This window comes from Xenopus laevis, chromosome 1S (assembly GCF_017654675.1).
Source record: "Xenopus laevis strain J_2021 chromosome 1S, Xenopus_laevis_v10.1, whole genome shotgun sequence".
NCBI lineage: Eukaryota > Metazoa > Chordata > Amphibia > Anura > Pipidae > Xenopus > Xenopus laevis.
Window position 1 is genome coordinate 150,879,584 of NC_054372.1, and position 72,089 is coordinate 150,951,672.

General features: G+C 38.8%; 1 protein-coding gene across 2 annotated transcripts; it reads left to right on the forward strand.

Moving 5' to 3' along the window:
• Window positions 1-21,392: 21,392 nt before the first annotated feature.
• atp2a2.S (ATPase, Ca++ transporting, cardiac muscle, slow twitch 2 S homeolog) lies at window positions 21,393-52,747 on the forward strand. 2 transcript variants are annotated; one of them, XM_041575496.1, is made up of 21 exons: window positions 21,393-22,061; window positions 24,381-24,398; window positions 24,482-24,564; window positions 27,249-27,353; window positions 28,694-28,832; window positions 32,085-32,165; window positions 34,290-34,375; window positions 35,147-35,611; window positions 41,126-41,214; window positions 42,027-42,129; window positions 42,509-42,640; window positions 42,910-43,032; window positions 43,300-43,518; window positions 43,917-44,252; window positions 45,220-45,440; window positions 45,734-45,936; window positions 46,809-46,894; window positions 47,281-47,414; window positions 47,980-48,097; window positions 48,184-48,304; window positions 51,902-52,747. In XM_041575496.1, exons 1-21 carry the CDS (start codon window positions 21,944-21,946, stop codon window positions 51,913-51,915), a joined length of 2,994 nt encoding a protein of 997 aa, XP_041431430.1. In that variant the 5' UTR covers window positions 21,393-21,943; the 3' UTR covers window positions 51,916-52,747.
• Window positions 52,748-72,089: the final 19,342 nt, after the last annotated feature.

The following is a 72,089-nucleotide window of genomic DNA, read 5'->3' on the forward strand; positions in this document are numbered from 1 at the left end:
GTAATAATAAATAAGCGTAAAAAACCCGAGCGGATTTGATTGGAGTTTGTAGCAGAAAATATTGATATAAATTCGAACTTTGATAAATAGTCCCCTTAGTGTTCATATTGGACAATAAGGCCATGAATGATTACACTTCTGGCATCTATAATAAGATGGCATCAATTCTGTATCATTGTGGAATCTGTCAGCCCTAAATAAATAAAGAATAAGAATATTTACAGGTTTCCTCCACCCTCATGAAATCCTTAAACTTCTGTGGGGTTTTATGCAACCTGCAAGGGAAGGAATGATCAGCTCTCCAGACTTGGTAGTTAATATTTTATTACAAACACATTAGATGATTCATGGTGGTTGGCATTCGTGGTAAGGAAAACATGCATGTCTGTGTTAGTGGTCTGCTCACACAGTTTATAGAAACCTTTATCTTCTTTTAACAGGGTTACTTAATTGAGTATGCTTTCAAAGTATCTTTGAAAAACAAGTCTGCTGACATGTGGTGAGAACTTCTACTTCTAGTAATCAGCGTCAACTTAACCATCTATCTCTAACTGCTGGATCCCATCCCACCTCTGTGTTTCCTTTTGCAGCAACGCGTTTCTATATTACTACTTCTTAGCTGCACAATGGCAAGGAGAGTTCTAAGTTTGGTGGAGAATAATAAAGATACACGAAGGCTTAAGCTGGCCGTACACATAAAGATCCACTCAGTATGCCCACATTCAACTGGGAGATATCAGACTGATCTGATTGCTGGACCAATAATTATGGGAATGCAGACTGTTGGGGTGAGGACAGAATTGGTGATTCTGGCAGGATTTTTTTTAAACCTGCATGAGCAATATCTGGTCTTTTTTTGCCCAGATATTGGTCAGACTGGCCTGTTGGGAGACCTAATACATGGTCAAATAAACTTGTGTCTGGCTACCTTTAGCCTCTCATAAACAGACCAGCTGCTATAAATTCATATATAATTGTGTCCTCCCTCGCTGTGTTCAGGGCTGACAAAAGATCTGTTAACTAGTCTCCAGTGTTCACAAGTAATAGTATTTCTTGCCCTTTTCAAATTTCACCATTTGATCAGGGGTGTAACTATAGAGGAAGCAGTTGGAGATACTTGCCTGAACAACTAAAACTGGAAATAAATCCAAGGGTTAAAACAATTCTCTTACCCAGTGAAGCACTGTTTCTGTTTCCCACTCATCACTTCTGAGATTATGTAAAAGTAGAATAAGTAAATGAAAATTCATCATAGTAATAAATGAAATCATCATTTGATGTGGGGCTAAAGCTGAGAACTGCAGGTTTATCAAAGGTCGAATTTTAGATCAAATGTGAAATTTTCAAAACTCGAATAAATTCGATTTTATTCACTATTTGAATGGTATGTTATTTATGAAAAAACTAGATCAAATTTGATTAAATAGTCCTGACCCAAAAACTCAAATTGAATTTGAATCAAGTTTTCCTCTGAAAAACGTGACTTTTGTGCATCAAATTTTTTTGACATACGTCAATTTTTTCCCCCCTTTATTGGAGCCTATGGGGCATAATTTTGAAGCAAAAATTGCCAAAAACTTGGCTAATCTCTACTATTAACATCTTCAAATATTTCAAGGGACCTCTACAATTGACTTCTACATGAACTCAGCAGGTTTTAGCTAGAGAATAATCAAATTAGAGCTGTTTCCCGGGGAGATGTGATAAATCTCACATTGGAATTCAAATTGGAGTCAGTGGTTTTAAATTCGAATTTGTGAGTTTTGACCAAAAACAAAAATTCAAGTTTGAATCCAAAATTTACCATTCGAACCTTAGTTAATCTGCCCCCTAAATTCTAGCAGCTATAAATTCTAATAAGCATGTGCATGGTTACCTTACTTAGTGCATTTCCCCTTATATTATACCAATACAAGCAAATCAATCATTACACTAGTTGACTACATCTACTCAACTGATAAGGTCAAATGCAAAGAGTCTTCCACAGCTAAGCAAAATATTTTGAAGCTTTCCTTCTCATTCAGAAAATGACAAACCATGTGGTCAACATTTACATTTTTTACTACATCCATATCTCAGAAGTACAGCTTAATTGTGGCTATTATGCCATCCCCATTGAATGTATTCACTGAATTGACTCTAAAGACAAAGGCACATTAGAAGATTAGTTGTCCGCAACAAATCTCCTCTTCTCTGGGCTACTAATCTCCTCCAGATGTTTTCCCACCATCAATAAAGTGAATTACCAGTGGTAAAACATATCGTTTTTCTGAAGTCACCCAAAGTTGTCTGAAGAGGACATTTCTAGAAACTTCAGAAAATCGAAGTGACACATATGTTTACTATATTGCCGGTGGAAAAGCATTTGGAGATTAGTCAGACGCAGAAGAGGCGAGCTGTCACAACAGGTGAAGGATCTGTATCCTCTATAGTTACACCCATGCCTATGTCATAATTAAACATTTAGGAAACATATACCCTATCCTTTATTTTCCATTCAGCATAGCCTGTACATAACCCCAATCTGACAGAGACACTAGCAGCTCTGGGGCACACCATTCCAGGAGGATGAATGCCATGCTAAAATGAAATACACAGTTTCTTTTTTTTTTTACTTCTTTAGAAGAGGTTTTTCTTGTTCCACCTGACCCTAAGCCATAAGCAGCACAACTGATGGCTATCTTTATTACACAAGTTGTAAACATAAATTCTATCAAACATTTATAACATATGGTTTGTTTTTGGTGTATTGAACCCATTAATGTTTACTTTAACTTTTTGTCAACCATATGTCCAGCTGTGTCCATATTAGGGATGTAGCGAACGTCGGAAAAAAAGTTCGCGAACATATTCGCGAACTTGCGCAAAAATGCGAGCGGTTCGCGAACGGTTCGCGAACCCCATAGACTTCAATGGGAAGGCGAACTTTAACATCTAGAAAAGACATTTCTGGCCAGAAAAATGATTTTAAAGTTGTTTAAAGGGTGCAACGACCTGGACAGTGGCATGCCAGAGGGGGATCAAGGGCAAAAATGTATCTGAAAAATCTGCCTGTGTGTGCTTGGAAGAGATAGTGTAGGGGGAGAGCTGTTAGTGATTTCAGGGACAGATGATAGTAAGATTGCTGGCTAGTAATCTGCTTGATACTGCTCTGTATTGGAGGGACAGAAGTCTGCAGGGATTTGAGGGACATTTTAGCTTAGGTAGCTTTGCTGGCTAGTAATCTACTGTTCTCTTTAAACAACTGCCATACGTTGACCTTGTAGGCATTGTTTGCCCAGTTTTTTTGGACGCAGCCACTGAAGCACAGTTGCCAGAAAAAATATGCCATATATTTTCAGCATTTATATGGCATATTTTCAGCATTTATATGGCATATTTTTTCTGGCCTCTGTGCTTCAGTGGCTGCGGCCAAAAAAACTGGGCAAACAATGCCTACAAGGTCAACGTATACACTACTACAGCGGTGGATACGGATTACGTAAAATATATGAATGCTGCTTGAAAAAAAGTAACTCAAGTGGTTTTTCTAGAGACGATAATATTATGGATATTTAGACAGAATGTGAACAAGGTCACACAGCTAGATGGCGGGTTGAAGAAAACAGTGTGCAAATAATGCCTACAAGGTCAACGTATACACTACTACAGCGGTGGATACGGATTACGTAAAATATATGAATGCTGCTTGAAAAAAAGTAACTCAAGTGGTTTTTCTAGAGACGGTAATATTATGGATATTTAGACAGAATGTGAACAAGGTCACACAGCTAGATGGCGGGTTGAAGAAAACAGTGTGCAAATAATGCCTACAAGGTCAACGTATACACTACTACAGCGGTGGATACGGATTACGTAAAATATATTATGGCTGCTTGAAAAAAGTCACTCCGGTGTTTTTTCTGGAGACGGTAATATTATGGATATTTAGACAGAATGTGAACAAGGTCACACAGCTAGATGGCGGGTTGAAGAAAACAGTGTGCAAATAATGCCTACAGGGCAAATAATGCCTAAAAGGTCAACTTATACACTACTACAGCGGTAGTAAAATAAAAAAAGTAAAATAAAAAAAAAATGAATATTAAAAAAAAAAATTAAAGTTGGTGCTGCTGAACTACTAGGAGCAGCAGATTAGCACACCAGTCCCACTCCCCAACACTGCTAGACTAATAGCACTGGGCTCTTATAGTAGTAGTAGTAGTAGTAGTAAAACAACAAAAAAATAAATAAAAGCAGTCCTTACAAGGACTACTGTTATTGCAGCAGTCAGCAGATGAGATCAGAAGCAGGACAGCTGCCCACTGCAGCTACATACAGAGCACTGCAGTAGAAGGTAGATTACTAGCCAGCAAAGCTACCTAAGCTTAAATGTCCCTCAAACCCCTGCAGACTTCTGTCCCTCCAATAACAGAGCAGTATCAAAACGATTACTAGCCAGCAAACTGTCAACTGTCCCTGAAATCACTAACAGGCAGCAGCTCTCTCCCTACACTATCTCTTCAGCACACACAGGCAGAGTGAAAAAACGCTGCAGGGCTTCGGTTTTTATAGGGAAGGGGAGTGGTCCAGGGGAGAGCTTCCTGATTGGCTGCCATGTACCTGCTGGTCTGGGGTGAGAGGGCAAAAAAAAGCGCCAACAATGGCGAACCCAAAATGGCGAACGTCGCGCGACGTTCGCGAACTTCCGGCGAGCGCGAACACCCGATGTTCGCGCGAACAAGTTCGCCGGCGAACAGTTCGCGACATCTCTAGTCCATATTTATGCATTATGAGCATGACATAGTTCTGACTGCAAGTGTTAGTCTAGTGACTAGTTTAGGGCAACATGGAGCAGTATGGAAATGTTTTTTATTATTTCTTTCTTTTTAGAGTGAGATAATCCCAATATCTGTTCTCTGCATTGCAGCAAATTACTGGTGGTGTTTAAATGGTCATTTGCACAGTTACTTCACCTTCAACAGTGACTTAAAGGAGAAGGAAAGCTACGGAGGCATTTTATTGCCAATAGATTAGCTGCAATAGTGCAAGCTAGAATGCTATATTTATTCTGTAGAATGTTTTACCATACCTGAGTAAAAAGCTCTAGAAACTCTCTGTTTGTTTAGGATAGGAGCTGCAGTATTAATGTGGGGTGACATCACTTCCTGCCTGAGTCTCTCCTTGCTCTGGGCTCAGATTACAGTAGAAAAGGGAGGGGGTGTGGAAAAGGAGCAAACTGAGCATGCTCTTGCCCAGGGCAATGAGGTTTAAGCTGAAGGCAGGAAGTCAGATACAGAAGACCATGTGTACACAATAGAAGGAAAGAAATGCTGTGTTTCTTTTGACAGGGGACTCAGAGCAGCATTACTTTGGGGGTTTACTGGTATATTTAGATAGACCTTTCTGATATGGCTTACTTAGTTTTAACCTTTCCTTCTCCTTTAAACATAAAAACAGAGAAGGTAACAGAACAGGAAATTAAACTTATGCGCTGAACAAAGTGCAAATATGGACTACCATATGATATATATTAGCAGTCAAGATGTTCCCTATATTTGCAAAGAGAAAAAAAATATATATAACAAAGCTCAGTATTTACAATTATTACCTCTTGACTGTGCAGGCATCCTCGGAGTCGGTAGCAATGGGCAGAACAATCGATTGGAATCACTTGGCTGTGGGACATTAAGTACAGCAGGAGTCATTCCTGGGCTTGCTGGGGTATCTTCATGGTACTGTCTTTCACTATCACACTACATCAATAAACATCAGGTTTATTGGCTCCTGATAACATTGGCTATTATGTGAATGTGTTAAATGGATACTGTCATGGGAAAAAAAAAATTTCAAAATGAATCAGTTAATAGTGCTGCTCCAGCTGAATTCTGCACTGAAATCCATTTCTCAAAAGTGCAAACAGATTTTTTTTTTATATTCCATTTTAAAATCTGACATGGGGCTAGACATTTTGTCAATTTCCCAGCTGCCCCCAGTCATGTGACTTGGGCCTGCACTTTAGGAGAGAAATGCTTTCTGGCAGGCTGCTGTATTTCCTTCTCAATGTAACTGAATGTGTCTCAATGGGACATGGGTTTTTACTATTTAGTGTTGTTCTTCCAGGCAGCTGTTATCTTGTGTTAGGGAGCTGCTATCTGGTTAATTTCCCATTGTTCTTTTGTTTGGCTGCTGGGGGGAAAAGGGAGGGGGTGATATCACTCTAAAGGTGTATTAAATAGGGGTGTGGAAGCACTCTAAAGGCTAAGTAATAGTATATTTAAGTATAAAGGAAGTGCTAGTTTTAATGCACATTCCCTGGGCCCCTGTCTCAAAAGTAAGTTTACAAAACAGGGGTTTTTAGTTACAAAGTTAGGATCATAAAGTTGAAAAGCCACCATACCACGTCAAGGTAAACCCCACATGGCGGTCCCTAACTTGTTTGCCTTTCGGCCATAGTATAAAAAGTCTTACTGCATAGTAGCATTCAGTGTAATCAGTGTCTGTTGAACCTTGGTTTCAGTGAAAAGGATCTAAAGGTGGCCATAGACACACAGATCCTATAGTACGAATCGAGGATTCGTACGATTTTCGGACCGTGTGTGGCGTGTACCGACATCTTTCGTCCGGCGGAGACCGGTCATTTGGTCGATCGGTCAGGTTTGATTTTGACCCGACCGATCCCGCCGGAGCCCATGGCACATCGTAATCGGATCGTTTGGCCATACGGCCCAACATTCAGATTACCCCCGATATAGCCATGCTCGTTAATGGCATATCAGGGAAAGATCCGCTGGTTTGGCGAAGTTGCCAAACGAGCGGATCTTTGCGTCTATGGCCACCTTAACTTGCAGTACAGCAGTAAAGAGTGATTGGAGTTTATCAGAGCACAAGTCACATGACTTGGGGCAGCTAGGAAATTGACAATATGTCTAGCCCCATGTCAGATTTCAAAATTAAATATAAAAAAATCTGTTTGCTCTTTTGAGAAATGGATTTCAGTGCAGAATTCTGCTGGAGCAGAGCTATTACCTGATTCATATTGAAAAAAAATGTTTTTTTCCCATGATAGTATCCCTTTAAGGACTTAGGTTGTAAGCTGCACTGGGACAATGCCTGATGGGAATGATTTATAATGTCTGGAAAAGCTGTGGAATATATCAGCACTGTACAAATCAAGGATACTAATAGGGCGAGATGGTCATAGTAAGGCAAATATCAGTGTTATCCAACATTTGACAATTCACCTGTTGTTAGTCATAGTGCTTTTTATGTCAGCGGAAATGTATAGGCTGGGATGCATATTCGGATTGATATCATTACAGTAGCGTGTGACATTCAATAGTGTGTGTGTGACAGTAGCATGACAGCTAAAGACTGTCTAGTGGTCCTGAAAGCTGTGCTTAATAAATGAAAGGTCCCACCTTATAGCAAAATTGCTATGAAAGTTAATGTTGCCTTTAGGTCCTTCTGCCACTAAACATGAACTTGGGTATGCATCAGAAATATAGCCAATGTAAATGATGGTACTTTTTGTTTGTGTTTAGCTACCTGTGCTGAAGGACTATTAACATATCAAAGGATGTAAATTGATTCCCTCAATTGGAGGTGCAGGCTAATAGAGCTCACGCCCCAGTTGGGGGAAATTATACTATATGGGCCAAAAAAATTCTCCCAGTAATTGCTATGCTGTCAGCACCAGTCACTGGGCATCATTGAGGGCATTCTATGGGCAGATTGAGTTATTCATCTTGACAGAACTCCATACTTAGAAATCAAAAGATGAAATTTAGTACCCTTGTTTAATAAATATGGTGCCTACCCCTCATTTAAGCAATAAATAAATACACTGTATGGGGTTATTGTTCCTCAGTCTAGAGACTCTTTATTACTCAGTTTAAGACATAAGCATATTCTAGGGGTGGAGAAAACAGGGCAAAATGGACATCCTGGTTCAGGAGTCTTTAAGGCACTGGTGAACGTGTCAGCATCACTTTAATACAAACATACATTTGTAATGCTAATGCTGGAGAAGTTGTAGACCTTACACCTGTCAAGTGTCATGTATTTAGTTCAAGTGCCATCCGTTTGGAGCAACACTTCCACAAAAATCACAAAGTTTCCAAGTCCCTGCAAGACAACATGGCCGCTTGGAAAATTATTCACTCATGTTTAGCATTCCAACCTTGTGCACTTGCTCAGAAAATACATTGACAAAAGTATGACACTAACAACGTAAATGGGGCCCCAAGTACACTTGCCCTGAGCCCTCTGCAAAAGAAGCGGAACATCCAAAACATTCCTAATGACAGGGACTAACTGAAGCCTTTAGGAGATGATTCTTAAAATTACCGAGCTCATACGACTGCCATGTTAAAATGCTATACATATTCAATGTTCCTTACAGCTATTAAAAGCACTTACCCAAAAACTGTTTTTGACTTATAAAAGTCAATGTCATTCTATGCAGTTCTCCAACAAACATATATTAATAATTACTATATAATAATAATAATTACTATTTAAAGTCATACAGGTCAGTCAGTAATAAAGCAATCTGCCAACAGGAAGACAATACTTATGTTCCAGTTAAATGCATGATGAAGGGAGGTGTAGACCCCCTGAAACGTTGTTCTATACTTTGTGTGGCAAATCTGGCTTAATAAAGGAATAATTGCAAAGCAAGAAGTGGTGCTACAACTTTCCTTTGGATGTTCTCCAGTTAATGGCATCACAGAAATCCAATTCAATAATATGCAATACTTTATAGTACTTTAGATGCAATATGATACATTACTAAATATTTAGTAAGCATTTTACTTCTTCTGGGACCTAAGGATAATTTCTAAATTTTCTCAATTTCTATAACACCAGCCTAATTATTTTACAATACAATTTGCTTCCTTAGGGCTATGGCACACATCTCATTTTAATTGCCACTACTTATGTAGCAATCCAAAGGTTGGCACACACTTCTCTATTGTTAAATAAAGATATCAGTATTGTAATTAAATGCTTTCCAATGCATTTTCATGTGATTATGCACTTTTACTGACATAATGTAGGGATTCCAGTGCTTACCTATAGAAGGGTATTCTGGGGTTAATTGATGCCTGCAGTTAAAATGCCCCTTGTGCCATTACCTTTAAAGGACCCACATCTTTGCCTTTATAGCAGTTTGATTATTGATTTTGCTGAATGTATAACAAGGACAATAAATATACTAAAACTAAGTAGATCAGCTCCCTGATTTAGATTATCACTTGATGAATAGCATTTCCCTTCATCTAGGAATTTTCATTATTTTTTAGCAAAAGTATGCATCATGTTTGTCAGCTTGAACAAGTGAAAGCATTGTTTATATAACTCTCTATCTTTGAACTGTGATTGTTTGTCTTGGTCCGAGAAATGCTAAAGCTTCCATCTGAGAGCCATCAGATAATATTTTTATAAAGAACTGAGCTCTTTTGACTTGGTTTATTGCACCACAGTGTCCACAAGACCAACTTGTACTTATTTGGTAAAATACAGGATCCAATGCACAGCCAAGCAATTTCCTACCATCCTATAATATCTATTCTCTGTCCCTAGGTTAGAACTTAAGTACTTTTAAAACCCGATTCATAAAAAGTGTTATGGTTACCTAAAGGGAAATGCCACATGGAGAACAACATTTAGTACTGTTAATACTGTCGGTACACAGGCCCATATGTTGTATATTTAAAGCTATTAAATATGTGGTTTAGAAAATGGCTATTGGGGCTTTTATCATAAAATACATCAAGGGCAGATCTTTTCTACTCTTTTCATCATTGCATCATATGCACATGCACTGTCATACCATTACTTACTGTCTAGTAGAGTTATTGGCAGACACAGACCAGCTAATACAGGAAGGGAGTGACAAGGGTTGTTATCGACAGTTCAATGGATTTGGCCAATAAAGTCGTAATAAAATAAGATTTTTCTACTTTATATGGTTGTGCTCTAGGTAAGAGACTTTTTGAAACCAACCCCTGGTTCTAGATTTACATTCCTCCACAGAAAAAGATACAAACTGAACAAAATAAATATAATATTTTATCTGATAAACAGAAAGTAAAACCAACATTCTAATATAATATCTTTATTTGTGAACCTTTTTATTCCTAGGAAAAAAAAGATGATTGGTGTTTTAGAAAGGCTTAGTTGGCACTTAACCAGAAAAGTTGAACAGCTTGGGAAACACCACATTAGACGGCAGAAAAGAAAATAGGGAGCTACAGACATTTTGTAGATCTTTAGTGCTAAAGGGTTGTGGGTCTCATTTAGTCAACTGCTTTATTATGCTTAGGTTTTCCTAAGGTTTGACACTTTTAATATTTGTCCTCTTTTGTAAGTGTTTAACAAAAAGATCAAATTGTTGCTGGGCAAGGATTATTTCTTCATTCAAGTTGGTGTTAATAAAAGCTAAAAGTGAACTTCTGCTGCTGACCTCTATAAGATGGAAGTGCATGTACCCATACAGAGTTTTCCACTTTTGTGATGCAGATGAAAGGCTCCTCTGAACTCTTGCTTCTACAAGCACTGTCAGAAAAAGTAAACATAGTCCAGAGACAGGAATAGGAGGAGAGGAATGTGTTGAAGTTTTATTCGGCTGTCTGCTTCCTTGCTCACTGCAGATCTGTGGAAAGGCCCAAATCTAGGCAGGCAAACATTTTACCCTTAAATATAAGACAATGGATACTTTAAAAAAGCAACTATACTTAATTTTTTTATTTTGCCTTATGAATTCTTCTAGCAGAAATACTACGGTGAACATTTGTTTATTTGCTTGTTTTGCCTGTATCTGTTATCAAAACCTTGGCCACAAGATTCCCTATGGCTATGGCACACAGAGTGATTACTTGGCTGCTGTAAATCTGCTCTACTGTTGGAAACTAATCTTCCAAAAAAGTTTTCCCACTGGTATTAATAAAAATCAACAGTGGGATTATATACACCTATTATGTTCCCCCTATAGCTTTCCTGGCCTTCTCTGCCCCCAAAAAGACAGCAATGAAAATATTGACTACTGTGTATTTTCTGGGAGTCTCTTGTATTTGCATGCCTTACACTGGGCTGGTGCTGGTGAGGTGAGGAAGATTTTAATATTTTAGGGTCTCAACCTTTTGCTTTTTGGCTGGACACTGTATGAATATTTGATACACTTTTTATCTATGTGGGTTAAGAGGGGTAATAGTACATGTTGTAATTTGATCCTCCCTCCCTCCCCCAGGGAAGACACATCTGCAAGGGCTCCCAGGGCACTGTTAAAACCTGCACCCATCCGTGCTTTACAAGTCCCCTTCTGCCAACATGTCCCACACCAGCAGCCTAAAAGGGACATCCGCTGCCCCGGAGAACAAAACAGGGCCTATCTCCTCGACAGAAGCCAGGGACTCGAGTTGTAGAGGTACCCGGGACTGAGCTGGAGGTCTGAACTGCAGGGCAGACTGCTGAGCTGCAGGGAGACTGCTGGCCTGGTGACGTGGGGCACCCCGGGGGAGACTGTGGGCCTAGTGGGGCGGCGCCACAACTGGCAGTGGCTAATTTTGCTCCCAGTGTCGGACTGGGCCGGCGGGAAACCGGGAAAATACCCGGTGGGCCTCGCCCCTCTTGGCCCCCACCAGCCCAGACCCAGTACTAGATTGGCACCCCCGAACAGAAAGAAAATATGCGCGGCACTGTTTGTTCGCCACTTGACGGGCCTGACGTTTGCACATGCGCATGTTGGGCCTGTCATTCGCGCATGCGTGCAGTGCATCTGTCATTCACACGCGCACAAGCTTTTGTGCATGCGCACAGGGCCCCCGAGGTTCACAACCCGGTGGGCCCCGACTGCGCCAGTCCGACCCTGTGTGCTCCAGCGAATACAGTAGAAAAGCAGTTTATTTTTATTTATTTAATTTTTACATTTTATTTTTTCGTACGTTTGTCCGGTTTGTTTTTTGTATTACTATTAGTCGCCATGCGTACTACCTACGACAGACACACTCTGCTCGAAATCGGGAAGAGATGCACAACTTCTACGCCAAATCTGCTGATAGAGATTCTGTGGAGTCTGGGCTTGCTAACAGCACCGGAGCTCAGAACAAAGACCGGGACTGCGAGATGCTGCTGGCCGAGACGCAAGCGCTGCTCTCGGAAACAAAAGCGAGGAAAGCATGCGGGCGTTAGCACTAGGCTAAAGGCTAACCTGGTCCGACCAGCGCTACCGTCAATCCTGCTCTCGAACGTTCGCTCCTTGGACAACAAGATGGATCATCTGTGGCTCCAGCATTCAAGCCAGCGAGAAATAAAGGACTGTTGCATCTTTATTTTCACGGAAACATGGCTAAACACAAACATTGCTGACTCGGCTATCCAGATAGCTGAACTAGCCTGCTACCGAGCCGACAGAAACGCTGCATTGTCCGGCAAGAGCTGAGGTGGTGGTTTGTGCATCTATATCAACAAACTCTGGTGCACGAATTCTGCTGAAGTGACTCGCCACTGCTCACCACAAGTGGAGTTTTTAATTGTTAAATGTCGGGCTTTCTATCTGCCGAGGGAATTTACTGCAGTACTAGTGGTAGCGGTGTACTTGCCGCCTAGCTCAAATGTTAACCTGGCGCTAGGAGAGCTGTACGAGGCTATCAACAAGCTTCAAACAATACACCCGGATGGATTTATTGTTGTTGCTGGCGATTTCAACCACGTGAACCTGAAGTCAGTGCCTCCCAAATTCTTTCAACATGTGAACTTTGCCACAAGGGGAGAGAACTGTTTGGACAAAGTCTACATGAACGTGCGCGGTGCCTACAAAGCCTTTGCGCGCGCTCACATAGGTTCCTCCGACCACCGGACAGTGATGTTATCACCCACATACACATTGCTGCTCAAACGCACAAAACCAGCCAGATATACCATCACAGTCTGGCCGAGTGGAGCTGTGGAAGCACTTCAGGACTGTTTCGACTGCACAGATTGGAACATGTTCAGGGAGGCTGCTACCCACAATGGCTCCATCAACTTGGAGGAGTACACAGACTCTGTGACCTGCTACATCAACAAATGCATAGAGGATGTTACCGTCTCCAAAACTGTCACCACGAGAGCCAACGAAAAACCCTGGTTTACAGCAAAGGTTCGTGCACGGATAAGAAAGAGAGATGCCGCTTTACGATCAGGGGACAGAGTTGCTCTTAAAATAGCCAGGGCCAACCTCTCTCGAACCAACCGACAAGCAAAGCAGGAGTACACACTAAAGCTTCAAAATCATTTAGACAACTCAAAAGACTCATGCAACTTATGGCAAGGCATTCAGGCTGTCACACAGTACAAGCCTGCACGGAACAGCAGCAACGAAGACGCCACACTCCCAGAGGAACTGAACAAGTTCTAGGCACGGTTTGACGCGCTAAACAAAGAGCCTGGGAGGAAAGCCATGCCTCCTCTCACTGACCAAGTCTTCTGTCTACCCACGGCTGATGTGAGGCGAACCTTAACCAAGGTCAATCCACGAAAGGCTGCCGGACCAGACCACATTCCTGGTCATGTGCTCAGAGACTGTGCTGATCAGCTGGCTGATGTCTTAACTGACATTTTCAATACATCGCTAAGCCAGATGATCATCCCCACATGCTTCAAGTCCACCACCATCATTCCAGTGCCAAAGAAATCTTCAGTAACCTACCTGAATGACTACCGCCCTGTTGCACTAACCCCGGTCATCATGAAAGGCTTCGAGAGACTTGTGATGGCAAACATCAAGAGCACCCCCCCGCTCACTGGACCCACTACAATTTGCATATTGGCCAAACAGGTCAACTGAGGATGCCATATCTTCTGTACTCCATCTCTCACTAACTCATCTGGACAAGAAAGACAGTTATGTGAGAATGCTGTTTATAGACTTTAGCTCAGCATTCAATACCATCATCCCTCAAAAGCTGAGTGGGAAACTAAGAGAGCTGGGATTGAGTACCTCTTTGTGCAATTGGATCTTGGACTTTCTGTCAGAGAGGCCTCAGTTTGTTCTTATCGGTGACAAGGTTTCCAGCACCATTAGATTGAGCACAGGAGCTCCTCAAGGATGTGTTCTCAGCCCGTTGTTGTACACATTGCTGACACATGACTGCATAGCTAGACACAGCTCGAACCACATCATCAAGTTCGCCGATGACACAACTGTGGTGGGGCTCATCAACCACAACGATGAGTCAGCGTACAGAGATGAGGTTCAGCAACTGGCTGGCTGATGCAGTGAGAACAACCTGTCACTGAATGTGGATAAAACGAAAGAGATGATCGTCGACTTCAGGAGAACTCTCCCTGCTCACACACCACTCAACATCAACGGCTCCACAGTAGAGACAGTAAAAAACACCAAATTCCTGGGAGTCCACATCTCTGATGACCTCACCTGGACCACCAACAGCGCCTCCATCACCAAAAAGTCTCAGCAGCGTCTTTACTTTCTAAGACGACTGAAACGGGCCAGCCTCCCGCCCTCACAGTGTTCTACAGGGGCACCATAGAGAGCGTCCTGACAAGCTGTATCTCCATCTGGTACAGTAGTGCCAGCTCTGCTGACCGGAAAAGTCTACAGCTGACTGTCAGAGCAGCTGGCAACATCATTGGAGCGCTCTTCCACCACTGCAGGACATCTTCCACAAGCGCTGTGTATGAAAGGCCTCCTGCACTGGACTGAACTCATCACACCCCTCACACGGACTGTTCACGCTGCTCCCATCCAGGAGAAGCTTTAGCAGTATTAAAGCCCGAACAACCAGGCTGCGCGAAAGCTTTTTTCCGCAAGCTATCAGACTCCTCAACTCAATGCCTGTCCTCCCACTACATTCCAGACACACCTGAACTGTGAACTTAACTTTGTGAACTGTTAATTTATTTGCACAATTCTAAAGGTTTACACATGTATATATCCAATTTCTGCCTATATATTGCACATTTCATGTTTACATATTTAGTGTGTATTTTTAAGTGCCTTTTTGTGATATGTACTAGCTGGAGCCACGTCGTCTCGTCTCACTGTATATTCGTATACTGCTGAGTTTACTTTGACTTTGACTCATTTGATTTTCCCCTTATTTTTTGTGATAATTACAGTTCATAAGAAAACTTTTCCTTGTTGGTTGGACACTGTATGAATACTTGATAAAATACTTGGTGCACCAAAGTGTGAGATAATGGGGTGTGTTTAGTCTTGCATGTACATAGAGGACAGGGGCATACACACAAAAGAGATTTACAGGAGTATGAAAGTTGAAAAACATACCCCTGGCAGGATTACCATACGGGCAACACAAGACTATGTCCAGGGCATATAGTTTACTAGGGGTCCAATGTCATAAGCCATTTCCAGAGGCAAGTTGGGGTGAAGCTAATGCAGAACGGAGGAAAAGCAGGGTAGGGCACAAGGCACCACCATGGGTTGAAGCCCATGATCCGCTCTGGACACAGCCACATGGAAATGTTACATGTTAAAGGGCTGAAAATCAAATAGGGAGAAATGTAATTATCGTATAAACTGTGATTATCACAAAAAATAAGATGAAAAGCAAATGATTATCCTCACCTCACCTCACCAGCACCTGTACAGTGTTGGACCACCATTATCATTGCCAGCCTAGTGAAAGTGGCACCAAAGGCAAGACCCCAGCAGGTGGCATGCAGTGCTATGCATGGATGGAGTTGTGATGCACCATAGATATGATGTGTATTGTATCACCAGACAGTTTCAGTTACAGAAAGTCAAACTAAGGTCAATGAAAAGGGATTTGCTTAGCGCTACACTCTGTTGCACCCTAGATGCACCTCTTCTGCCTAGTTTTGGCTCTGAACATTTTTTGTTAATTAGAGGGAAGTTGGATCTGCAAGGGCATAGATAATTTAGAGGGGCTAGAGCAGAGCAAGCAGCATGTAGCAGATTCATTTTCCCCACTAGAGGTGTGCTACGTTGCCCATGCCTGCTATGCTTGCACCACCGGTGGAGGAAACCATTTTCCAATGCTATGTGATTTTTGAGGGAACTGATTCTTGTATTTTGCTGCATTTGTTTTTATTTTTTATGTACTCAAACATAACAGACTTTTGCTTTATTCATGTACATTTTTATTGACACACTGTATGTGTCAATAAAAAGAGCTATTCTTAGAATAAGTACTTGACAATAGAGTTGGCAATGCATGTTACAAGGCACTGATGGTGGAACATTCTTTGAAATGCCATATTTGCTTTATTGTGTCAGGGTGTGGAAAAGGTGAGCTAGGATAAGAGAGTTTCAAAGACTATTCCATGATATTGGCATGTACTGACACAGGAATAAATTCTTGCAGATATATCTAATGCTTTGTCTGATCATGAAGCAATCAATAATCCAATTATTCATTATTATATAAACTTGGGCTTTACTGTTCCTAATATATATATATTTTATTAATTATTGTTGTCTTTTTAAGAGAGATATACAGTATGTACACTGCTCGTAAAACAGATAATGAGATTTTTAAAGGGATACTGTCATGGTAAACATATTTTTTTCCCAAAACGCATCAGTTAATAGTGCTGCTCCAGCAGAATACTGCACTGAAATCTATTTTTCAAAAGAGCAGACCGATTTTGTTATATTCAATTTTGAAATCTGAAATGGGGCTAGACATCTTGTCAGTTTCCCATGAATACTACATGGTTTGTGTTTATTTTCTTAAGAGACAGCCATAGACCATAGACGTTAAGTTTTTTTCTCTCCTTAACAACCGATTTTAGTGCGATCTGAAAAATCTGTCAAATTATCTTGAGGTTAGTGGGCACAGAACAATCATGCATCTAACGACTTTTCGTCTGACATCAGTCAGAAAATCGATGAGGCAGGTTAGAAGATTCTTATCATTCATAGTGAAATATATCAATTGCAAGGCCAAGCAGGCTGCTACCCACATATCACTTTAAATGGTCTTTTTAGCTGATGGACAAATCGTACCTTTAAACAATAGTTTCAAGATAAGCTTGGTCGTATGATAACGAAAAGATCTTTTAAAAATCTTAACATTTATGGCCACCTTAAGTCCCAATCATTGTTATTGCTGATATTTACCCGGGCACCCATAGTATTATGGAGGCACACTGGTCTGTTAGCGATCTCTTCAGCTGGGCAAATATATTGCTTATTCAGGCACATTTGATGTAACCATTTTTTGCTTCATATTAAGTTTCATTTGGAAAAGAAACCCATAAACCATGCAGTAAACAAAAAATATTGGAACTGGAAACATAGCAGTAGAACACAACGTTAGTAAGAAGAAAATGAACCCCCCCCCCACAAACTCCAATAGTTCAAATTACATTACACAAGTATTTTCAGCAAAGTAAGGGTTTTTATATTGACATTATCCCTTGAATTATATGGATTAGTAGATGAATGCGCACTTGTGGTTTTATGCATACTTTGAGAGGTAGAATGGGCACTTTTCGTATGATGTTCCCCATTGATTACTATTCTTAAGCTGGCCATAGATGTTCAGATGTTCAGATTCTCGGAACGATCGTACAAATTGACCATCAATTAAAAAGACCAATTTGCCAGGAAAACAAAGGGGAGCTGCCTGCTTGGCCCTGCAAACATAGATAGATTGCACTAGGACTGACAAAGATTTTTTGACCTGGCCGATTAATTTCCTGACAGATGACGCCCGAAAAATCGTATTATGTTCGATCGTTCGAATCATACTAACCGCTCGATAATTTCGAAGGATTGGTCGGACTTCGCTAAAATCGGTCGTTCGGCAAGAAGAATCGTCGCGTCTATGGGGAGCTTTATACAAAATAGATAAAACCCAGAAAAGAGTGCAAAAGACAAGTGGACAAAGACTGGGAGGTCAGTGCCTCCCAATACCTACTCTGACTCAGCTATATTCAGATTTGTGCTTGTAGTAACTTCCATGACTTCCCTCCATTTGCTAAAAAGATAACAGAAGCACAGCATTTACCAAGTGCAAAGGTCTTTCCTTGTCAGCATTGCATAACTGCAGTTAGTCAGTAGTGGCTGCTCCTCCCTACATTTAGGATAGGGCTTGAATGGGCAAAACCAGTCTTTGTAATCTGCATAAAGGTCCCTGTGTATTTTATTGCAAGAGAACAGAAAAAAAAAACAAAAACTTTAGTACTCAGGAAGTGGTTAAAGATAAGTTGCTGACCAATGTGTGAGACTTTTAAAAATAAACGTTATAGAGTGGTTCTGTTGTATTTGTTGCATTTCATCAGGTCGCCTTGTATGATTACTGTGCTGTCTAGTTCTGTACATAGAACCAAAAAAATACCTGCCCATTGTTCACTATTAACAATTAGTTAGATAAAAGAGTTTTACTATGGAAATGTGCTGTACCAGTGGCTTTAATTTATACCCTTCTTCCAATAAGTTGGTTGGTGAAAACAATGTGAAATGTAGTGTAGTTGAAAAAAATACCAACTATACACTTGAATCTAGGTTTTTGTTAAAGGAAACATATAGCATAATTGAAACTCCCCAATCATGTATGCAATCGTGAATACTATCTGGTGCTGGTTTCAGTTTGGGATAATGTTATTATTAACTTTAAGGGTTGGACTTCGTTGGTCGGATTGACACCCTCCGACAAAAAACAGGCGACAAGTCGGATAGAGTTGCATGTGTGAAGATATAAAGATATTGGACTGAATGAAAAGTCAGAGGTAACTACTACATTACATCTGATGTGACACGACTGTCGGATGAGGATGCAGAAAGCAGCATCTTAATCCGACTTTTCATTTAGTCCAATTATATCTTCATGTGCGCGACTCCATCTGACTTGTCGCATACGATTTGCCGGTGGGCGCCGATCCGACCAAAAACGCTCGTGGAGTCCAGCCTTAAAGCAAGACCCTTATTTGGTGTTTCCCATAGATCTGCTATGGTGCATGTATGTGTTTCATCTGAGGTGATTTTGGCCTCTCCCCTGGTTTCATATAACCCAACTGCACGCACTGCAGGGTCCTCATGGAAAACACTCAATCAGGGTTGACAGGTCTGGTCACTGACAGAAGTCCAATAAAAGGGGGTAGCCAATCACAAGTTGCAGTTACACAAGTAAAGACAGGCTTTCGGTCCACCTAGTTGCTGACTAGTTCCTCCAGTGTGCTCAGTGCCGCTTGCTCCCTGAACAGCCTGGAAAAGGAGGCAGCAGAAATTGGAACAGATGGGTGGGTTTAGAGTTTTTGGAGAAGTTTTAAATAAATTACCCCATAACACAATTTTTCTCAGCACATTCCTTAAAAATAGGAGTATAAGCACGGACACAGTTTTTTTTACACAATATTTCTCTTATAAAGGAGTTGTTTACCTTTCAGCACCTTTCAGTTCAGTATTTTTCAGACACCTGAAATAAAAACTTTTTTCTACTTTCTATTTGTGACTTTGCTCAACAGAATCTCTGAATTTCATTAAAGGGAGCTGTTAGAATTGATACAATAGTTGCTAATATTCCCCAGATGCTGCTGCTGAGTAATGTCGCTAGCAAATTGCAACAATTCAGAATCCACGTCTGGATATGGAGCTGCCAGTCTGACACACCAGAGAAAGGAACATTAACCTTTTTATTTTGGAAAAATGGTTAACAAATAAAACAAGGAAAGCAATTGAGAAATATTTATATCTGGTGAACAATCTGAAAACAAATGAACTGAAAAAAAGTGTTTTGAAGTTGATCAACCCCTTTAAGCTAAACAGAGAAATTGAAGTTGCTCCATGTTTGGTCTTTTCGAGGTAGATAATTAGATTCCCTGTGCACAGACAATCGAAAAGGCCAAAATCTCTAAAACTAAGTGCTTTCCCTAAACCCAACTGCCAACAGAGTTATAGTTTTACAGAAACTGCTAACAAAAATTGAAACTTGTTTGAATTTACAAAACAATATCTTTTACACAGATAAATACTGTAAAAATTACCCACAATAAATACCTTGGGGCAGCTGTACTAAAGGGCGAATTGTCACGAGCAACCACTTCGCAGACTTCGCCAGCAGGGCCGGAATTAGGGGTAGGCGGAACAATTGGGGGGTGCTGGGCAGCTGCCTCTTCTGCCTACCCCTAGACCAAACTCACCTACTCAGGCCATCCGGGCGCCCTGGGGCCTGGCCTGCCTCTGTTCGCTAGGCGCAAATTTGTTACCACTATGCTATTTCACAAAAATGCGAAGTTGCATCCTGGGTGCCGAACGCTGGCGAGCTTACGCTTAGGTCAATTTGAATAGGGCGGTTACATTAAGTTGTATGGTTGTCTTTATTAGAGATGTTGGTGCAAATGCTTGAAGTGCCCACTTTTTATTACAAATGTCTAAGGAACCTTAATAAAGATAAAAGAGATAATATAATGCCCTAGACATGAGCCCACTGTAAAATGAATGTTCCATGCCCCTCAAATGTCTGGGGGGAAATGTTAACCCAAAAAAGTTCAAGCAAGGACTTTTGTAGGCAATCCCGCTTAAAAAAACTGAAAAGTCGCCAGCGTTTTTTCAATTTTAATGCATTTTTCGGCAGACAGGTTATGATGTCTGGTCTGAGGTAGCAAAGTCAACTCTGGCAAACGAAGTAACGTTCAGTAAAATCCGCGCTTTTGTGAATTTGCGTAGCAATGACCATTCGCCTGATAAAAAAGTTGCCTGACGATAGAGTGCAAAAGAACACTAGCGACGGTCTCTTTGGCTATCGAATTGTCGTCTGCGCCTGTTAGTGAATTTGCGATGTCCCTGCGGATGTGATTTCTGCCAAAAGTCGCTAGCGTTAGCCACTTCACCCTTTAGTAAATCTGTCCCAATGAGTTCTAATAAAATAAAACAAAACAGCATAAACTAACAAATTGCTGCAGTGGGAGTGGTCTGAATCACTGCAAAATACTCCAATCGCTTGATATCACAAAAACAACATGGGCAAAAGATCAAACGTCCATTTTCTAGTGCCGCAAACCATGGAAATCAGGAATTTGTTATGTCATTTTATTTCTATTCTTTCATACCATGTTTCTATTTGAAATGCAAGTAAAATAATGTTATGACAGTCATGAAATGTTATTATATGCCTTCTGCTCGCAATGTAATATGAATATGTGACTAAATAAATAAAAAATAAAATATATATGAACAAAAAAAATAAATCATTTGATCATTGGCTCGTCACAGATATGTGAAATAAGGAATATTATCCAGAAATTAAAATGCCCTTTCACACACAAGCAACTTCAGCTTCCCTTCCATAGGATCAGTGGGAAGCCCCGCCCATCCAGCATCAGCTGATCATTCAGCAGCCTTCCCCAACAGGGACAACTCGAACTACGTCACCGTGATCCGGGATCCTGCTGGAAAGAGGGCGGCGCTAGATGACGTGTCTTTCGACCAATCAGAGACGTCCACATGCCGCGACCGTGTGCCTGGGGCAGCCTTGGAATAAAATGCTATAGCGGCTAAGTGCTGCCGCCACTAGAAGCCAGAGCGCAGCGGGAAGGATTAGGCTGTGCGACGGCTGACGGGGACAAGAGGGAGGCCGCAAACGAAGCAGGGGGACAGCTAGTTCATTGAGGAAGGAGGGTTATTTGGGCAGAAGTAAGACTTTTATTATCCTGAAGGTGTAAAGTGTAGACAAGACGACGATAAATTGATCAATTGAGCGTAGACAGTCGGCTTTCTTGCCTCATTGAAGCTCTCCGTTTGCTGCTGACAGACACCTAGCGGCTCGCAGGCTGAGCGTACAAGCTGTTGCTTTGCCAGAGAAGCATCTCTCTTCGGCCGTGCCACACAGCTGGACTCATTCGCTCTGTCTCCTCCCCTCTAATATCAGTGAGGTGATCCCGCTCCCGGCACAAAGACTTTGGTGGCCTCGTACATTGTGTGCAAGGTGGGGGGGATTGAGAGGGCGGTGAGGAGGCCAGGGAAGCAGACATGGAGAACGCGCACACTAAGACGGTGGAGGAAGTCCTGGCTCATTGCAACGTTAACGAGAGCACGGGCCTGAGTCTGGAGCAGGTGAAAAAACAAAAGGAGAGATGGGGAACGAACGGTACGTAGAAGGGGCTGGGGGGAGGGTGAAGCGATGCTCGGGGAATGGCAGACATGGGCAGGCCCGCAATGCGTTATTCTCCACAGACATGTTCCAGCCCGTGCAGCTCTTATCAATGACTCGCAAGCTGGGCTCTGTAGTCTGACTGACACTGGCAATCGAGAGCTGCAGTTCAGCGTCATTCTGGTTGTAATTGGGAGAGTTGACGCGCTACATTTAGGCCTTTATATAAATTAACACAAAGGCAGTTTATCATCCATTTTGTGGGACAGGAGCGAATCCCCTTATTTCAATGTATAGCGCACCAGTCCCTTGTATACAATGAAAAAGGACTCTGTGGTAGAATTCATTGAACTACAACTCCCAGCAGCCACAGCCAGTGGAGTTACACAATAGCTTGAAGCTAACCGTTTGGAAGGATCACCTAAAAGGCATTTAGAAGTGGGGAAACATGAGCAGGGATGTATAGTTTAGTTGGCTGTGTGAGATCCTGAGCCCTGTGTCTCTTATTACCACAACAGATGGCAAGATGTAGCTGCTGCTGCTGAGGCTAGTCTGAATAGTCCCAAGGAGGCAGATGATGTAGAAGTCTGTTGAATGTAGACCCTGGTCTGCCATACATGTTACAGCAGCATGCAGTCTGTCTATTAGTCCGTCACACACTTCCTGTAAGGCCTGTCCTCTAACAGGCGTCTTCATAAAACACGAATCACACGGAAGATGGCTGCCTGGAACAACCTCGTGCTTTTTTTTTTTTTTCTCCTTCTTAAGCAATAACCGGTCTCTCCGCTTTCCCTGTGAGCTCTCACTGAGCATGTTTGCTTATCTCTTAGTCATTTAGTCATATACAGTATGTGCTAGGTTGCTGTATTTCTTTCATTTTTTTAGATTTCAATACCGTCTATACCTATGGGGATAAAATCTTGGTTAAAGACGTGTTTGATAATTATTTTCCATAATGTCTGGGCTCTTATTCAAATAGAAATGTTTTACATTTCTACATGTTCATAGCCGAGAGAGAACTGGCTCACTCAACTGTGCTTGTCATTATGGCATATACATCAGAGCTGTTTGTAGAATCTTTAATTGCACACGAACTGCTGCTAAATTATCCATTATAGCTCCTGCTTTATTAATCCGCAATAATAATGCTGATAGACAGGGGTATAACTATAGATGAAGCAGACCCTGCGGCTGCAGGGGGACCCCATGACACCCAAATAACCAGTGATTTCAACATATATTGGAAAAACAAGACAATCTCTTGATATTTTTTGGGCCCTAAAATTAATTCGCTGTGGGGCCCAGTAACATCTAGTTACTCCACTGCTGACAGATTAAATGGCTAAATTTTGATCTACCTTGGTACGCTGAGGCAGAAGCTATTTTATTATTAAAATATTATCAAACATCAATTTACTATGTAGTGGGGAATTAATGGAGTAAGAAAGCGGAGTGGTCCAGTCATAGATCTGTTTGTGAACATTTAATGAATGACTACAATTCAGTATCCTTCATTCACTGCTGTGAGATTGGTATTCTGAACAGTAGCCAAATTAACAAGTGCATTCTTAAACTGAATTGTGGTTTCTAAGCAAAACCCATTTCTCTATATTATATTACAAGTAGCAGAGTACCATGTTAGCCACTGACCAAAAGCAAGGAAATGTACAGTAAGTGCTACCTTTTATTGACTAATTTAATAGAATATAAAATGCAAGCTTTCAAGAGAGTTTAAAGGCACCTGTCATGTCAAGTTCCACCACTTGAGTTACAGGCTAATAGAGCCTGCGCCCAATTTGGAGAGAAACAATAGTATTTTTCAAGAGAGACTTATACGTCTCTCTTATACTGCACTTATACGTGAAGTAGGATTGGTCAGCAAGTCCTGAATCTTGCGTAACATACATGCTGGTAGTGAGCTAGCTGAAGCACTTGTTCATTATCTATTTGACTCCAACATGGCCGTCCACACTGGCAACATAGTGCTTTACGTGGGTGGGGGGGGTGACGAAATACTATTGTTTCCCCTCTTGCACCTCTTCTGGGGGAAGCAATTGGTATGTGATTTGGTGCTCTAAGTTATTTCTGCCCTGAAGAAGAGACCTAAGCTGACCAGAAAGTTTAACTACTAAATTAGGTATCACTTAGTCTACATTTTCCAAAGTATTACATGAGAGTCTTTACATTGAATACTGTATTGGGGATGGATTTTCTGAAATTCTATTGTAATCTAATCCAATTTTATGTCTCAAATACTAATATTTTCACTTTAATTCTTTTTCCTCCAACAACATGGGATGCCTGCATATCCAACAGAATTGCCAGCTGAAGAAGGTAGGTGTCTTTCCATAACCTTAATTGTGTTTCTGCCTTTTACTTCTTAAGACTTATGCATGTCTTGTTCTTCTTTTTCCCAGGAAAAACATTATGGGAGTTGGTGGTCGAACAATTTGAAGATTTATTAGTTAGAATTTTACTGCTTGCTGCCTGTATATCCTTTGTAAGTATTCACAGTGGGATTATTAATTTAGGAGTAGTTAAGTAGCATCTCGTGTATCTTTAATGTTCACAGGAATGTATTTGAGCTATGCTCACCACAATGTCACTTATAATCTTTCAATATACTGGCAAGATCTTTTTGGAAATGGGCATTTACTATTTACAAATTATTTCATTTTTATTGTACTGATCTCAATTGCATATTGTGTTCTGGGTGTCAATAGCAAATGTAAGTTTCTTTACTTGGTCCTGTGATCTGCTCCATGGGGCAAAGGTTAATACTATGCATCAGTACCCCTAGTTTAGTCCAGAACACTGGATAGAAAATGGCGGCAGCTTTCTAGAGCTACTTCTAATTATAAATCGTTGTTGTTGTTTTTTTTTGTGTGTAAAATACTTTTAAATAGGATGGGGTGTATAAAACATACAGGTGGTTTCATGATATTAGAAATAATGAACTATACCTTTAAAAATGAGTGATTGGTTGCTTGTGATCTGACTGATATTAATCCAAAGCAATGCAGGTTTTCTATTGATTTTCTCCTGGAACGTTTAACCAGCCAGGGAGAACTACTTTTTTATTGTGGCTTTTTTGTTCACTGCCATGCTGGATTGACCAGATTGTTTCTAACTTCTGCAGGCAAGGGCTGTGGGCTGCCTCTACTTGAGGCACAGTCCATAAATGCTACTTGACTTCTGAAGAGAGAAACTTCTGACCTATTCTTTTTCATGTCCAAACTGTGTAACATTGAGTAGCAAGATTTTGTACCAGCTAAGAGCTACTTTTGAGTGACAATGTTGCTCTTGTGTCTAGCTTATAGATGGTTGTTACAAATACTAACAGAATGATATTTAGCAATAAAAAGGATTACTTGCTGCTCATCCTGATTTGATTGTCACTTGGAATATTTTCACTTCCATTGGGAAATGTTTATTTTTGGATAAATGGATAGTGTATGACAGTAAAAATGATGGCTAATCCTTTACTTTGGAGTCTTTATTTCAACGTTTTTGGTGGAAGTCCAAATAATGTTTTGAACTACTTGAAAAAGGTCGCTGGCTGTAAGATATCAACATTACTTAAATGGAAGTCAGTAACTCCACCCACAATAGGGTTTTGAAAGGCCCTTTTTTGGAAAATTCAGGACCAACACAGTGTCAACCACGTCTACCACTTGCTTTATTCTTACTAACTGGGCCAAATGGGCTCATCTTTTTTTTTTCTTCTGCTATTGTATTACTGTTTGTTGTAAAAATGTAAAACTGTGGCAGTGGCTGCATGTGGCAACCCTGATCTTACATTTGTGATCTTTGACAAAGATTTGAGAAGTGGTTAATCAGTTGAAGCAGATACACGAGGCTACTCTTCCAACCATGAAGTCTGCTGGTGGCAACAATGTGCAGTATGGATGCTTCTCATCTGCAGGGACTGGGAACCGTGTTAGTAATGAAATGAAAGATGTACAATATAGAAAGTTTTACAAAGGATCCTGCTTTAGTTACTGGTAAAATGCAAATTTGTAAGGTCACCTTCCTCACAGGACAATGATACTAAAGCACAGTGATGCCCAAACTCTGGGGCAGGGGAGATGGTGCAGTGGTACTTAGTTGAAGTTTGATTTATTTATTTAGCGGGATGTTTAGGGTGAATATGTATTTGCTGTCCTAGATATTCTTAACTTTGGTGGAATGACTGTTACACCAGTGTTTCCAACATGTGTAACTTTGTTATGAGCTAAAGGGGCCCTGAGAACTGGTTCCAAGGGTTGCATTTCCAAGAGGTTTTTGAACTAAAAATGGGTCGGCCAACCACTGTTCTAACGTGACGAAAGCAACGTTTGATTGACTTAAGGATATACTGTAAAGGTCTGAATGTCAGTAAGTGTAGGTCTTCCACTAAAAATCTGAGGATATACAAAGCCTAGGCAGAACACTTGAATGAGCTGAAATAAAGCTGCTTACATGCACAAATTTTATTTTTCGTCTTAAAAATATGAAAAAGGTTTTATTGAAAATAACACAGCATAGGACAAACATTTCGGCCCTGTCCAGGGCCTTTTTCAATAGGCCCTGGAAACGTTAGTCCTATGCTGTTATTTTCAATAAAACCTTTTTCATATTTTTAAGTCCTGAGAGTGCTTATCTTCTTTGGATGGATGGAAATATTATATTGATCGTGCACCCAGGCAAACGAACCACACACACACAAACACCACACACCCCCCCACACCAGTACAGGTAGTGTCCACACTCAATTCCTTATGAGACTGAGGTGCACAATCAATATGGTAAATGCAGAATGATGAAGGATCGGCACACTCATTTAAATCTTGTGAACGAAGTGTTTATTTGTAACACAGCATTTTATCCGATACAATGCTGTGTTAAAAATAAACACCTCGTTCGCAAGATTTAAATGAGTGTGCTAATCCTTCATCATTCTATATATATATATATATATATATATATATATATATATATATATATATATATATATATATATATATATATATATATATATATATATATATATATATATATATATATATATATATATATATATATATATATTTTGTAATTAGTCCGTTTATATTTTCATGATCATCCAGTATACAGTAGTGTTTATTTTGTTCCATGTAAAAGTCTACTTGCAAATGTAAGTTTATTTTTCTTTGTTTATTTCAGGTTTTGGCATGGTTTGAAGAAGGCGAGGAAACCATTACAGCCTTCGTAGAACCTTTTGTAATTTTACTTATATTAGTAGCAAATGCCATTGTTGGTGTATGGCAGGTAAGCAAGCATTTTTTTATCTTTTACACTTTAACTTGAGCAGCGTTCTGGATATATTTGTAAAGACCAATATTAAAACATGGCTAAATACACAAGGGATTCCCCATAGGAGTTATTTTTGCATACATTTTTGATGTTGCCTTGGTCTGTGGAAATTCATTCAAAGCAATGGGCATTTGGGAAAGTTCTCCACAAAAAAAGTCCCATGCCCAGTTATTGTGCTTTTGTTCAATTTCATATGAAAGCAAAACAGTATAGTTAAAAGGCTGTATAAAAAAATGTTTAGAATTGCAGTTCTCGGTAGCTTTTCCGTATACACTCATTTAGAATGTTTTTTAGTGTTGTTACAATGGCACTTCCTGTTATGCATTCCGTATCCTACTCTTCCATGTAAGAGAAGCCAGTTGGTTAAAAGTTCTGTTGAAAAAGCACGCTAGGCATTGTAGAACTTGCAATCTTGGCTATAGGTATCCTGGCTTGTGTTTTAAAGCAGGGATCAACCTATTTTTACCGATAAGCCACATTCAAATGTAAAAAAACAAAATCCGAGAGCAACATAAGCATGCAAAAAGTTCCTGGAGTGCCAAGTATGGGCTTTGATCTGCTATTGGTAGCCCCTATGTGAACTGGCAGCCTACAGGAGGCTCTGTTTGGTAGTACACATCGTTTTTATGCAACTAAAGCTTGCCTTCAAACCATTAATTAAAGCGCCTGCTTTGAGGCCATTGGGAGAAACATCCAAGGGATTGGTGAGTAACATATTGCTTGCAAGCCACTAGTTGGAGATTACTGGTTTAAAGAATCCGAACCCGCAATGCAGCATTGGGCACATATACTGCTTCCTTCCCTTCCCTGCAATTATGGCAGCAAGGTACCAGCTATTAATGGGTATTGTGAACTATAAACTGCCTCTTTGAAGTTATCTGATTTGCTACATTGGGATGTAACAGTTAACTTTGTATTCATTTTTCCTATATGTACTTTTTACCAGATAAGAACATGTGAAATGATTTTGTTGTATCCTGTTCCATAAGTTTAGAATTTCACTTGAACTTTTTATAAACCGAAACAAAAATTTGTTAGAAATAGCTGCATGATTGTAAAAAGGCAACAAACCAAGTGCTTTTACGCAACTAACAAAACTCAAAGATGACTTCTAGAAACAAGTGGTATCCCTAAGTAATGATTGTATTGTAAAATATAAGTGTATTATAAGCAAAATGGCAGGCCTTTATACAAGCCATGGAACTTCGAGGCATCTTTTATCATATATACCAAAATACATAAAAACATGGGTTATAGGGGCGTGTTTGTAATAGTTTTTTTGTTTTTCTTATTAGGAAAGAAATGCAGAAAATGCTATTGAAGCCCTCAAAGAGTATGAGCCTGAAATGGGTAAAGTGTACAGACAAGACAGAAAAAGTGTCCAGCGTATTAAAGCCAGAGATATTGTACCTGGGGACATTGTTGAAGTGGCTGGTAAGGTTTTTTTTTTTTTTTTTTTGAAAGCTTGGATCTTGCATTTATCATTTTCACTTTTATAATGAATGCATATTGTTTATATATATATATATATATACTGAATACAGAACATTCTGCCATATGCATGCCCTTTTGTTATGTTAGAATTAATTTGTTGCGTAAAAATAGTTAGCATTATAAAGATGTAATAACTTCATTAAGGATTACCTGTACCAACTGACATTGCCTAAGGTAAAAATTTTCTTCAGCAGCAATGTAGCAACAAATCTTATGGCTACATCCAATCCACTTTCTAGTGTGCCTCTATGTAGTAGGAGAACTCAACCCATACCAACAACCAGGTGTCCATAGCCTCAGGCAATCCATAATTTTATTTCTTCACTTGTACCAACATATTAAACACTAGCAAGCAGGAGTGGCAAAAAAAGAAATCCATAAATAGGTCATTTAAGCAAGCATGTTATGTTTACAGTGATTTAAGGAGGGAAATGTGATACAAGTTAAATTTTACAGATGTTCCTGTCTAAAAAAAAAAAAAAAAAAAAAAAAAAAAAAAAATTTTGTATAGAATAGTTTATATTTGTAAGTGTGGAATACAAGAGCTCCAAAGTGTTCAACATCCCTTAGGTCACCATCTTTTTTTTGACAAGTTTATTGTTTTTTAGATTGAGTTTTGTGTATTTAAAGGTTTAATAGGCCTGTAAATGTCAAATTTCTTTCAAAGAAAGGTAGCAATGATTTACTGAATGGCCATGATGCTTTTTTTGGTGTAGATAGACTATATAGCTATTAATTTGTTTATTATTATTATATAGTTCTTCCATTGAGATGACCATGTAGGGAAATGGTGGTGGTGTACCTCACACACGGATTCATATCTGCAAATGGAATTCTAGGCATTGTGCCAATGACATTTGTATGTCCCAACCAGCTTTAGTGACAGTTGTGCAAGTGACCGTAACAATTGCTGGCATTGTGTGCACGTGGGCATCATATCTAATCAAAAAGATTTTCACAATGCATTTAAATGTAATAGATTTATTTTATTACTCCTAATGTAGGCATGGATTTATACATTAAAAATGTTGTCTGCATATTTTGAGGAATGCCAGATGATGTTATACAACAGGTTACAGTGTATAAGATGCTCAGTTTTTTTCTTTTTGGAGTTTGTAGTGCTAAACTTCATACAGTCACAGCCAAAAGTCTTTTCCGTGAAAGTTATTTAAAATTTTTGTATATGTACATGGCATTACTTGGTTTTTAGTTTAGATTCGAAGACTAAAAACACAGCTGTCACTGCATTTTTTTCATGTTATATAAATGTCTTACATAGAGTGGTAAGAATAGTTTGTTATATAGTCACCTTTTCATGTTATTGAGACTTATATCTAATTTGTGTGTGGTAAAATGCTAGTTGTTTCCATTTAGGGCACCTTGTCCAATCAGAATGTTAAGCGATCGTGTTTTGGTGATGAACATTTGTTATAGTTTGTTTGAATTTAAATTAGTTGCAGTCTCCACGTGTTACAAAATCTCCTGTTTCTGATTAGTAATAGAAGATATTAATTGCACATCTTTTGATTAATGACCGGCAAGAGTGTATACATGTAAATGGCAACATAGTCATTTATTTGTGTATTACTGTTGGAATACAATAAACTTGTCAATTTCAGAAGTGCTAAACCCTTTTTTCGCCAGTGTGAACTATTCCTATTTAAACCAGCCTTGCAGCAATAATAAAGACCTAACTTTACTCTTTGATCCCCCATAGAAATGTACTTTTCTGCTGTGTTTTTGGAACACAAAGACATTTACTAGGGGTCAAATATTATCAACTAAATATTTTTATAACATTTGATAGTTTCCTTTGTATGTTTCAGGCTACCAAGGAACTTAAAAGTAAGGCCTTTGGTTTAGAGCAGGGGTCCTCAACCTTTTTTACCTGTGAGCCAAATTCAAGTGTAAAATAATGTAGGAGAGCAACATAAGCATGCAAATAGTTCCTGGGGCTTCCAAATAAGGGCTATGATTGAGTATTGGTAGCCCCTATGTGGACTTGCAGCCTACAGGAGGCTCTGTTTGCGATTACACCTGGTTTTTATGCAACTAAAGCTTTCCTTTAAGCCAGGAATTCAAAAAGAAGCCCCTGCTTGGAAGCCGCGGGGAGCAACATCCAAGGGGTCGGAGAGCAACATGTTGCTCACGAGCCACTGGTTGGGGAGAGAGAGAGAGGCTTTTGGCTATGGCACATTCAACAAATGATGCTTCCACCAATGTTCCCATATTTGTTAGCATAAAGGATTTCATACACTTACATAGAATTTATTCCTCTTTTATGTTTATCTGCTTTGGAGTGAGCGAAAAAAGGCTTTTTGTTGCAGAATTTCAGATTTTTGTCGGAAAGATCATTGATATGTATGAAACAGGACAAAAAGAACAAATGTTAGAATTGAATTGGCGTTTGTATTTCAGAGGAATACAGCAATCATTATAAATAGGACCATAATTGATTGTAAATGATCTTTTGTTTTTCTTTTTCAACCTTTTAAAATTCACATGTGGCATTGGTTATACTGCAAAAGAGATTCTCTGTACAGAATGTTGTAACTTCTTTTGGACAATAGTGTTAACCTGCTCTTTGTGGTATTTGATAGCTGCAAACCAGCTGCTATCAGATGTCTTCATGTAAACCAGCTTGCAACACCAGGGGAGCCTATTCAAATAGTTTACCCATTTTTGGCCTTGATCATTGTTTAGCCAGTGCTATTTTTTCTTGCTGCTCAAGGACACCCAGGCTAATATTAGTTTTCATGAAGAATATTGGTACAAAGAGAAGTGAGACTGCATCTGCCTATTAGCGCTCCTAAAGCCAGCTTAGTACTCATAACTTCTCACAAACTATTGCTTATAATTGCATAAGCAACCCTACTGGGATTGTAAAGCAGTAAACCAATTAATGCTGATGGTGTATTTATTTATTTTTTTTTAGTCCAGTGTTTAAAACCTTTCCTGTATTTGAAATGTGAATCCTGACTCTCATATATATTCAAATACTATTTAAATTAATATTTGGATCTTATTTTTTCTTATGGAGCTAAATATTAATGGAAAGCACTTGCCACATGTGATATGAAAAGGATTAAATGTAAAATTAACAATAAACATTATTCATTGATATTCCATAAGTGTATATATGTGATGTGTGTGTGTGTGCATAAAAAAAATTTTCAAATTCTTTTTGTGAAGTTGGAGACAAGGTACCTGCTGACATACGATTAACTTCAATCAAGTCAACAACTTTACGAGTTGACCAATCTATCCTTACAGGTATGCCAAATGCTTGTTCTTTAACTGTTGAAATTATTTTTTTTAATGCATATACTAAAATAAATTGACCGTATATGCACTATGCATAAATGATGCAATCTAAGGGAAACCTAACAAACCTACATATACACTAGAAGTGTGTTAAAGGAGAACTAAAGCTTAACTAAAGAAGTAGGCTAGAAATGTTGTACATTATGTTTTGGGCTTCTGTACCAGCCCAAGGCAACCACAGCCCTTTAGTAGGGAAGATCTGTGTCTCCAAAGATGCCCCAGTAGCTCCCCATCTTCTTTTCTGCTGATTCACTGCACATGATCTGTGCTGCTGTCGCTTACTGAGCTTAGAGACCCACTCAAAATATACAGTACACATAGAATATAAATGTCACAATATAAGGCTGATTAGTAATTAATACAGATCATTTATACATGGCAGCAAAGAAACCAATGCAACTAGCATCAGCCTTGTAGCATAATTACAGGCCAACCTCCTTTGGTCTGGAAATTTTACTGAGTGCAGACTACTACACCTGCATATGAATCTCAGGGAGAACTGAGTACTATGTGCAACAGCAGTCACTAAGCGTCTCAGGTAACACTAGACCATCCCACAGTACTGTTATATTTTGAATGCACAGATGTATGGACATATACAAAAAGACTCTTTTTTTAAATGGACACTTACAAGTATTTAAATTTCACCTGATTCACTTTGATGTCAATTGATGGGGAGGAGACACAGGCCACTCCCAATATACACTCTATAAAACACTGTGTTTGTATTTGATCACTAGGCTTGACAAAGGACCCAGTGGGGTCCGAAACGTTGCCCTTACCTTGTATGTATATGGGCTGAATAAATAATATCACTTATCACATCAAAAATCAGTGTGCTGCTGGATTACTTTCAACCTCCTTTTCTGCTTGATAATTTGCAACCCCTGAAACTTAGCTTCTCAACAGCAGACACTTTCCAAGATGGTCACCCCCTGTGACAAGTTTGAAGTCCTGGATCATTGCTGCTATTAAGAAGCTGAAACTTTAGTCTGGTGCAGTAAATTTCATTAAATAAAATATGGAATTTTTAGCCATATTCATTTTTAGGATTTAGTTCTCCTTTAAGGGCAGTGGCTCATATTGCTGTCTTGGACGCTTTGTCTACCGCAAATTTTGATTGCCCAGACATGCAGCTGCAAGTGCATTGCCACATTTTTAGGCAAGAATCTACTGAAAAGTGCTAGAACTAGTACTTTATGGGCATTATTGTATGTAGAGAGTAGTGTAGGTTGATTTCTTATTTGTTCTCCTGGCTGTGTGTGTGGGTAAGCTCCTTGGAATGACCCCATTTGCCATTGCCTAAAACTGTAGTAGATCACTTAAAATGTTTACTTAGTTTGAAGAGCCTAATTTTAGATATTATTTCAATAAAACTATGCTATTCAAGGTATTCTACAAAGATTTAAAAGTGCACTCTATGCATTAGTACCAACATTTTGTCTGTGAGCCCCCTTCCCATGTACTGTAACTAATATTGGGGAATCACGCAAATAATTGACATTTTGACAAAAGTACATTACTGCTATAGTTAGATTCTGGCTATGCCATGTGGACTGCAAGGCTGTCTCAGTGTGTAATTTGCTGTACACTTGTTTTATATTTTATTTGCATTTTCCATAAGGATTCGTTTTTAAAATATCAAATGATGCGATGTGGATCATGCAGTATGGTTTGAACCAGTGATGCAACTAGCCTTGGCCATGCAGGATGTGCAGCAGGGTAGCAACCCCCTCCAGATGCACATTTGTTTTTTTAGCAGAACACACTTGTTCTGCTGCACTGGCAGTGTGGTCCCTGGGGCAGTCGCAATCCTATTAGTTAACGCCACTGGTTTGGATTAAGTATTTCTTCTCTCCATATTAAAGTCTGTGTACTGCCAAATCTGTCACTCTAAGTTATGTTGTATTTAACCTTGGTAGTTGTTCATATAAAGTACCTAACCCTCTGTCTCCGTTGTGATGTAATTTGAAATCTGCAAAGGAAATGTGTGCACAGAATATTCCTCCTGTGCATTATTTGCATGTTTTAACAAAAACTCTGTACAGAACTTGAGTGTGTTTTATGTTATAGGTGAGTCCGTGTCTGTTATCAAGCACACTGACCCTGTTCCTGATCCTCGTGCAGTCAATCAGGACAAAAAGAATATGCTGTTTTCAGTAAGTACATTTTACAATATAATTCAGTATTTATTTTTTCATATTGTTTGATTTGCTTATTGGAAACATTCATAAATGGTGTTTCTTAACAAGCTTTTAAAGCTCTGCATTGAGTATTTGTTAGTTAAAGGGCTTCCATGGCTGTTGTATCTCTTTTCTGGTTCCCAAATGAAGGTTAAAAACAGCAACAGTAACCAACACTATTATAAAAATCTACTAAACATTTCACTTTCATGGTTTTCTTTCTACACCTTTTGTAAGTAGCCATATTATTTTCTGAGCCTTATGTTTTTAAAGGAAAACTATACCCTGAACAATGTAGTAGTATGTGCCATTGGGTAATCATAAATAGAAAATTGGCATTTTAAAAAATAAGGGCCATCCCCTGGGATCCTAGGATTCATGGTGCACACAAACAAACAAACAAACAAACATGTTAGGTCCCATGAGTCAATTAACAGACAGTTCTGTCTTTTGCTTCCACACTTAGTCCATTTACAGTTAGAGTTGCAGTATTTCTGATCAGGTGATTTTTTGATTGCTAGGTGATCAGTAGATAAAAATGTAGGCATCTGCTGCAGTTTAGGTTATTTAAATTATTTCCCCAACCAGTCGGTATACTGTTTTGTGCATCTGAGCTGCTTAGGAGACAGTCTTTCTTTAGTACATGTAGCATGTTGGGTCCTTTTCTTTCCTGACATCCCTCCTAGAACACACATATCTGATTCTAAGGGGGGAAAAGTGTGCATTTTATATTTTCTTCTATTTCAGGGTACCAACATTGCTGCTGGTAAAGCTATTGGAGTAGTTATAGCAACAGGAGTGAACACTGAAATTGGAAAGATTAGAGATGAGATGGTAGCTACTGAGCAGGAGAGAACTCCCTTACAGCAGAAACTGGATGAATTTGGCGAACAGCTTTCCAAAGTTATATCTCTGATTTGTATTGCTGTTTGGATCATCAATATTGGACACTTCAATGACCCTGTCCATGGGGGATCTTGGATTCGGGGAGCTATCTACTATTTCAAAATTGCAGTTGCCCTTGCTGTTGCTGCCATACCTGAAGGTCTGCCGGCTGTCATCACTACCTGTTTGGCTCTGGGAACCAGGAGAATGGCAAAAAAGAATGCAATTGTTCGCAGTTTGCCATCTGTAGAAACTCTTGGCTGTACATCTGTTATCTGCTCTGACAAAACTGGCACCCTAACAACTAACCAGATGTCAGTTTGCAGGGTAAGAAATATTTTTTTTATTCTCTCTGAAGTGTGCATGTGAGCCATGGTTAGGATTCAGTTATTGCTGAAGTTAGGAAGTGTGTGTATAAGTATAAAGATAATTGCTGGTAAATTATTAATAACGGAAGAGGGAGATCTAGTTCTTTCTCTATAGACTATTGACAGCATCATGTTCTTAGAAGCCCATTGAGGTTTCAAATTAAGGCAGAATAAAGAAGCAACATTTTTAAAATCTGGCGTGCCTGAGCATGTTCTGCTGTAAGGTCTTTTCAAAGAGTGCAGTAACCATATACATGCACATAAACTCTAGAATAGCAGAATCCTATACCCATGGTTACTTTTATATGGGAAGAGGAAGACGGTATAGATGCACATAAAATTATCATTCTGTTAATACAGGAAGAGCCATTCTGTGAAATTTTCCTGCTGAATTGTGCCTAGTGTAGACTTTTCCTTACTGTTATAGTAGATCCCTGTACAGACTATGAGAAAAAAACATACTATGCTTTTATAATACCCTACTGATCTTTTGTGGTTGGCCATTGCCTAGTTTAAGGCAAATAAATCTATCTGCTTTTCTTAAAAGGGAATTGGGCCATAATGTGGGTTCTAAACAGGAGTTAATGAAGGTTGTGTTGAGAGTTTGTATTAAGTTTCAGCCTTGAGTAAGAAGCCATTGTTCTCAGCTGGGAAAATAATTTTATATGTATATCTTAATTTTTCCATTAAATACACTCACTCCATGGAATGAAGCTATTGTACCCCTTCATCATTATGGGTGTTCTGAACTGGTTCCCACCTATTGATCATTTGTTTGTAATTAATTCTCATTTTCCATAGTATTTTTAGAAAATGTAACCAGAACATTTAAAAATATCTTTGAAAATGTTTAGTTGTATGGAAATGTCTGCTTCTAATATAGTCCGAATGAGATGAAGATTTGTCAGGCCAGTACCCGTAGCTTTAGTGGGAGGTGGTGTCATTGCATCTTCATTAGAGAAAAAGCTGCTAGCATGTACCATTTCCCTAAAGCTTTTTTGGGTGGCAGTCTAACAAACTACTAAGACACATTCAAGTTTGTTAATTTTGGAAATACCTATATTTGTCCATAATAGAGCCCCTCCCCCCAAAAAAATGCACATCAGTGTTGGAAAGTCACTTTTTTTCATATATATACAACCTCTGTCTTGATTCAGGTTACTTCATATGCACCCAGCCTTTGGTGATTCCCCCTTTACTTGAATTACAATTACTAACTATTAAAATTAAATTATGCATGCAAATTGAGTAAGGAATCCTCTGTCAAGTGTGGGCTGTAAACAGGAACAATAACTAATTTATGCAATCCAGAGGTCAAATGTAATAGAATAAGTAGGAGTTAAATAGGAAGAGTTACCACATTTTTCAGATCAAAATTGATGATTTGCACTCGCCCTTACCATTACATTAAATTGCTTCGATATACTTAATTGCAGATCCTTTTTAATACAGAAAAATACCTATGTCTGCAAAGTTCTGTAGTATCTCCAAAACCTTACTTATTGGCAAATTCTAACACAATTAGAATATAGGGGTAGATAATGCAGGTGTCTTGCTGTTTTGTTTCAGAAAGTGGTCAAAATATCTGTGCCCTGTTACCTTTAGATAGGGTTAAGCCTTTTAGCTGGCTACACATGAGGTTAGGGAAAGAATATACATGTATGGGACCTGTTATCCAGAATGCTCCGGACCTGGTGTTTTCTGGATAAGGGGACTTTCCATATCATATGTCTACTAAAAAACATACTACTAAAAAAACTAAAAAAAATCTTTACCAATTTCTTTGGTATTATTTGGTTATTATTACAAAGGAAATAATTCAGGAAATACTTTTAAAAAATGTGAATTATTTGATTATAATGAAATCTACAGGAGATGGCTTTCCTGTAATTCAAAGCTTTCTGGATCCTATACCTGTAAAACCTGGGCCGGATTTACCCTCCTTGCCCCCCCTAGGCCCAGCTACTGTGCCGCCCCCCCCCCCCCCCGCACGCATTTTCTGGATGTGAATCTTTTTCCAATCAGGACATTTATGCAAAAGTGGATCAGATGGATCAACTAGTAGTTAGGCTTGTTTGAGATATATTCTCTATATATAGACACCTTTTTATACATAGATGCAGAGAGAGATGTGTCCCTTGTTTTGATAAGTTTGTCAATTGTGCTACAGTGGGCAGCCGCAGCATCAGTTAAATATTTATTATAAAATAAAAAAGTCAAATCTTGGCAGCATCATAATCTTTGTAGTTCCTATTTCTCAGCAGACATTATCCCTTATAATACATGAGTGATACTCCGAGTTCCCTGTATAACTCACCCTTCAGCCTTGTGTCTTTATATGGTCACAGAACCCCTCAGTGACTTCTAATATCCTTATCATTTACAGTAGGGGGTACTTTATCTCTTATAATACATGAGTGATACTCCGAGTTCCCTGTATAACTCAGCCTGCAGCCTTGTGCCTTTATATGGTCACAGAACAACCCCTCAGTGACTCCTAATATCCTTATCATTTACAGTAGGGGGTACATTATCCCTTATAATACATGAGTTATACTCCGAGTTCCCTGTATAACTTAGCCTGCAGCCTTGTGCCTTTATATGGTTACTGGACCCCTCAGTGACTTCTAATATCCTTATCATTTACAGTAGGGGGTACATTATCCCTTATAATACATGATGATACTCAGAGTTCCCTGTATAACTCAGCCTGCAGCCTTGTGCCTTTATATGGTCACAGAACAACCCCGTCAGTAACTTCTAATATCCTTATCATTTACAGTAGGGGGTACATTATCCATTATAATACATAAGTGATACTCAGAGTTCCCTGTATAACTCAGCAGGCAGCCTTGTGCCTTTATATGGCCATAGAACCCCTCAGTGACTTCTAATATCCTTATCCTTTACAGTAGGGGGTACATTATCCCTTATAATACAAGAACTGAAATGGTTTTCATTTTGTAGGAAGCAGGAAAGGGACATAAAAAAATCTGTAACAGGTTTAGAAGTTAGAACACTTGTGATTCTGCACCTCCAGCAAATCTGCAAGTTGACTATGACATATTTCTCTACATGGCCGATATACAGCAGATCTGCAGGGGGAATATTAAATGTACATACCAGGAACAGATCACCTTGCTGGGACACACGCAGCACAGCAGAGGCAGCAGCAGCACGAGCATGGAGAGGAGTGGGAGGGGGCGGAGCCACAGCGGGAGATGGGCTGGAGGAGCGGTCCTAAAGCCAGCCGGATCTATCAGGAGCAGCCAACTTACACAAGATGTTAGGGGGCGCCTTCTTGCCGCCCCTAACATCTTGCCGCCCTAGGGGGCCTTTCCCTAAATCCGGGCCTGTGTAAAACCAATAATTCTGCTAGTCGTTTTCTTTTTTTTTTCTTCAGTTTTCTAGCTAGCTACATGTTGGCAACACACGGGAACCATCTTAAGGCCATCATTAAGTGTGGCCTGAGCATGTCTGGGTTTGCTGATGTCCCATTAAAAATGCATCATTGACGATTAGTTTGACCCACTCTTCTGTTTTGAAATCCACTTTGATGGATGTTCAAAGGACCACACATGAAGACAGCAATGTGGTTTAGTTTGAAATCAACACTGAATAAAAAAAATTTGCATGTGACCATTTAACATTTTAATAGAAGCTGTGGGGGCGGTTAACAAGATGATTAATGGTATACCAATTTTTTATTCTTTCAATTATTGAAAATAAATGAAAGCAGGTAAATATTTAAGTCCTTTTATACTGTGTATGTTACAATAATTTATATGAACGTATGAAGCTTTTACAGTGAAATGAAGCTCCATTAAGCTTTTTAAATTAAAAAAAATCTGATTTTAAGGGATAGTTCCCCTTTCAGCTTTGATTTTGTTGGATGACGAAAAAACGTGGGGAAAAGCAAAGGCATTTGAATGCAGACTATTCCTAGCTGTGTCAATGTCACCTTGAATGTGCGTTTGAACAGTGTAACCATCTTTGTGCTTTAGTTTAGTAAATATTTCCTCTGCATTTATTAGTTAGACGTTCAGCCTGTGCTGCATCACTTCACTATTAAATTAACCATTCATCCATGACACTTATGATTGTGTTCCTCATTTGTAAGTAGAAATTGTCCTAAACTATTGCTAGAGCAATAAATTGCTTTTCTTTCATTTGTTTTCTTTTAGGCAAAGAAAGGTTGAATTGCTCCTTGCAATATGCCAGTTGAATTGCTGGCAAGTTTTGGTTTGGAAATCATAATTGAAATGTTTTAGCCTGCAAATGCGTTCATCTTAGAGCAAAGCTAGCATATCATGGTCTACCACCTTAAATGGTTTAAATAAAGTCCAGATTTTTTAGAACAATGGCTTAAAAATTGATGTGATGTACCCAGAAGGGCAAGCTAATGAAGCTATGAAAAAATGTACAAAATAAATAAACAAATTGAACCTACTTATCCGAATAATGTGAAATTAGAATTTCTCTGGGACCATGCAGAAGCTCATTTTCTCATGCTTTCAGAGAGAGTTCATAAATGTAATTAGCAACATATTTAAGCACAAGTAAACAGGATAGATGGTTAGCATCTCCATTAAATGATTATAGGATAATTTTTTTTCACTGCACGCTTGTAGTTACGTAATGCCGTCTATTGGCTAACTGATTATTATACATGGCTATAGGCCATTTGTTGGCGCAAGCTACCCACTTCTGCATGGCAGTCCTATACATGCATGCTTCTGTGAGCAGTTTCATGTCTACCACCCTGGGAAAAATATATGTTGTGGCCCCACACAGAAGTGTTAGCGCAGTTTACGTGGAGAAAGAGCTAAAGATCAACAGGGCTACATGCCAAAACATGTCCCAGTAATAATTTATATAAACAAGGGGGGCAAAAAGTTAGCATGCCAGACTATTATTGTCCACAAAACGTTTCTTAGTACATCACATTATCAATTTTTAAGTCAGTGTTCTAAAAAAATTCTTTAAACCATTTAAATATGCTTGCTAGCTTTTCTCTTAACTTGACTGCACATTTAATAAACTGGAACTGAGCGAGAGTCAATTAACATGTAATATTTGTGCCGTTAAACTCCATGCTGAATATAGTCTCGCAAAAGTTGATTTGTTGATGCAGTACAACTTGATTATCATTTTTATGCACATGGAAGCCCCGAACACGAGCTGCTCACACCACATTTATATTGTGCAACTCTCCAACCAAAATCCAAAAGTTATGGGTTCGACTAATCCCTAATTTATATAGGGACCAAATCAAGGAATGTTTTAGCTTGAGCTATATCTACACTATGCTGTTCATGGCAAAGGAGATGGACCTCACATATTTCTACTTTAAATACTATGTGTGATCAAATACATCAAATACGTGATGGCCCCTAACGGGTGAACAGTAGGCATAAGTGTACAGTACTTGTTCTTCTCCTCCATAAGTCTAATTTTAGTTTCTTTTTTACAGATGTTTATTGTGGATAGAGTGGAAGGAGATAATTGCTTCCTGAATGAATTTAACATTACTGGTTCCACATATGCACCCATGGGAGAAGTGTAAGTCTTTTATAAATGTATTTGCCCTCTGCTTATTTAGCTAAGCAATAGGATCAATGGCTATATAGATTCTCAGAAAACGATTTGTATGCCCCAGATAAACTTTTCTTGTAGTTTTATAGGATATTTAAACCCAAAAATGAACTGATGTAAATTTTCATCAGAGGTGTTTTTCTTTGCACTTTTGCTATGTACATTAATTTTCTATTTTTAGCAGTTTAGCAGAGATATTTACATTTTTATACCTCTGTCAGGTTTTTGCTCAAGTGAATTTCAACAACCCAAGGGTTAACTGAATACAGGAAGTTCATAGAAAGGGTCACAGACATTTACATCATAAAGCTGTTGAGCTGAAAGCTTATTAGCAGTCGAAATATGTCTCAAACTGCTAATATACCTGAAACCAAAACAGAAAATCAATTCTGTAAATGTATATGTAAACTTACTCAGAGAGATCCTCTGGATGTTTACGAAAAGTTCCCCATTTAACTGTTAATTTAAGGGAAATAAATAGAAGTTAAACAGGATGCTCACTGTGAATATGTTCCCTAAATGTAAATGAGAAATAACAAGCTAGTGACAATTGCAGCACTCCTAGTTGTGAAACATGCTTTGAGTGGCTGCATAAAACAATGCAGTACAGCTTGTCTGTATATTCTTGATATGCAAAGATGGAAAGATTTGCAGTCACTTTTTACCACCCTCTTACTGTTTTTTGTGTAATGGGCAACAAAATAAAATAAGACACTGTGTATTTCACAATTCGACATCTGTTAACTGAGCTTCTTATGATACCTTTATTTTATTCACAGGTTGAAAGATGACAAGCTGGTGAAATGCCACCAATATGATGGACTTGTTGAACTTGCAACAATCTGTGCCCTTTGCAATGATTCTTCTTTGGATTTTAATGAGGTTTGTGTAATTATTGTTGATGGAGAACACAATGAAAAGCAATCAAATGTGAGGTGGGCAGTATTTGAATAGAGCAGTGATTCTCTGCCCTTCTGTATGAATGCATAAAGTAGAAAATAGAATTATCACTGTCAGCTGGTCTTCTTGCTTCAGATGCTGTGGAGGTATATATGCCCAGAGTAAATTAACCAAAAAGCTTTACTTGTTTTAAAAGAATCATAGACTGCACATAGCTGACCCTATATTCTTGATATGCAAAGATGGAAAGGTTTGCAGTCACTTTTTACCCCCCTCTTACTGTTTTTTTGTGTAATGGGCAACAGAATAAAATAATTATCTGGTTTGCAGTTATATTGTTGTTTTTGTTTCCCCATTTCAGGCTAAGGGAGTCTATGAAAAGGTTGGAGAAGCAACAGAGACTGCGCTCACATGCCTGGTTGAAAAGATGAATGTCTTTGACACTGATCTTAAAGGGCTTTCCAGAATAGAACGTGCAAATGCTTGCAACTCGGTCAGTTTCATACATAAACCCTTTTTATGCTTTGCAAACAAATGGTACTCTAACTCTTCATAAAGATACTCTAAGTAAAATGCTTTAAAGTACATGGGACAGAGCAGCTGGATAGTACTGTACGATTGCTAAAATGTTTCCTCACAAGCTGAATAGTCATGCTAGGCTTCAGCGTATTTTGATCGTATCACTGGTACTTTTTTTAGCCTTGTGTTGCTTATGAAAAGAAACTCAAGCAATTGATGATACTGGTGACTCTTTTTTTGTAGGTCATAAAACAACTGATGAAGAAGGAATTTACTTTGGAGTTCTCAAGAGATAGAAAGTCCATGTCTGCATACTGTACACCAAATAAACCAAGTCGCACATCAATGAGCAAAATGTTTGTAAAGGTAAGTGAAATAGTATGATGTTATACCAGACAAGCATGAAAGAGGTCATATCACGTAATGTATGCTAATAGTAGGTGAATACAAACAAGTCCTAAGGTTTTAAAATATGTGGTTAGGATAAGCAGTTCAGGAACTGTACTTTTCTTGCTAAGTTAATATCCATGTTCCATATTACCCCCTTGTATATTTGAAAAAAGAAAATGTTGTGTAAAAGAAAACAAAGCAAAAAATCTACACGTTTTAATGCTTTTTTATAACAACCAATAGGGGGCCCCTGAAGGTTTGATTGACAGGTGCACTCACATCCGAGTTGGAAGCGTAAAAATGGCACTAACCCCTGGAATTAAGCAGAAAATTATGAGCGTCATTCGGGAGTGGGGAACTGGCAGGGACACTCTGCGCTGCCTGGCCCTAGCAACTCATGATAACCCAGCAAGAAAAGAAGAAATGAACCTAGAGGATTCTAACAATTTCATTAATTATGAGGTAAAACACTTGCTAAAATGCATTTGTAATATAACTGGTTTCTGTATTTTTGGGTCCAGGCTCTCCCAGATGGTATGGTACATTTAAATTTTACTGCTTTGTGACTAGTTCAGACAAACCACTTTATCTAAATACAAATGCACAATACTTTTGTCCTGTATGGAATGGCAACAGTGTAGTATGAGTTGCTGGAACCTGGGACCTATAACAGTAATTATAGCTTATATATACTTGAATTGGCATTGCTTTGTGTCTCATTCAATTAACTAATATTAGAAAGTGTTTTTTTCTAAAGCAGTGGCTTATTTTCTGTTGTCATATTTTATTAATGAAAGTTCCTGCATATTTGACGTTCTTCACTACAGTCTAAAGCTGTTCTTTCCTGTCTTAAATTCTAGACTAATTTGACATTTGTTGGATGTGTTGGAATGCTGGACCCACCAAGAACAGAAGTGGCTGCCTCTGTAAAAATGTGCAGGCAGGCTGGCATTAGAGTCATCATGATTACAGGTGACAACAAGGGAACTGCTGTTGCAATTTGCCGTCGCGTCGGTATCTTCCGTGAAGATGATGATGTTACTGACAAAGCCTTTACTGGACGTGAATTTGATGAACTGTCCCCAGCTGCACAGAGGGACGCTTGTTTAAATGCACGCTGTTTTGCTCGTGTAGAACCTTCCCATAAGTCAAAAATTGTAGAGTTTCTGCAGTCTTTTGATGAGATCACAGCCATGGTGAGTAGATGTATAGATGCTAATGTTACCAAAACTACTGTTCATATACTGACCAGTTCAGAAGCTATTGAAAATAAATAAATCCACAATTCAACAGTAGTTCAGACATTTCACAGCATGCCATATAATACATAAACACATTTGCTATTCAGCTAGTAAAATCCCACATCCAGGGGACAACATTTTGTATCCAGGTTGTTATTAAAGGGACAGAAACTGCAAACAATGTAAATGTTTTAATGTATTGAAAATACAATGTCATGTTGCCCTGCACTTGTAAAACTGGTGTGTTTGCTACAGAAACTCTACTTTAGTTTAAATAAACAAGTTGCTGTGTAGCCGTGGGGGCAGCCATTCAAGCACAGGATACACAATAGATAACTGATGAGCCCTGTAGAATCCCACTGTTTACTATAGAGATCATCTGTTATCTGCTGTGTATCCTGTGCCTTTTTTTTCTTTTTGGCTTCCCCCATGGCTACACAGCAGCTTGTTTATATAAACTATACTAAAACTTTTAATAGCAAACACACTAGTTTAACCAGCGCAGAGCAACAGTACATTGTATTTCATTTCTCACCTTATGTCTTTCTGAAGCAACTCGCCGGGAAGTGGTCACAAGTTTTGTAAATGGAAACATTAATTTTCATTTCTTATCTTTGTCCTCGCTGAGTCGATTTCCAGAGTTTCAATAAAGAGAGAGCTGTTAGAATTGATACAATAGTTGCTAATATTCCAAAGGAGCTGCTGAGAAATATATTAACTAATTGTAGCAAATTGTAACCGTTCGCAATCTGCAGCTGGATTACCGAGTTACCAGACTGAAACACCAGAGACACGAATGTTAAATTTAACAAATGGAAAGCCTGTAAAGGTGTAAAATACATTTTCTAATTCTGATTTAAATTGATTCACAGATCTGAGATGAAAATCTTTACAATTTTACATAAATATTAATTTTTCACAGACAGGTGATGGTGTAAATGATGCGCCTGCCCTTAAGAAAGCAGAAATTGGAATAGCCATGGGATCAGGCACTGCAGTAGCTAAAACTGCATCTGAAATGGTGCTGGCAGATGACAACTTTTCAACCATTGTGGCTGCTGTAGAGGAAGGTCGTGCCATCTATAACAACATGAAGCAGTTTATTCGATACCTTATTTCTTCTAACGTTGGAGAAGTGGTTTGGTATGTGACTATAACAATTTAAATCTTGCCATCATTTAACAATTATGCATATTCTATGTGCTTAGGATATACATGATTTATGTTTTAACCCTTTCATCAGAGTGTTTGTCACCATTTTCGTAAAGGTTTATTGATTCTGCATAAATACCTTGTTTTAGTTAACTATTTTATCATTCAGAATCTACTCTTGTAGACCTACAGAGGCACTGCAGACTACGAGAAAATTCATGTTAACTTTAATCTGTTTATCATTTTATAAATGTGACTTATCTGTTTTGGTTTTTTTTATATAGCATATTTCTAACAGCTGCTCTTGGATTCCCTGAAGCTTTAATACCTGTTCAGCTTTTGTGGGTTAATTTGGTCACTGATGGTCTACCTGCTACTGCATTGGGCTTTAACCCCCCAGACCTGGACATAATGAACAAGCAACCCCGCAATCCAAAGGAGCCACTTATCAGTGGCTGGCTTTTCTTTCGTTATCTTGCCATTGGATGTAAGTACAATTCACTCCTATGGGATTTTTTTCTTCTGAACCTACAAACAGACAAAAAACACTTGATATTTTGTAATTGGCAATTGAGTTTGGTTTTTAAGGAAAAACAAATGACCAACTTTTACAGGTATACTGAAGCCTATGTAAAGTAGTTAAGTTTTTTGAGGGAAAAATTTCTCAATTTTTTTGCTTGGCTTCTGGTGCAGTTAAAGTCCCTATCATTTATTATAATATTTTCATGATATCCTCTACCTGTGAGTGGAGGATATCAGAGCATATCTAAAGCAGAATAAGGTTGCTGTAGTTCTAACCATGTTTAATGCTGTAAACGCCTTGTCAAATCCCTGACCGTATTCTGCAGTCTGTTTGCTTCTATTGCATAGCATATTTGTATATAATATAAAGGTGATTGTGTTTATGTACCTTTATGCTTACCTTCTTTCTCTATTGTACTTAATAAAGTTAAATACATATGCTTATTGTTTTCTCTTAGGCTATGTATACAGAGTCATTCAGTACATCTGCTGTAGCAATGTCTGTTGAATCTCATTTGTGCTATGAGCCCAGTCACCTCATACCTTGAATACTGGGATGCTAGTCAATCTGCTTATTATTTTTTAGTTATGTGTCAGAAGAGCTCAGAATAGTGATAAGGAAGGTTGTAGCTAGCTAACCTGAGACAGTGGCAACTTTGCAAGCTGAGCAGACCACATTATTCATAGAAGGCAGAGTTTAAAAACAAGGCCAGCATTATCTCAACCTTCACCTCTTAATATTACCTATAAAAGTGGGACAGAAATAAAGGTATAGTGGCACATCAAGTATCCTGACATATTTCTACAATTTATTTATATTATTATGTCTTCTCCTAGGCTATGTTGGTGCTGCTACAGTCGGTGCAGCTGCATGGTGGTTTATTGCTGCTGAAGATGGGCCAAGAATTACCTTCTATCAATTGGTACTAGTCATTTTAGCATTTTTCCCCCCCCAGAACTTTGGCACCCCTCATAGAAATCAATCAAAATGTTTGTTTCCCAGGTTGGCGCACCTCTGCTGAAAACCATTCTGAATTTGGTATAATGTGAATGCGCCAGTCTAAAGTCCGCATAAGGAGGCCGTATGATTAAGTTCAGCTTTCCTTGTCCTTTAACTTCTAGTACTAAAGCACATGGAATTTAACACCAAACTCGGTGTGATAAACTGCAAATACAATCTTTTATAGGCTTTTACTGAATATTACTGAACCATATTAAGCATTTTGTCAAATGTACTGAAATATTTGTTAGCACATACTTGCCATGTTATCCTCTTATGTAAATAAACTGTCCAAATTTATCATTTTAGAGCCATTTCCTGCAATGCAGAGATGAAAATCCAGATTTCGAAGGTTTGGAGTGTGAAATTTTTGAGTCTCCTTATCCAATGACCATGGCTCTTTCTGTTCTTGTTACCATAGAAATGTGCAATGCATTAAACAGGTATGTTTATTTCCTGTTAGCTTTAATTTAAGTGTCAGCCTTTTGAATACATTTGTAGTATAACTGATGCCCCATATAAATTATAAGATTTGTTTTATCCAATGTGTCTACTTTTGGGGGATTGTCCTTATTAAGCTACTGAATGTAGCAGGAGTTTTAATGGAAGATTAGACTAAGGTTCAAACAGGTATTGAGTGTGCAGTGCAGAAGTCTTTTCTTCTGACTGATGACTAGGCATTTCCTCTTTTCTTCCCAAAAGATTTTTATCTATAATAATGTGTTTTTGTGTGTGCACGTCTATCTAATATATAGCTAAAATACCAAATCACAAATTGGCTAAATAACTAACTAAATCTGAACTCTTATTGGCGTATTCAAATTACACAAATATAGTAGCTGTACAGTTGTTGTGTTCCAACTACTATAATGTAATGTGACTTAAAGGTTTCAGATGAAAAATAAGTGTTTGGACAATTGACCCCCCCCCCCCCCCCCCCCCCAAAAAAGAACAATATTCTAGTTCTTGACTGTGATCCTAACATTCAAATTTGTGTCTTTCATCAAGTCTTTCTGAAAACCAGTCATTGCTGAGAATGCCTCCGTGGGAGAACGTGTGGCTTCTGGGTTCAATCTGCTTATCCATGTCTCTTCATTTCCTCATTCTTTATGTAGAACCACTACCAGTAAGTGAATTTCAACCAAACACTTGGAACTTACTAAACCTGCCATGTTTGCCTTTGCTAACCGTTGCTTATTTTTCCTTCTGCAGCTTATCTTCCAGATTACTCCACTGAACTTGATACAGTGGCTGATGGTGCTGAAACTCTCACTACCAGTTATACTTTTGGATGAGACTCTTAAATATGTTGCTCGTAACTACCTGGAACCTGGTAAAGAGTGTGAAAAGCCTGCAACCAAAACATGTTCTTTTTCAGCATGCACTGAAGGGATCTCTTGGCCGTTTGTTCTCATTACGTTGCCCTTGGTTTTCTGGCTTTACAGCACCGACACTAACCTTACTGAAATGTTTTGGTCTTGACTGACTCTTTTACGGAATGGAAATGTTTAAATTAACCAGTTCATATTTTTTATTTTTTTTTTTATTTTGTTTAATGCAATTGTCGATTTCTGCTGAATTCATATGAACATAGCGCTGGTGACGGCAAGTTTGTTTTTCATAGTAGATCATCCTTTGCTTCCCCGCGCCTCCTGACCCTAAACCAGATGAGAGGCTTTCAATTTCTTTTATATACAATTCATGTTCATTGACATGTACAGAGAGCTAACACTATTTTATGCAAATATTTTTTGTAGATGGGGAAAATGCGCATGTACAGTGTTTTGTTTCATACAGTTCATTCTCATAACATGGAAGCAAAAAAGGAAATAGTCAATGGACTCTATCTGCAGAAAATTGGCAGAAGATTTAGGGAATGTGATTAAGTTGCTAAAACTCAAGCGCACGCTCTGTCTTTCTGCATGGTTTTTTGTTTTGTTTTTTTGTTTAATTCAAATCACTATGCTGTCTGTTTAAATGGTCGGTCTTAGCCATAAGCCAGTTTTTCTGCACTAAGCAGAGCACTGCTACCTCAGTCAGTATTTTGTTTTCCCACATTCCCATTTCACTGTTTGTGCTTCTCTGTTTACACCATTCAATGTAAGAGGTATGCCTATTCTTGCTTGTGCAGAAAATTCCTTTCAGGTTCAAATCTTCTTTCCAAACCCATAGCTTTTAAGGTTATTTATTTAAATGTCTAATGTATTTTATTGTAATAGACATTGTGTATTTGTTGGTTTTTTTTTTTTTTGCCAGTGTTGCCCATATTCGGGTTTCTATGTCTCAACTAGTTGAAAATAAAACCTTTAAACAGACGGAGGAAAATATAACTTGCCGTTTGTCTTACGACCACTTTATCACCCAAGTTCCTTATTTTCTTTCAAGGATTTTTTTCTACCTACATTTTGTAATCCTAATATGTGCGTGTGAATGGCAACTTGCACTGCAGAGTTAAAGGCTGAATTTCACGTGTTTTAGTGCATACATAACCATTCATCTGCTATTCATATTATATAGCAAGTAAGTGATCTGACCTCTGTTAATCAAAGGTTAGGGACAGAACTTGACTTATAAACTGTGTGCTTTATTTTATTTTTTTTAATGTACAATCTGTAAATAGCACATGACCAAATGGACATATTGTATAGAACTATTTTTTATTTTTCAGTGACACTAATATCTATCATTCCACTGTAATTGTTAGCGCATGTTTTCAAGTTGATTTTCTTCAGCCTCCACTGTTTGTCATTAACCGTCCTAACTCTGGCGTTTTCTCTCCAATGCCTTCCAAATTCCACCAACTAAAGTGAGTATCCATTGTCTGTGTTATAACACTCCGTCTCAGCAGGTTCATGTAGTGATGCAAGAAATTACTCTCTGTATTGTTGCTAAAAATAAACAATTATGGTTCCTTTGTCTTCACTGCCTTTGTCATAACATTACATTCCATTTAATTCCCTGAATCAAGTAGTTTTGTATAGGCTTCATAGGCTGCGTTGGTGATTGTATCTCCAGCTACTACAACAAATGTGGGTAGCTATCCTATGGACTGTGTCTGGTGCATGGAGCTTGAAAGATCAAATGAGACCTTCATCAGAATATTCACTTAATTCACATGTTAAAGGGATATGGTCCCAACCAATATCTCTCCTGTTATTAAACATGTGTTATTGGTGTTGTGCTATTTTATGTACAAAATATTAGAAGTTCCTGGCACAACGCTACATGAATGCTTGTTCCAGTGCTTAAATAAAAAATCCATCTTTTTGTTAAAATTTTTTTAGTAAGGCTTTTTATCCTCAAATTGTGTATGCCTTTCCTAATTTTTGAGATGTTTTTATTTAGCTCTTATTCTCATTCTGTTCTCCTCGCACTGTTAAATGCCGTTGTAGATTATAATCTATGGTCATAAAATGGCTTGATTGAAAGAAAGAAGATTGGAATTTTAGAAATTAAATTGTTGCGGCTTTTTTTTTATTCCAAGTAACGCACCTTTTACATTAAAAATTCTTATAAGGAAACCCTCCAATAATCAAATTATCCATGCACCTCCTAAATTTGTTTTGAAGGGTCATATTTGACCCTTAAGGAGCCACAAGTTGGACATGTGGCTCCATAAAGTTGCATTAATTTCTGTGGCCATCTGCAAGTCTGAATTTAATTTCTTTCAGACTGACGTAGAATACTATACTATAACCAATACTTGCCTGCTTATTCCATTGCTTCCACATACAGTCAGATGTAACTCGAAATCCCAGTATGGCACCTCCTCCAGAGCAATACATATCAGGGTGATGGCTACAAGATTCTTAAAAACCAAGGCTGGAGATATAACATCACAAGTGTCTGACCAACACTGCTCAGTTTAATTGCATTTGATACATTATTTTTCATTGTGAGGTATATTTAAGTACAGAATTATAATTGTATTTCTAACACCTATACTATTAGAATGACACTAAAGAGAAGTATCTGTACAGCCGAAGGGTAGAGAAGGGATTGAGACTGGGAACAAATGCAGGGACACATCAGAACACCTGCACCAATATAATGAGAGCTAAGAGCAAGAATTAGGCTCCAGGCGATAGTGAAAAGCATGGAGTCCTGCCCAGCAGAATCTATAGAGCCTTCAACAGGGCCTTGTTAAATGTTATGACAGCTGGAAAAAGGGATATTTAAAAGGTCAGTGTAAACCAGCCAGTGAGAGAAAGTTAGGGATGGAACCGGATGTGCAATAGCCACTCTAGTTCAATTAACCTTTTGATAAAAGTAATAAAAAAGAGGTGGGACGCTTGGTTTGTGTGTGAACTTGCTGGCTCCATTCTGTCATTCACATAATGGCACAACAATCCCACTTAGGTCCCCAGTTAAAAAAAAATTACAAGTTATTATCCCTTTGATTTTAGATTTCAATCACTGCTATAGCCTAGTCCTTCCTTATTTCTTTATTCTTAAGATCTCGGCAAATCGTGTCTTGATTAGTCAGCTGAACCTTTACATCTGAATAAATGTTTATATAATTGGCACAGAAGACAGGTAGTTCTTTCCATTTCACCCCTTCCTATTGTTTCCTGTGTCTGTACAGAATAACTAAAAATAACCATTAAATCTAATTGATTTGGCTTGTCAAATCACTGTGTGCCACTAACTTCACTGGTGCCACAACGGAATCCTCTAAAACTAAAATTCACTTAGCAATCTAATCATGTCCACCCCATTTAGTCCTGTCACCCAAATGTGCACCTATTTCTTAAGATTACTAGAAAACAAAGAATTAAATCCTAAATAATAAATCCAGACTTTGAATGGCCAGAGTTCCTATGTTTGAAAAGCGATTTTGGAGCTAATGAAAATGACTGGTTTTCTCTTTCTTCTGCTGGTTCTCCTTCAGCCGCTGTAACTGCTTTTTCTTTCTCTTCTTTCTTTTCAGAAAAACTGGAGTAAATCCCCCTTCTTAAACCAATTTTGCAGAAATTTAAGGTTGCTTTGTTGCGTGCATGTGTGTATTTAGAGACAGTTACCCAAACAGTTACAAAGAGAAAACTCTCTGCATGTGTAATAAGCTTCACAGAGTGTGCTATATGGAGGGAGAATAAAGGGATCAGCTCAATGAGTTCCCACAGAGATCACTGGATTGTTTGCTGCGCAGAGAAGATGCAATGTTTAATCTTAACACGTTAAACCCTTTTGCTGCTTGGGGGTCCAAGGAGGCCCTTCATCCCATCTGGTTCCAAGTCACCCTAGCATCAAATGGCTACAAGAAAAACCTAAGCAGCACAGCCAAGTTGCCATGTTTCCCGCCATATAAAATGTCATTGGTTCATGTACAATATCATTGTAGTGCATGCTTTCAGTTGTAAGTAGCCAAATGTCTGTATTTTCTCATCTCCTTTATAAACCGCTATGTACAATATGCACTTCTATTTATACATTTCATTGGAAAAAAAAAAAATAATAATTACAGATGTTAAATGTTTAAGATGTAAACTCCAGTACAACCATTTCATAGTTCATTTTTTAATTAAATTTTTTTTTTGTGCAAAGGTAACTTTTGCACTGTAATAATGTAACTTATTGAATTTTAAAGAGGTTAACAGAATTTGGTGCAATACAGATAATATTGTGATGCATTTATTTCAATCCAAGTCAGTTACTGCAAACGCATGTTTGTGCTATAGACAATTGTAAATAAAAACCAGTTGTTTATTTTAATGCTGACGCAAGCATCATACAGACGTCATGGTTTCAGGTGAATAAAAGTTTGTTCTACTCTGGACTCTGCTGTAACTTTGATTTGTTCTTCCCCCTCCAGGCCGTTCTAATCTTATTTCTAAGATTCCTTTCCAACTTTGGAAAAATTCCCCTTTTTGTAAGTCAACCTTGATGTTTGCTGATTGACTGTGTGCAAAGTTGTTAAGACATTTGTGTCATGGTCAGGATAACTCTGGGCTTCTTTCCTCTCCGCATACAGCCCTATTTATAGAAATTGTCCTGATTTCCAGGATGAATTGGTTTCAGTTACATAAACACACGTTGGGGATATTTTCTAACCATCATTAAAACCAAGTCCTACTCTCAAATTATATAGAGGTTAAATACTGGCATACATATCAGTTTATTTATATAAAGCTATGTATTTTAATTGAAAGCAAAATGAGAGCCATGTAATAAAAATGCAATCACATTTAATATGAAGTGCCAGTTTTTGAGAGAGTGTAGTAGAGTGCTTTTTTTTTTTTTTTTTTTTCATATTTTTTTTTTTTACATATAGTGGGATGATCAAGAATGTATTTTAATGAAAAATGAATGAAGTATATGCAAGCACTGTTTTTTTTGTTTTGTTTTTTTTACTAATCAGCCTTATATTGTGACATTTATATTCTATGTATACAGTATATTTTAAGTCCCTAAGCTCGGTAAGTGACAGCAGCACAGAGGAACAGATCTTTACTGCTTAAGGACTGTGGTTGCCTTGAGCTGGTACAGAATCCCAAAACATAATGTACAACATTTCTAGTTTACTTTTATAATGAAACTTCAGCTCTCCTTTAAGATCACAATAGCTTTGGATTTTATACTTGTTTAAAGTAGAAGGAAAATCTTTATATGCTTGAGGTTGCCAAATGTTAGGCAAACCTAAGCGATTGTATTTACTTACCTGACCCCTGACCCCCCTGCTCCTGTCAGCAGAAAACTGCTTCGGCCCTGGGTTCTTCCCAGCGAGCACCACTGAGAGATCCTCTTCCTGGTTCTTCTTGCAGGTGTGCATGCACAGTAGAGTGAAAAGCCAAACTTTGCCAAAAAAGCTGGCAATTTCATTCTGCTGTGCATGCGTCTGCCCTGGGTAATTTCAAGAGCGAGGAATACAATCGCTCCTTGGTGCTTGCTGGCAGAACCCTGAGTCTCTGCAGCTTTCTGCTGATAGAAGCACCAGCCTGGGGTGTCGGGTAAGTAAATACAACCACTTGGGGGTGACTCATTTTTGGCACTCCCTAATGGTAGATTAGGGAGTGCCTCTATTGAACCCACAATAGTGGTTTCTAGTACAAGTGCTGTTTTTTTTTTTTTGTTTTGTTTTTTTTACACAAGACATTCCTTTATTTGCTTTAGTAGCCTCTGAATGACACTGCTTAGAGTTATGCAACTTGTTATTCATAAAACCCCCAAATTAAGGATGCCCCCAACACTCACCATCTAGCAAGTTTTTTTTAAATAAAAGTACAAATAATGTTATTCCTTAGTCATTAACCTTCTATTTGACATACTTTAGCAAAGTAGATCACATTCACACCAGTATATAGGTTTTTGCTCACCTCCACATAGAAGGCATTTAGAATGGCCAGGGATGAAACTAGGGGTAGGCAGAAAAGGCAGCTACCTAGTGCACAACGATTGGGCGGTGCTGAGCAGCTACCTCTTCTGCCTACCCATAGACCTGACTCAACTGGCACTTGACTTGCACATACGTGCAAGCATCGTTACCTTGCACGTGCATATGCGCACACATCGTTACTGCACGTACGCCTGTGACATCACTGTACATGTATGTGGGGCCAAGCTACCCTGCTGGGTTGCCTAAGGTGCCTGGCCCGCCTATGAACAAGATCTATTATGGATAAAACCATGTTGGCACAAACTCCATTATATTGTGATTTGCTTTCCTACCTCTGAAGCCAAATTAACAGGCCTGTAGCACCATATTAGCAATTCGCCAATCTCTTGGCACCATGCCAGACTTCAAGGAATCCTAAAAAATTAAGTAAATAGGTTTACCAATCAAAGAGCTAAGCTTCTAGTGTCTTCTGAGTTTGCTTCTGAGTAACCCATGCATCATTAGTTATATTATTGCAGTTGGGTCTATTAAAAGGAAGTCTTCACTGGTTCCTCAGATGAAAAATATCTCAGAATATCGTTTTTTTGCTGCCTTCATCGACCAACTGACCTCTGTCTCTCTCTTTTTGTTTTTTTTTTACTATTTAAATATCTAAAAATTTGTTTGGATTAATTTTACTCTTCGCTGCATTACCCATTTCTCTCTCATTATCTCTATCTCTTACCAAGCATACCAACACTGCTATAATACCATAATTGCTTTGCAATTTCTTTCCTTGGTTACAAGGGGAATCTACTGATGTATATTTATTCAGATATATATATATATATTTATATCCTAGTAGGTTCCTGAACTACCTGAGATAAAACGTGTCATTATTTATGCGTGCAGATATGGAAAAAGGTCAGAAAGTCTATCACAGATAATTCTTCCCTTTTCCACCAAACACACCAGTTATACCAATGCAGAGCATTACTACATTATATTTTCATTACTGTAACACACTTTCATTATTTTGGTGTTTCTGTTCCTTTAAGTAATTGCTGTCTGCACATTTTATTATCTGTGTTTCTAGCCCTTCAAAGGTTTGAATATTTTTTCTTGTTAAAATGACCTAATATGGAAAGCCTACCCTATTTCCAAGGAATGCTGTATATTCAGGTGAAGAAATTAAAATTCTACTTGAATGCTGAAAGAAAGGATAAAGTGTTTTACTGTGAAGTGATAGGATTATAAAGCATTATGTAAATAAGAGATTAGAACTACTGGGAGAACTCGGTTATATTCACGGGTTTCCAACACAAAGGTGTGTCCTTGTCTTTATTCTACAAGTGTTTTCAAAGTACATGCCTCTTATTGACTGTCTTACCTCAACAGTCACACCTAGAAGTGACTGCTTCTCTGCGATGGCAAGTCACAACCAATATAGAGGAGAGAAGTTAATAAAAAGAATTTTAAAAGAAAAGAGGAGAGTTCAGTCTGTGCCAGGGCATACAAAGGCAAACTGGCTGATTAATCAGTGATATACAGTTGTGTTCAGAATAATAGCAGTGTGTTTAAAAAAAGTGAATAAAGCTCAAAATCCCTATAATACACACATATACATTGGGAACACTGCACATTCTATTATAAATCAAAACATGAAGAAAAATGTATCAAATTTGTTTTATTTCTTTACAGATAGTGAACAAAAGGGAATATTAGGCTATTCCAAAAAATAGCAGTGTCTGTATTCTTCTTTACAAACTCAAACATTCACTGTATAAACTGAAAAATGTTTCAAGATATTGCTTTCATTTGAATCATTGAACTAATATTTAGTTGTATAATCAGTGTTTCTGAGAACTACTGCACATCTGTGTTACATGGAGTCCAACAACTTCTGGCACCTGTTACATTCCACAATTCTTCTGCATTTCTTGGTTTTGCCTCAGAAACAGCATTTTTGATGTCACCCCACAAATTTTCTATTGGATTAAGGTCCGGGGATTGGGCTGGCCACTCCATAATGTCAATCTGATTGGTCTGGAACCAAGATGTTGCTCATTTACTGGTGTGTTTGGGGTCATTGTCTTGTTGAAACACCCATTTCAAGGGCATTTCCTCTTCAGCATAAGGCAACATGACCTCTTCAAGTATTTTGATGTATTGAAACTGATCCATGATCCCTGGTATGAGATAAATAGACCCAACACCACAGTATGAGAAACATCCCCATATCATGATGCTTGTGTCACCACGCTTCACTGTCTTCACACTGTACTGTGACTTGAATTCAGTGTTTGGGGGCATCTGACAAACTGTCTGTGGCCCCTAGACCCAAAAAGAACAATCTTGCTTTCATCAGTCCATAAAATGTTGCACCATTTCTCTTTAGGCAGTCACTGTGTTGTTGTGTTGTTGTAACCTCTTCAGCCCTTTCTTTTTTTTTTTTTTTTCAACAATGGGACTTTGCCGAAAGCTTGGCTTCACATAGGCGTCTTCTTTGACCTTCATGGAGCTTATCATGGATTTTTGACATTTTGGCTATTCTTCTATCCATTTGAATGGTAATTTTCCCTTTTCTTCCATCTATTTTAGGTTTTGGTTGCCATTTTAAAGCATTTGAGATCATTTTAGCTGAGCAGCCTATCATTTTCTGCACTTCTTTATATATTTCCCCCTCTCCAATAAACTTTTCAATCAAAGTACGCTGTTCTTCTGAACAATGTCTGGAATGACCCATTTTACTCAGATGTTCAGAGAGAAATACACTATAACCAGCATGCACAACATTTGCTGCCTCCTTCCTTAAATAAGGGCTTTTTGAACCAGCAAATGTATTTGTTTAGTTGTAATATTGGTGTGTAGGCAGCCATCTCAGGTCTTTTTGCCTGGTCGTGTGCCAGCACTTTAGGATGGAAATGCTTTCTGGCAGGCTGTTGTTTCTTCTACTCAATGTAACTGAATGTGTCCCAGTAGGACCTGGATTTTACTATTGAGTGCTGTTCTTAGATCTACCAGGGAGCTGTTATTTTGTGTTAGGGAGCTGCTATCTGGTTACCTTCCCATTGTTCTGTTTTTTTGGGGGGGGGGTGATATCATTCCAACTTGCAGCCACTTTGCTATCTAGCAATAGAGTAGCTTTGTTTTAATCAAATCTGCCTGACCAGAGATTTCTATTATCTTAAAGAAAGATCTAAACATTTTACATAGTTCCACAGTTAGATTAGGTTGAAAAAAGTCAAAGTCCATGAAGTTCAACCCCTCCAAATGAAACCCAGCATCCATACACACACACACTGACCTCTCCATACACTCACATAAACTATATATCAGGGGTGCCCAAACTTTTTGCAATGAGGGCCAGATTTGGTTAGGTGAAAATGTGTGGGGGCTGACCATTCAGCCCGACATTCTTTGACCCATTAACATTAAATTACAGGAATCGTTTCACTAATGTGCCCAATTATTACTGCTATGGGATCCATCGTGCGGCGCTCGATTTCTCCTCCCTGGCTATCTCCTATAGAAGGCAGGGAGGAGAAATTGAGCGCTGCACGATGGATCGTCGCCCTGTACACAGCAGCTTATTTATATAAACAGTTTATATAGTAGTGTTTCTGAATCAAACACATCCGTTTTACCAGTGCAGGGCAACAGTACATGATATTTTCATTACATTAAAACACTTTAATTTTTTGGTGTTACTGTTCCTATAAATGCAAAATGGATCGAGCCACCAGTGACCTTCATCAGAAACTTCCATGAGTTGCATTTAGCTCAGACTAAACCACTCGTTGTCAAGCTTTTATCGGCTAAGTTCCACTTCAAGGTCCAACCTTCTATTCACCTTACAATTAGTGATGGGCGAAATTCGCGAAACGGCGTTTTTTGACGCTGGTGCCCATTTTTGATGCCGTCGCCTGTTTTTTTTGTACGCCGGCAAAATTTTTTTTTTTTTGGGGGCGAATTTTCGCCTGCGTTTCGCGAATTTATTCGCTGGCGGCGAATCGCACAAATTCGCCGCAAATTCGCCCATCACTGCTTACAATGCTACTACCAACCTAATATACATCTCTTATCAAATTACTAAATGAGTGGGAAATATAAAGATATACAAATAATGATTTCTCATACCAATTGCAGCACCATTACCATAATGAGAGAAACATCTCCAAGTGTCCAGAGAAGAATTAGCCAGCATTCATTTTCTGATAGAGAGAAGACTCTCTGCTAGACTTATCATTTCAACATCAACCTTTACAACTCAATCTGATGACAATACTTTAAATAGAGAAGAAATATACAATAAAGGCTGGACTTTATAGACAGAAATGGGGGGAATCCTACGGTTAGCCAATGTAAAAGTAAGCACATCAAAAAATCATTGGAACTTCTCCCATTGACTTATATGCAACATCGACAGATGCCGGATTTTCTGATTTGGACTTTTTCATCCAACGGGTATGATAAATTACGAAAAATTCGATTTTATACAAAAAATCACGAATTTTTCTGGATTTTTGCATTCGAAGTTTAGTAAATAACCCCTAAGAGATCACCCAGACCAGACAAGACTGATTGTAGATATTACAGCAGATATGGGCTTATGCATTTTGTGCTGTACCTAGTACTTCATAGACAATTTATTAATATAACAAAGCATGTATAAATGCATGTACCTAAATGAGTAGCATTTGAAATAGTTTCTGAATAGTTTTCTTACCCACTTCACTTACTCTATTTGGTTTTCACGTTCTTTAGTTAGAAGCAGAGTTAAAATCAAGGTCTCACTTGCAAAATGTCTGGTTTAGTGTCTGTTCAATTGTTATGGCAAGTTACATTCCTAGGAATCATTTGTACATTCCTTGAGATGGAGCATAGGGATCTGCTTTTGCAACTAATAATATTTCCCCCCAATCTCACATCTGCATCTAAGCTTCACTCATCCGAACATGCCGCAGACGAGCCATTTTATGCTAGCGAGCATCAGTGGCAGCTTATACCCAGTCAGTTTTAAATGTCACTTATATAATATATAAAATATATCTATAAATAAATGTTCTCAGTAGTTTTAAGAGTTAGGGAGCAATGTAAGCATGACACATGGGTGGTGCAAAATAAGGGCTGTGATTGGCTAGCCTACAGTAGACTCTGTTTGGCAGGACACATAGTTTTTATGCAATTAAAACGTGCCTCCAAGCCAAAAATTCTAAAATAAGCACCTGCTTTGAAGCTACTGGGAGCAACATCCGAAGGGTTGGAGAGCAACATGTTGCTCACAAACCACTGGTTAGGGACCACTGGATTAGGCCTATTGTTCAAACTTCCATTATATGTGGCCTGTTTTAGGCAGATTAGTATGCTGCTGGCCCTTACAGCCAAAGACCCACTTATTCAGCAATGCAACCACACAGGTGGATCATTCTGTTTCTGGGCAGATTAACCCTGCCAGCCTATTTACAGTACTAATTGGAGATAATTTAGCTAATTTAGTAACTGCACCAGTGCAATTTTTCAAAGAGACCAATGAGCAATTAGTCTGCACTACTGAAAACAGAGAAATGGCTAGCGAAGATCTGATTTGTCACAAACAATAAGTGCACTGGAACAATTACCCCGCTTATTAATAAATTAGAAGCTATATTTAGGATTTAGCTGGAGTCCAGTGCCTGTAGTGCATAGCGTACCCCCATAGTACAGATACAAAGCCTACAGTGTCTTGGAGTACACATGTACAGTGGGGGATTAATGAGATGTGGGGTCCCTTGGCTACATCCACAGGCCCCCCTTCTAGGCCACTGATGGGTCTGGATGCGTGAATTCAAGTGCCCCCTTGGGCAATTCATAAAGATAAAATTAAATGGGCTCAGATACCTGATACAACAATATCCATCAGAGACAGATATCTACAAATGAAGTTCATAAATCAGTTCTACCTTACTCCATATAGACTTTCCAAAATGTTCCTTCCTCTTCACTGCTAAAAAAGTTTAAAAGCAAAAATAAAAACTTAAAAAATAAATAAACGGGAGGGAGGATGGTGGACTCGCTTTACCCAATTTCCAGTTGTACTACGTGGCAGCCCAAGCATATTACCTACATTGGTGGTACCACCCAGACCCATATAAGCCTAATATGGCGCTACAAGCTAATATAGTAGTGTCACTGGAAGGACTAAAGAACCAACCCCATTGTAAAATTTTGGATATGGGCAGTCTGCCATCCACCATCTCCACGCCCCATAGAGCCTGGACCCAAGTGTTGAAAGTATTTTAGTTGAAAATGTTTTTATTGTTTTCCACGTTAAACAAGCAGGAATTTCAACAAAAGATCAAAGCAGAACAATGAGGCACACCAATACAATTTTTAGCAAAAATGCCTAATGGGAAAATTTGAAACTATTTAAGAGAGGACCTATTTGTCCCTCCCACAAAGGACTCCTGGATAAATTCAGTTGATTCTACGATACCCAAATTAAAGCTTACCCATGAAGCGAGAGGCACAACAGATAAGTTTGAGAAGAGTCCTTGGTGGAAAATGGGCCTGGGCACACAACCAAGAGATCACCTTGCAACCAAACAATGAATCTTTTTTTTTTTTTTACTTTGTACCTGTAATGACTTCCAAGACTAATTCAACTTTAAAATTAGCTGAAAACTTTGTAAGTAAATAATCCAACACCAGTGACTCATGTTTAACTGTACACATGTTTATTGATATATCAATGTTTTTGTTTTGGCTCAGCAGGCCATTTCAGACATGGTTGTGTGAGTGAAAAACAACATAAGTGTACAGGCTTTGACTGTAGGTTGTTGGGTCTGGTGCACCCCCTACAGCACAGTTGCAACCTCTGTGACCCAAGGCCTTTCACAGCAGGATGTGCAACTAGCAACCATCTTTTTGTTGCTGAATTATAATGTTCCATCGTCTTTTAGCTGGAAGGAGAAAGTTTAGTAACAGGGCCATAGGTTGTACATTCCTGTTCTGCATCCGCATAAATCACGCACAGGTTATTTAAACTTCTGACTTGGTATGTGAGGGGAAATAATTCCAGTCCATATTCTGACTGAGCAAGGTTTGTTTAAATTAGCTATGATCCCAGAGCTTGCAAGGATCATACATAGTGGTTGTTACAATAAAGAATAAAACTGCTTAGAGCTCATTGCAAGGATTTCTAACCAGTCTCTGACAATCCTTATTAACAATATGTACAGTGTTGCCATTGGTATATAGTCCACACACTGCATATGTGTATCAGCCATAAGCTCAACAAATCTTCTGTAATGCTACATCAAGATAAAACTGTCAGCTGGTGAATTGCATGCTGGGCCTGCTACTGAATTCAGGATAATGTCACTATGAAGTCTTCTCCTAAGAACTGTAGTGACTCATTGTGAGACTCATAAGAACACCATCATATATCTAACTTACAACCACAACTGAAACACCAAAACATATTGTCGCTATTGTCACTTGGTGCTGAGAATAAAAATATCTCTACTTCTCACTTGCCGATGACTACAATGGCCAGTGCCTGGAGCTGATCAGACCTCAAATCAAATAAATTGCATAAAATGTTCCCATTGCATTGTGAGTCAAAAGTAATTTACAAATTTACAATTTACAATCCCCAATGTTTTGATCACAGCTAACATTCTGGAGTTTCTCACTCTATAGACAAAATGACTGCCCTTCTAATCAATAAGATGTTGCCCAATGCCCACTACTAATAGGTTTCTGGGACGTCGGGACTGACAGCAGACTGAATGGTCCTTGAATTGCTCCTCCTGGGGCACAGGCTTGAGTGCAGTAGAATGATGTATATTTTATGGTTGTATTACACTTTATTCTTTTTATCTATTTGACCTCTCAGGAAATGCAACCCATATAACTATTTTATTAGTACCCCCCCTTCTCCAGATCTTATACCTTCCAAGCTTCTACAACACATTCTAATACCCTAGCAACATCCACCATATTGCATACAACAGTAAGTAGAGGGCCGGGGTTCTCTTGAAGGAGTTGTCAGACCAACCCCAGATTTTAATAGCTGTAAATGCTAAGCATTGCTGTACTTTAATGAGACTGACCTATTATGTACCAGATCTATATTGCTAAGCTTCAATGTTATTTAGAAATCTAAAATCTGCAAGCTTTATTTACATAAAACAAATATATGTTTATATTGTAAACGCTTAAAAAGCTACAAAATAAAAATCCACTAAAATACTGTACAGATCCGTGTCATGGTATACAAAACACAGGTGACATGGTGCAGGCCAGATCTGCATTCCAGCTGAATTTACCATGATATGGCAATTCCTGATTGAGTATTAGATACACAATGAAGACTTTCTCATTCAGTATGCCGGTTACATTAGATTGATGTATGTGGGGCATGGCTTTATAGGCTCACAACCCAATGCACTTTAATGTGACTAGCAGTTAAACATTTACCAGTGTCTACATTGCCAGTGAATTGTAATACTGGGTCCAGACTTTGCTGGTAGGGGCAACTAGAGTTACCACCTGGACTGACCAGTATTTGGAAGGGCTGTCCAGGTGAAACCTTCTTGTCTGGATTTTCAAATTAGGAAATCCAGACAGGATATTGAAAATAATGACATGGCGATCAACCAATCATTGATCGATGCGTCATCAGTCTCGCCCCAACATAACCAGTCCCACCCTCGATTTCACTGGCCCCACCCCTGATGTCACCGGTCCTGTCCCCACCCTTCCCCCTGCCCATTATCTGGCAACCCTGGGTGGAGGGCCGATAATGGAAGCCAGTGTTGACCACTTCCTCTTTTAAACCACGCCCCTTTAAACTACACCCATGTTATCTCAAGAACTTTTAAGACCATATCATCATTAATGGTGGTAACACACCAAAAAATGGGATAAGGGATATCACTCATATGTAAACATTTTTAGTTATACCCTCACATTGCATAGGGCAGGCAGAGTTTGGCACACCCAGGGAGCATAGGACAGGCAGAGTATGACACACACAAGGAGCATAGGGAAGGCAGAACAGAGCAGGAGACAGGGCAGGTAGAAACAATAGAATTCTGTATCTGGTGATTCAAGAGTAATTACTGGCCGATGTCTGGGCACCTTCAAAGGCAACCTGCCCAATTAACGAGCTAACCAATGCTGATATGAGCCAGCCAATGCTGTGTGTCTATGGGCACCTTTAGTCTCTCTTCTGATATCAGGCAAATTACTGTACATAATTTTCAGCATACTACCTAGTAAGATTTGTTTGCAAGGAACTAATTCTTTACTATCTGCTAAAGTGAACCACAACGAATTCCGGCAGATAGTGCCCCCAGAATCCATTGCAATGTTGACAATCACTGTTCACAGGTCACTGTTTCAGGTAACTATGGGGCAAATTCACTAACCTGCGGAGTTGAGCTAGCGCAGGCTTCACCGCACTTCGCCAGGGAGCCGCTAATTCACTAATTTCCGAAGTTGCGCTCAGGGAGGCAAACGGTAGCCTAGTTGCGCTAGCGTTAATTTGTCAAGCAAAGCAAAGTTACGCTAGCGATGCCTAATTTGCATACGGCGTCTTCAAAAATAAATCTGCACGCACTCCTGCAACCATGGCCGTGGAGGTTAAAAATGTAACTTTATTATAAAGTTACATTTTTAACTTCCACGGCCATGGTTGCAGGAGTGCGTGCAGATTTATTTTTGAAGACAGAGTTTGCCTAAGCTACGGGTTCAGGGCACGGCACCCGGACCATTCGGCTAACTTGGTGAGTGTAAAGCTCTTTGGCTGTTTTCTATCATTTAACGATTGGAGTGAAGGGCCTGGGGTCTGGACACCCAGGCCAGATTTTTCTGCTTGGTAAGGATTGCCTAGCGGTCTGCATCAACGTAGAAATTTGAGCAACTTGAGCATTACATGCATATATATATATATACACAAAAATAAGGGATTTGACCCGCAAAGTTTATAAGTGATTTATAAGTGATTTGCTCTATTGATATATTGTAATTAGTCCAAAGGAGATTGGAGCTTGGAGCCGGCATCTTCTCTTTTTTGTTAATTTGCATACGGCACCAAGTTAAAGTTGAATGGACATATACTGTATGTAGCAGCAAATACATTACACTACACAAGCCTGGGAAAGCTTCATTAAATAAAATAGAGTTGATATTTTTCCCTATACATGTGCCCACTATATAGTTTAGGTGCCATAAGTTAGGATATGTAGGGGGGAAGGTGGGTGCCCCCAAAAAATTTACGATTTTTTTCAGCCTATAACCCTTAAAAAATGAAAAGACGCCAGCGTTTTTTGGGACTTAGAAAAAATGTCAACTTTTTATGAAGCAATCCCTATCTACTTTATTGCACTTCGCCTGGTCTGAGGTGGTGAAGGCAAGTCTGGCGCAAGAGGTAACGTTCAGTAAAATGCGCAAGTTAGTGAATTAGCGTAGTTACGTCATCCCTTCGCCATAGCGCAACTTCATCTGGCGTAAGGGTGCGAAGTAGCGCTAGCAGGGCCGGGCCACGCCTCCAGGCACCCCAGGCAACCCAGCCAGCCGTGACACCCCTTCTACCGTGTGCGCTGGAAGTACATGCGCATGCATGCTGACTGACCGGCACCCCTTTCCGGTATGCTCTCCTCCTGTACGCGTACGCGTACGCATGCGCAGGAACACAAACAGTACGCAGGACTGAAGAGGAGAGGAGCGCACTCAGCCGGACTAGGGGTAGGAAGCGGAGAAAGGTACGTGCCTGTCGCCCTCCAAGCTTTGCGCCCTAGGCACGTGCCTACTCTGCCTACCCCTAGTTCCGGCCCTGAGCGCTAGAGTAGGTCCACTTCGCTAGCGAATTTACGCCAGTGCCCGTTAGTAAAATGTTACAAAATGACGTCACGCTGGCGAATTTTCGCTAGCATTAGGCGATTCACCCTTTAGTGAATTTGCCCCTATGTATAGGATTGGTGGAAATGAACAAAGCTGAACCATGTTAACTTTCTTGTTTGTTTAATTATTAGGACTTCCATGTTTAAACTCTTATTGCTATGTTATGACTGCCTGCTCTTTACCCACTGTGTTTTTTCATAATACTTGTCTTGACCATATCTTTTTGCTGTGATAACATCAGAGCCAAATGCTTTTGTGTGTTGAAATCTCTTTATTTTGTAAACGCTTACATTATTTTTATGATACAGCTGGGTATAACATTGTTTTGAATAAAAACAACAACAAAGAAATTAACAAAGAATAACCTTTCTATGGAATTTCTGCTCAATTATGTGAGTTGCTCCAGTGGAATGGAGTGTGTGGCCTGACTATTCTCTCCAAAACACAAGCAAAAGTAATAAAGAAAACATACTACTTGGTTAGGAAACAAGCTCCCTGAAGCTTGTAGGTCCCAAAGCGAGAAATTAAAGACAAAACACACTATTTCACCTATTGCTTTGGTAACTTGCTCACCAAGTTTTATGGGCACTAAGAATTTTGATACTTAAGGGAGAACAAAAGTGAGCAAAATGCCCTCCTTGGCTTCCCATTAAGATGCCTATGGCTGATTCTGGTGGGGCTTTCCCAGGAACACTTGCTTTGGGGTGTTCCATCACCAGGGTCACAATAGGAAGCAATGTGTCTCTATGGTCAATAAAGTGTGTGCCAATGGCTTAATGCTTTCAGCAGCAGCACGTGTCCCACTGTTGGACGCAAACATTCTGGATGGTTTACAGCCCAGGTGCATTTGCTGAAAATGAGACCCAGAGTGTTTAAATGTCTCTGCTACGTTGCAGTAATTTGAAATCAAACAATCAAAAAAGAGTGAGATAATGTCATGAGTTGCCAGAAAATGCAAAGTAAAAGAACAAACTATCAATTGCTAGACAGAAGTGATCCCATAAACCCATACATGGTATTGTAGAAAGCTATGAACAAGCTACCATTATGAAATATAAGTGAGTTGTTGATGCAAAAGCAGACTAATTCAAAATGATATATTAGGGCACACATAAAGCCCAATTATTTGTTGATTACTGGCCCTTTAAATGCAAAACTTGCACAAAGAAATTTCCCTTTTACTTGTTGTATCCCCTGAGTAAATATATTTAATGGTTTCCATTATTTACAGATCAAACTGGAGCACTGTACAAGATGGTATAGCTCAACAGAGAATTTAGTGCTGTAAACCAAATGATGTTCTGCAGAGGCAGTGGAGCCAGCAGGAGAATGGAGTCAGACAAAGCGCTTAGAGAAGTTGACAGTAAGCAGAACTTGTGTTGGGGAAACAGTGATTTCATCAATTCAGAGGGAGGGAATCAACACCATGTGGGGTCAGAAGTCTGAATGGAGTAATATATGTTATCTGATTCCAACTCATTCAAAGCATAAGCCCTATGAGCTATGAGGACATCACAAATGGCAACAATGTTAAAATAATGGCATATTCAGTGATGTCACAATCAATAATATGGAGAAATTGCCACACTGAACAATCCCCTTTAGGTATTTGTGATTCAGTGTATTGCTGAGTGATTGAGACAGTAGGTTTGCAAACTTGAGCCTTGACAGCAGAGCATGTTTGCTGGATATCCTTGAAGCATCACAGGGAAATCAGTAATTAACAACATGGGGTCTGATTGTGTGTGGGGGGTCCAAATGTGTGGCAGATGTAGAACCAAGAGTAGTAATTAAAACAAGCCCCAATTATTGTTTATTTATTCTTATTTACGTCCTGTTCTAGCTAAAAATCAAATGAAGCTGGTGTAACAATTTAGGGGTATTCCCAGTAGTGATCTAAGGAACTAATACACCTGTTTGTACCTGAACTTCAAATTCCCAGCATCCCACTAAAGTCTCCAGTTGAACATCATAGATAGATAACCTATACATATAAGTGCTGTTTTTGGGGGTCCCTGAGATCCTAGAGGACATCTTTTATTTGATATGTTACTGTTGCTGTCCTATCCCCTCAACAACATATTTTTTTTTAACCTTTATTTTGCAAATTCTGTTCTGCAGGTTCTGTTCCACTCCCTGGGGCGTAACTACAGAGGAAGCAGACCCTGCAGCTGCAGGTGGGCCCAGGAGGTATAGGGGGCTCCATGAGGCCATATTTAAGGAGCAATTTCAATATATATACAGGACAACCTCTGGCCCTAAAATTACTTTTCTGTGGGGCCCAGTAACATGTATTTACTCCACTTGGACCAGGGTTATCATTCCTACCAAATTCCCAAAAATATCCTACACTGTTTTCCTTTCAGGACATTTCCCATTCCAGACTTAGCCCCTGATAAGAAAGTTGATATTCATGTGCTCTCACTTAGAGAAAAAAACTGGAAACACCTCAAGTCATTCTATGTTGCTCGCAACTCTCATGCTTGGTTGAATTGCAATCTACAGTACATTGGCTTTGCAAAGTCATTTATTTCCCATTTACTGAAATAGCATTTGGCTAATGATGTGGAATCAATTAACTGCAGTAATAGACCAACCTGATCTGTCATAAAATGCAATGGGCTCTCAAAGCTCCGAGTTATCAGATAATAATTGGAGAATGTGGCACAGTCATGGAGTGTTTACATATGAAACCACAAGCTTTTCTCCAGCACCGCAGTGACACATTCACAGGCAATGAATTGATGGTTTTGCACTCAGTCTCCAGACAGAATGCGAGGTCAGCTCATGTTCTGTTCAGCTGTATTTTTGGCCACAGCAGATTCATCCTGTACCTTTTACAGACTCATCAGGATCTGTGCCAAGCTTTTATAATAAACTTAACTCCCCATGAAATTCTATGTAGCCAGGGCCGGCTCTACTGCGGTGGTGGTTTTGTTTGACGTAAAATGTATTTAAATTCTAATAGGTTTACATCTCTGGAAAACCGAAGGAGGAAAGAAGAATTAGTAATAGGAGAAAACCTAAGCAAATCTTCCTTATTTGGCCCTCTATATATTTATAGATTCCACAGCACAAATGCTTCAGAGGCGCTTTGAGGTTTTAGCAGAGAGGCTGCACAATGTGAATCCTGACCACTTTCTCTTGGATTTAAAGGTATCACCCCTTAGCAAAAATATGCACTGCTTTTCAGTCTGAAACAGAGACAGTGGCTGCACATCATGTCCAGCAATGAACCCCAAGTGTAATAACCCTGATTTGCAGAGTGTTTGTCATCAGTTGTATAGAGATACCAACTTCATTAATTTGGGCCCTGTTCTCAAATGTTTGGTCTCACCCACTTTGTGACCACACCCCTAAACACAATCCCCATTTTACCCAAACATCACAGGCATATTAACCCTTGACATGCCAGTATAATTACTACAGAAAATAGATAATGGGCATATTAACCCCAAATGTGCTAGTATAATTACTACAGAAAATGGAAAATCACTATAATAACCCCAAACATGTCAATACAATTCCTACAGAAAACGGGGGGAAAAAAAATCAGCATAATAACGCCAGATGTGCCAGTATATTTACCAGTTTGCATGGAGCACCAACTTGGATTTTTTTCTCAAGGAGCAGTAAGCTAAGGAGAACTAAAGACAATCAGGGCAACATAGGACATTTATTCAGCATTCCAGTATAGAGAAATGTGAACTGAAAATTGGGACTGTCCACCAAAATAAAATAGAATAATTATAATGATATATGATTATAAATATATATTATAAGATATATTTGGCAGGGATGTACCTACCTAGTACTAACTGCTGCCAAACTATAATCCATTCAGATTATGAACTGAACATCTTGGTTTCTCTAGGGGCTGGTTGGGTTCGAGTATTGAAACATCTGGCCAATAGCCACCTCCGATATCATGGCCTGCCCAAATATATCAATGCTTCATCCGCCAATATGCCAAAATGCTGAAATTGGAATTTCAGCTCTTTTAGTGCAGACAATGCAACTTCCCTCACTGTTCACTGCACTAGTGATATAGCAGCGATATAGGCAACATCGGGCGACAAATCTTCCTTGGTCAAGGTCACAGGCAGCAACCCTACTTTAAAAGACAGGAAAGGAAACTGAAGAGCTTTATCTATATTTTCTATATAACAATGACTTTGATCTAGCATAAAGGGCAATGTTACACGGTTTGATCCAAGCATTTTACCAGCCAGGGGATTGGTAGCCCCCTATACCCACCATTGCAGGAGATTATTTGTAAGACTAATTGGTAGACATTCATTACTAATGACAGTTCTCTTTAACAGGAACTGACCCTCAGATGTGTGGCTATTATAAAGAACTGACTCATTATGGGGAGGCATTTGGACATCACTGACCCAGGACAAAAAGCTACAGTCTGAACATATCAACTGTGACCTAATTGAAATGATTACCAAAGTACAAATAGTCTGAAATTCTGCTCTGGAGACTTTCAAATTCCATCTTCTCACTTTAAAAAAAACACATTTCTGTTAATAACTCTAAAGCTGAAGGGACAACCTGTCCCAATTATTCATGTGACAACTGAGCAAATCCCTTTAGGACGTTTTATTTGAAAATGTAATTGGCATTTTTCATAAACTATTTTTATAATACAGCTTGCTGCTATGACAGGATATACAGCGCATACATAATAGGCTGGGTCTGCCATAAATACTGTGCCTTAGGCCAGCAACAATAGCAAAGCATCAAAGATGTGACTCTTGGATTTGAACCTCTCCTATAGCTCTTAAAGGGGACCCGTCACCCAAAATAATTATTCCAAATCCTATTTTATCACATTAGTCAAGCAAAATTAACTTTAATTACACTATATAAATTATTTGAATCTTGTTTCCTTCAGTTTGGGAATTCAAAATGATAGCAAGCAGGCAGGAGCCATTTTGTGGACACTGTTATTGAGACAAGCCTTGCAACATCTCAGAATCTTGTTTGTGCACCAGAATGGGGGACCTGATGTCCATCCCCATGCCCTGGTTACACAATTAAATGGTAAAGAGAACGGGGGAATGTGGGGAGAGCAGTGACATCTAGGAAGTGCTGAATGGAAAGTGAAAGTAATTGTCTGCCCCGCCTCTATGCCCATGGCATAGAGGAGGGGCAGGTAATATTTGATTGACAGCTGAGATTTTTAAATGAGCTTACAACAGCTATGAATGCTTTAATAAAAAATAGAAATAGGATTTCATATTTAATTTGAAAAGGACTTTTATTACACAGATTTTTGTGTCTGGGTGACAGGTCCACTTTAAAGGAGAAATGTCATGGAGACGTCAGCCATTTTCCTGCTGAAAGGAGCAGGGAGCTGTTCTTTGATGGGCTGCTAGGGGGGAAAGGGGGGGGAGTAACATTGCTCCAACTTGCAGTGCAGGAGTAAAAGGTGACTGAAGTTTAACCGAGCACAAGTCACAAGGGCACCTATGAAACTAACAACGTGTAATCGCATGTTATATTTCAAAATTAAGTACAAAATAATGTCATGCTCATTTGAAAAATTAAATTTCAATGCAGGATTCTGCTGGTGGAGCACTATTATCTGATGCATTTTGTAAAAAAAAAAACACATGTTTTTCCATGACAGAATCCCGTCAAGTACTTATTGAAGGAAGTTATAGAAATTTCAAAATTATCTTTTGGGAAAAAAATATTGTGAAAAATGTGACCATCCACAAGAACTGTTACTTGAACATTTCACTGTGCTAAACATACAATGTTACTGAACATGACAACTGTACATTATATGAGACATTGCATTTACCTGTGTATTCAGATATTTCAGGTAAATGCAATGCTCAGTGAACAAGGTGTTCTAGAAAACAAATACAATCATAAACATAAATGTTTTGTGTAGCAAATGGAATGCAGAGAAAATAAATGTAAACATTAAAAATTGTGAGTGAAATGTTCGCTAAAATAAAAGTATATTGAAACGGTCAAATGGAATTTTCATTGAAATAACATTAACTAAAATGGGGTCTTCATGGAAATAGATTTAGTTATTATCATCAGCAAGTATTTACACTTGTTTAAACAGAAATGTACTGAAAGAGAATAAACATTAAAGCGGAAAGTTCATTTGTATAAAATGTTTAGTGAAATTCAGTTGTAATGATATTGACTCAACCAAATGTAATGGTCGGCTACAGGTAATGTTTATAAAAATTGCATAGACATTGAAATACAACCCTTAATTTACCTGAACATTCATGAAACATTATAACCAAGGGTGCCGAATGCTTTTCTTTTTTAGGGAAGATTTCTGTTCAATTCATTAGTCTTTTCTTTCATGCTTTAAACAGCAATAATTCCATAATATGTTGGAATGCTACTTTCTGAGTTGTCATTTCTACTACATCTAAAAAAACAGTTTTTTCCTTCATATGGTTTAGCAACTGCTTGGGAAAATGTCTAAATGTGAAAACAGGGCCATAAAAGTTGCAACCAATGAGCTAGAGAAAGCCTATAGCATAGGACTTGTCACCTTGTAGGTGTAACATATATTCTGTTTCACTGAACTTGGTCTATAAATCTGCATATATCTATGTTCCAGAGTTTCAATTGAAATGTGTTTTTGTGAGCAAACTAAAGGACTGTAGGTTCTAGGTAAATAATGTACAAGAGATATTGGGGCAGATTTACTAACCAGCGAAAAGTCGCTAATTTGCATACTGCGGCAAATTTAAAGTTAAATGGACGTTATTATGTTATATATTGCAGCAAATACATTTCCACTGTTGATTACACATGTCCAGGGAACATTAATAAAGACAATAGAGTTGTTATAATGCCCTACACATGAGCCCAGTGTATAGTTAATGTTCCATATATTAGAAAATATATGGGGGAAACCGGTTAC

What these genes read in the sequence shown, in the direction of transcription:
- atp2a2.S (XM_041575496.1), top strand. Translation starts at nt 21,944, where the DNA reads ATGGAGAACGCGCACACTAAGACGGTGGAGGAAGTCCTGGCTCATTGC. An exon ending in GGACATTGTTGAAGTGGCTG is followed by an intron (nt 28,833 to 32,084) that starts GTAAGGTTTTTT and finishes CTTTTTGTGAAG; the next exon opens with TTGGAGACAAGGTACCTGCT. An exon ending in TTGATGAGATCACAGCCATG is followed by an intron (nt 44,253 to 45,219) that starts GTGAGTAGATGT and finishes AATTTTTCACAG; the next exon opens with ACAGGTGATGGTGTAAATGA.